Source organism: Arachis hypogaea, chromosome 5 (assembly GCF_003086295.3).
Source record: "Arachis hypogaea cultivar Tifrunner chromosome 5, arahy.Tifrunner.gnm2.J5K5, whole genome shotgun sequence".
Classification (NCBI taxonomy): Eukaryota; Viridiplantae; Streptophyta; class Magnoliopsida; order Fabales; family Fabaceae; genus Arachis; species Arachis hypogaea.
In genome coordinates, this window is record NC_092040.1 from 38220754 (window position 1) to 38292356 (window position 71603).

At 34.9% G+C, this 71603-nt stretch overlaps 5 protein-coding genes and 1 non-coding gene across 9 annotated transcripts; 4 read left to right on the plus strand and 2 right to left on the minus strand.

Annotated features, from left to right (window-relative positions):
• Positions 1-6081: 6081 nt before the first annotated feature.
• Positions 6082-11328, plus strand: LOC112801311 (growth-regulating factor 4). The gene is made up of 3 exons (XM_025843980.3): positions 6082-8054; positions 8608-8965; positions 10596-11328. Exons 1-3 carry the CDS (start codon positions 7760-7762, stop codon positions 10978-10980), a joined length of 1038 nt encoding a protein of 345 aa, XP_025699765.1. The 5' UTR covers positions 6082-7759; the 3' UTR covers positions 10981-11328.
• Positions 11329-11629: 301 nt separating this feature from the next.
• LOC112801312 (GPCR-type G protein 2) lies at positions 11630-18162 on the plus strand. Its single transcript, XM_025843981.3, has 12 exons — positions 11630-12568; positions 12657-12786; positions 13431-13509; positions 13796-13884; positions 14505-14597; positions 15188-15214; positions 15352-15438; positions 15767-15838; positions 16002-16132; positions 16482-16633; positions 16751-16799; positions 17678-18162. Coding segments are annotated over exons 1-11 (1407 nt in total). The 5' UTR covers positions 11630-12023; the 3' UTR covers positions 16753-16799; positions 17678-18162.
• An 8662-nt stretch (positions 18163-26824) lies between these two features.
• LOC112804280 (small nucleolar RNA R71) lies at positions 26825-26932 on the minus strand. Its single transcript, XR_003202895.1, has one exon. It is a non-coding gene; the product is annotated as a small nucleolar RNA R71 (small nucleolar RNA).
• A 13517-nt stretch (positions 26933-40449) lies between these two features.
• On the plus strand, positions 40450-49332 carry LOC112801313 (ASI1-immunoprecipitated protein 2). Its single transcript, XM_025843982.3, has 12 exons — positions 40450-40955; positions 41415-41498; positions 42026-43029; positions 43159-43244; positions 43349-43443; positions 43657-43959; positions 44115-44627; positions 44857-45547; positions 45663-45893; positions 46002-46126; positions 46655-47058; positions 47631-49332. Exons 3-12 carry the CDS (start codon positions 42064-42066, stop codon positions 49002-49004), a joined length of 4788 nt encoding a protein of 1595 aa, XP_025699767.1. The 5' UTR covers positions 40450-40955; positions 41415-41498; positions 42026-42063; the 3' UTR covers positions 49005-49332.
• Positions 49333-52570: 3238 nt separating this feature from the next.
• On the plus strand, positions 52571-55015 carry LOC112801316 (uncharacterized). Of its 2 annotated transcripts, none has more exons than XM_025843988.2 (5): positions 52571-52763; positions 52978-53128; positions 53683-53776; positions 54445-54525; positions 54614-55015. In XM_025843988.2, the coding sequence occupies exons 1-5, from the start codon at positions 52730-52732 to the stop codon at positions 54749-54751; spliced, it is 498 nt and encodes a 165-aa protein (XP_025699773.1). In that variant the 5' UTR covers positions 52571-52729; the 3' UTR covers positions 54752-55015. The 2 variants fall into 2 exon arrangements, with proteins under 2 accessions (XP_025699773.1, XP_025699772.1); XM_025843987.3 differs by having other exon boundaries at positions 52581-52763; positions 54611-55015.
• Positions 55016-55814: 799 nt separating this feature from the next.
• LOC112801314 (pentatricopeptide repeat-containing protein At5g13270, chloroplastic-like) lies at positions 55815-59367 on the minus strand. 3 transcript variants are annotated; one of them, XM_025843984.3, is made up of 2 exons: positions 59106-59367; positions 55815-58557 (listed from the first exon to the last, which is right to left on the minus strand). In XM_025843984.3, exon 2 carries the CDS (start codon positions 58406-58408, stop codon positions 56111-56113), a length of 2298 nt encoding a protein of 765 aa, XP_025699769.1. In that variant the 5' UTR covers positions 58409-58557; positions 59106-59367; the 3' UTR covers positions 55815-56110. The 3 variants fall into 3 exon arrangements, with proteins under 3 accessions (XP_025699769.1, XP_025699771.1, XP_072093257.1); XM_025843986.3 differs by having other exon boundaries at positions 55815-58552; positions 59106-59323; XM_072237156.1 differs by lacking the exon at positions 59106-59367 and adding an exon at positions 58910-59046.
• Positions 59368-71603: the final 12236 nt, after the last annotated feature.

The following is a 71603-nucleotide window of genomic DNA, read 5'->3' on the forward strand; positions in this document are numbered from 1 at the left end:
CGAGGGGCAACGAACCAAAACTCATTCCTACGACTGGAATTTTCTCTTTGCCTATGCCACTATGATCCGGCAACTGTAACGTCAATACACAAAATTAGATAGGAATTAAACTAGCCCTAACACAGAAAGTATTTAATACAAATTCTTAGCATACTTTAATAATATATCTCAAATAAATATGTAACTGTACCCGAATTTTCCAAATAAATGAGCTTTTTGAATTATAAAAAACATCTACATTATATAGCTTTGTTTCTTTATAAATACTAACCAAAACTTTAGCCCAACCCAATTTGTATGAATGTTGGATTGGTTTGAATTTGTATGGTTAACGGGTTGATCACATAAGGAACCAATACATTTGATAGGTTTAAAAATTACAAAACACTCTTATATAGTAACCTGGGAAGAATTTCAGTAAAATCCTATGATGATAAATCTAGAAATGATAGTTGAACTTTAAGGAAGTGTACAATCATAACTCTACTTTTTTCCTTCTATGTCATTATATTGTCTAATACCATTTGAGAATTCATAAAGCACTCACTAATACATTTATACTATATTGAAAGCATATGCCGAATTGATGTAAGCCAACCTAAAGAAAATAAATGCAAAGTAAAATCAAAGCATATTCTCATCAATTCCTTGCCAAGGCATAAATACTACCAGAATGAGCACATGTTCTTTCTTAATCAATAATACAAAATTAACACAGTGAAAGGTCTAATGTGGCTTAAAAAATATCTAATTAGCATGAATTAAAAACATTCACATAGCACAATCAAACCTCGTGTCCGTCGTCCAGCTCATCCTTTCTAGTCACAACGACATCAGTAATTTCGTTGACCTTCAATTTTTGAAACCGAAAAAACCATTGTCAAGTTAAGAACATTCCTTACTATATAATGAATGAGTCCAATAAAAACCATAAAAAAATTGCAAAACATATCTGGGAGTCAAGCATACTTAAGTGATGACAATTCTAATGATTCAAACATGCTGGGTAAGTATTTAGAAGCAATTTTTAAGCATTACTTTGCTCAGCTCAATATAAAAAATTTTCATAATTTTTCAAAATAAATATAATTTTCGAAATAAAGAAACATCTACCTAGCATGAATATCAATGCTTCAAATAACACATTGTTGCAAAAATTTCAAACAACTAAGGAGAAGCTTATTCAACATACCAATGACCCTTCTTGTTTTTGAATGTCTAATTCACCCACATTGAATTGCTCGTCCCCTTGTGTTGGATTGATCAATGCACTAATCGATCCGCCTTCCGGGGTTGAAAATGCCATGGAAGATGCTCTCTTCCGGAAGTGTTGCAACGCAGCCTTCTCTTGAGTGTTTGACTCATAGTTGTCAGAACCGGACCGGACCGGCCGGTTCGACCGGAAAACAGGTAAACCGGACCATATACCGATCCGGTCCGATATTTAGACCGTGTAAGGTTGAGAACCGGTACAGACCGGTCAAATCCGGTGTGAACCGGTGAAAACCGGTGAAAACCGGACCGGTTCGAGTCATTTGGTCAACGTTGAAGGTGAATCTACAATGGACTAGCGATATGCAACTCCACGATGCTCTACACCCTCCAGCGCTGCCAAGTGTCGCTTGTGATGATTTGAAGGTGAATCTACAATGGACTAGCGATATGCAACTCCACGATGCTCTACACCCTCCAGCGCTGCCAAGTGTCGCTTGTGATGATTTTTGGAAAATTTTCCAAAATGGTTCCAACGGGGCTCGAATCCATTCCTCCAGCATAAGGCCAACAAGCTTCTTCCACCAGGCTAGAATGATTCACGTTAAATAATAGACAAATTATAATACATATAGCATTTTTTCTTTTTACTTCTATTCAATTTATTTTAATTTCAAAGTCACTCATTTTTAAATCAATTACATTTTATTTAACTATAAATTTTATTAAATATATACAAATTAAAAGTATAAACAAAAAATTTAATTAACCACAATTTATTTTTTAATATATTATTTTATTTTTTATCTTCATGAGGTTGATAGTTGAAAACCGCTAGATGATATTTAGTTAAACTAGTCAAATCATCTAACGGTTCTTAAATATCAACTTCACAAAAAAATAATTGCATGTGACTTTTCACCAATAATAATATAACAATAGAATAAATATAAACTAATTAATAAAGTATTAAAATTTAAAAATGATAATTATTTTTATAAAGAAAAAATAAAAATACTAATAATAAAAAAATAATTAAATTTTATAGAATTATTTAATTATACCGAGTTAACCGGTTCGACCAGTGACCTAACGGTTGAACCAGTGACCCAGTGACCCAGTAACTTCACCGGTTCGATCACCGGTTCGGTTCTGACAACTATGGTTTGACTGGATGAGGCTGAAGCCATTGATGTAACCAATACCAAACCGTGCACCATAGCCGCCATGATAGGATGAATTTTGGGGAGGCTATACATCACTTGGGAAAGGAGCGGTGCTTGGATGGTCCGACGGAGGAGGTTGGCGCCGTCAATAATATTCAGGTAAAATAATGCATTGCGCCACCAAAAGGAAGAGAAAGTTTGAATCGGGCTTGACCAAAGGGAAGAGAAAGTTTGATTCGGACTTGATTTCCTTGCTCCATGATCCCAGAAGCATTTTTTTTGAACCATAATAGTCAAAATGTAATTTTAATTCGTGTGCAATTAATAACATATATTGAAAATTAATAAAAATTAAATTAATTAAAATTTAAATTAAATTAATATGGTTTTGTTTAATTTTTGGTTGGTCACCTTTTAGTTCCATATACTTTCTCAAAAAATAATAATAACTTTGTTAGTTGTTTAGAACCATAAATTGTTGATTGAACAAAATACAGAGAAGTATAACATAAATTTGTCATCTTTATATTTAGTAGGAGATAATGAGATATGCCTAAATCCTTGAGACATATGCTTTCTCTTGTCCCATTTTGAATTTCTCTTTTTCCTAGAAGCATTGATAGAGGTGGAGATGAATGATTCTATTTCAATGGCATTGTCAATAGTTATCTCGCCCTGATATGATAAGTTGGATTTTTTTAGGTATGAAACCTTATGTTTGGGTTTGTTAGTTTTTTTTTTTCAGGCTTTTTAAATTTTATAATTTTTGTTTTATAATTTAATACTTAGTAATTTATGGGTTTAGGGTCTATCGTTTGAGATTTAGTATTAATGGTTTATGAATTAAAATTTTTAGGTTAAGATTTTTTTTTATAATTTATAATTTGGGATTGATAACTTACTGATTTATTGCATCATGTTTAGGGTTTAAGATTTGCCATTAAAATTAAACATATCTTTTTATATCTTTTATTTTCAAACACATAATTAATGCTATCCCTCCATCTTCAATGAAAATGGATAGAGAAAAAATCTTAAACGGCCCCTGACAATTATCTCGAAAGACAACGATGCCGTAAAAAAAAATCTTTGTGGTCCTTGATCTTTATTTTTATGAGACTGATTAGTCCCTCTGTCAATATTTTCTCTCTATATTAACGGAATAAGCTTAGATAACATGTTAAACTGTTGATTTATCCATTAAGAACTAACTATGATTAACAATTTTTTTGTTGGGAGTTTCGTTGTCTTTTAAGGATAATTGTCAAAGCCGTTTAGTTTTTATTTTTATTTTTTTATTACCTTTTTCAAATACATTAGCTAAATTTACTATGTAAAACTAAGAAATATTAGTGAATTTTAAATTATTTTTACTTATAAAATTAAATAGAGGATATATTAGTGATTTATGTGTCACATAAGTATGTTTTGAAGAGAGATCATTGACAGAGGGACTAACTAGTCTCACAAAGTTAAATATCAAGGGCCGAAAAGGGTATTTTTTTTAAGACCTCGTAGTCCTTCGAAAAAATTATCAAAAGTCGGATTGGGTATTCACTCAAATGGATATAAGTACCATTTTGAGTCTCTCTCCTTATCAGTATGTGATTCGAACGGGTTGATTCAACTTTCTTGCGCAACACACGGGTCACTAAACCAGGACACTTAAAAATAGGGCTACACATGGATCAGATCAGATCGGATATGGCCGAAATCTCATTCATACTAATCTCATTAGATCGGATCCAATCCTATCCGCAAAGGAAAAAATTATCAGTGGCCGGATTGGGTATTCACTCAAACGGATATAAGTACCATTTTGAGTCTCTCTCCTTATTAGTATGTGATTCGAACAAGTTGATTCAACTTTCTCGTGCAACACACAGGTCATTAAACTAGGACACTTAAAAATAGGGCTGCACACGGATCAGATCAAATCAGATCGGATATGGCCGAAATCTCATCCGCACTAATCTCATTAGATCGAATCCAATATCTGCACACTTGCGGATCGAATTTTGGATATATCCGCAAAAATAAATTTTTTTCTTAATTTTAAAAGAATCAACAAAATAAAAAAAAGAAACTGAAACCCTAAATCCCTAATTTGGCATCAATGTTTACACTACAATATATCAATTATAGACATCACAACAGTAACAAAGATATACATTTCAAAAATGAAACATATTCTTTTTAACAGTAGAAACATAAACAATGAATCAAATGCGAAATGAATAGAATCAGATCAAAAAACAACAAGTAGAAATAGATCTGCATTTCAAAAATCAAAGATCAACAAAATAAAAAAAATAGATTTGAACCCTAATTGAGTAGAAGCAAATCTGCATTGGAGAAACACAAATAGAATGAAGAAAGGATGCATGCGACGAAAGAGCAGAGACAAGCAGGCGACGATGAACAAAGACGACGAACAAAGATGACGACTGCGCCAATGGAGTAGACGACCACTGCGCCGAAAGAGGAGATGACGATGCGACGATGGAGATGGAAAAGTTGATGTAGTCTCAGTGGTCTGAGCTGACGACAAAAGAGACACGACAATTAATGACGCCTCGGTGACGGAAGTGAACAATAGTGATGGATGATGTGAACAACGAGTCTGGGATAGTGAATGAGACTAGGTCTAGGTGAGAGAGGAGAGGGAGAGCAGCGCCGTTACTAAGTGCTATGTTACGAAATTAGGGTTGTCAACTATAGTGTTTATATTATGGGTGCGGATTCGCGGATCTGCAGATTGAATCTGCAGATATCATGACAATATCCGCTATCCGAATGCAGATCGGAACAGATTCGATCCGATGACTCTGCAGATCAAATAGTATTCACAAAATGCAGATCGAATACAAATAAATACTGCGAATATATGAGTAAATTAGTAAATTAGTAAAATCATATGGAGTTTGGGCCTGGAAAATGAATTATGTATCGACCAAACCAACATCCTTTAAATTCTTAAAAATGTTCACCAAAACAAAATTTCTTGAAAATGCAAATACAATACCATCATGGTTATACCAAAATTAAAGAAAATGTGGCCCATATTATCATGCTTATGCTTCTCATACTCCCTAGTCTCTATTGGGTTGGGCCATTTGCTAGCATAATTCCTACAAAATAGAGATGTGCCTCTTGAAAGTTTCCGTTATTTTAATGGGGCTTAAGCTCAAGTAAGCAAGACGAAACTAGTCCACCATATAAAAACTATGGATAAAGAAAGCCCAAGGAAAGAGGGTGATTCACAATTTTCATTATGACATCACGTGTACATTTAAAATTAAAGTAGTTATTTGTATTTATATATTAGAGGAAAATAATTTATATTTAAAAATTTTAAATAATTATATATTTATATATATAAATATCTGATAATTAATTTTTAATGTACAAATGTATAGTTTAAGAAAATCTCATCTTATCGCTTGTGCTATATCCGAAACCTCTAACACATGAACATCATACAAATCTTTAGGATTAAGATGTAGCAAAGACTGGAGAGAGTTTTTTTTTTTTTTTTTTTCCTTTAAAAAAAGAGAGTAAATTTGCAAAACAATTAGGAAAAGGTATTCGTACTAAAAGAAAACAATTATTGTAACTTGTGTCTGAGAGGACAAAAAGCGATGAGTTGCTTGCTATCGGGGTGACTTGTTTTGTGTTATTCTCTTGGTGAGCTTCCTTAACGAAAACAAACGTAAGTATTCATTTCTTGATGATGGTGTGTTTTCCCAACCTCTTAGTATTGCTCTGAACGTGGGAGCTGTCGGCTATGCAGGGTTTCAACTTTCAATTTCATCTCCTAAGAGACACTTAAATCCAAGCACAGCACAAAACACACAGAGAAAAAATGGTAGGTGCTAAATTCAAGATAGGTGTGGTCCATCCTTGAATGAACAATAAAGCATGGGTTCCCTAGCTAGCAACGAATAATTTAACCCATCCATGACCAAGTATGTCACTCATTCATGCATTTATTTATCTATAATAATGGAGTCCCTACACGCTACAGGAGCGGGTACATGGTACATAGGCAGTGTAATGTGGTGAGTGATATTTGATACAGAACCCCAAAAACTAGAATCTTGAGCATTTAACATTAGGCCATTGATTTTGGACCACAATTTTGTGTGTGATTTTCGGCTTTTTCACACTGTGTTGAGGTCCTACATCGAATGTTACCTGGATTCCGGCAACCAAAGGGTGGTTTCCTCCAGCGGTGCCCATTGCCCAAATATCATTATCACTTGGTGCTTTGGGCCGCTGGGCCCGGCCCTCTTCCGGCCCATCACGTGTGGTTGCTGTCAGCTAAAGGGGTGGCAGCAAGTGGTGGGTGAGGGGGCACATGTGAATATGTAATGTGATCACACATACATACATACATACATACATACATACATACATGTGTACATACAAGATAACTTTTGCTTTTTTCTTTTTATTATTACGTGCATATATAAAATTATGTTCGAATAAAATATATATATTAAAATACTTTGAGATAAAAATAAATAAATAAATAAATAATATATGTAGTACATACGGAAAATAGACACATGGAAGGAACCAATGTATGTAAGGTAAGAAAAGGAAAATACAAGAGTGGAAGGACCGGTGAGAGAATGGAAGGCACCACTTCACTTCATCTAACTTTCACTGTCCATTAAATTTGTGTTAATTCTTAATTGTTACATTATCAAAATGCTAGTACTAATCAATAATTATAGAAATAGTATCTCTTAAGAACAATAATGTTTACATTTTTCTTAATGAGTTCATATAGCATTAATTAATCAACAGTATTTCCCTTTACCAACTAACATAAAACCTTTTTGCTCCTTGGAAACAAGACAACTAGAACTCTGAGATGGTTGATGGTATTAAGGTAGCAAAGTAAAAAGATGGTGCCTTAAGAGTGAAAAAGTAGAGAGAGAGGGGGGAAAGAAACGAGTAATTAGGTGAAGAGTGATGATGGTAATAATAGAAGAGTAGATGTAGATGAGAAATTTTGGGAAGAGGCTTGCTTGCAATAAAAGTGAGTAAGGAAGGAACCCAAACCAAAAGTACTCACCTCATCTCACACAAACAAAAAATAAAAAGGACAAAGCAAAAACAAAACTTGAACACTTCAACTTGGTCTTTGTTCTTCTTCTTCTTCTTGGTTCTTGGACCAACACATACATACATACATACATAGCAAATAGCTTTTGTATTGCATTGCCTAAACACTAATCCTTCCTTTCCCTTCCCTTCCCTTCCCTTCCCTTCCCTCCCTAACACAAGTAACAAGTACACCTTCTCACACCGCACTTTCTTTTATATATATATATTTATATGCTTCCGACAAGACAGAGTTGGATCTGTGTATGCACCCCACGTGTTTGATTTTTGGTCTGGAAGCCTTAAATAGCACTGGTGGAGGCGGTGGAGTTGGAGTTGGTGTTGGTGGTGGTGGTGGTGGTGGTTGTAGTGGTGGTGGGGCAGGGATGATGAGTAGTACTAGCAGGTCGCCATTCACAGTGTCTCAGTGGCAGGAACTGGAGCACCAAGCTCTGATTTACAAGTACATGGTGGCTGGTCTTCCTGTTCCTCCTGATCTTGTTATCCCCATTCAGAAGAGCTTTGACTCTATTTCCCATTCCTTCTTCCACCACCCTGCTCGTGAGTCCTCTCTTCTCTCTAAATCTCACTCCTTTTTTTTCCCTTATAATATTCTCAATCTTTGTTTTATTAGGCCCTTCTTAAATATCTAAATGATAAATTTCATGTCATTTTTATTGTTTGTTACTGACATCACTGACTTTGTTCTCCACCCTTGAACACTGCACAAGGATGGGTATTCCGGTATTGCCCCCTTTGTACCTTAAAGACCTACACTATTTGCTGTAGGGTATGGTATAGTATTTGATTGTAACTAAACATACTTTCTTAGTGGCATGGATTTACTTCTCTTCCTGGATTAATTGGATTATTGAGAGAAAGAAACACGGATTTGTGATTTGTTTTTTATTTCCCTGTATGCAGCTTTCTGCTGTTGTAACAATCTTGCTGGTAAATTATCTTGATAAATCTGGACTTTATAAAATGTAGATTTGTACTTAGGTTTTGTCTATGTTGCTATGCTGCCAGCAGTGTGACTATTTGTGACCTTTGGCTTTTCTAGAAAATGGTGATAAAGAAGCATGCATAACTAACAGTGCATGTAATTTTGCAGTGAGTTATTGTTCTTTCTATGGGAAGAAGGTGGACCCGGAGCCAGGACGATGCAGGAGAACTGATGGGAAAAAGTGGAGGTGCTCTAAGGAAGCATACCCGGACTCCAAGTACTGTGAGCGACACATGCACCGTGGCCGCAACCGTTCAAGAAAGCCTGTGGAATCACAATCTATGACACAGTCATCATCCACTGTGACATCACTGACTGCTACAACTGGTGGCAGCAGTGGAACTGGAAGTTACCAGAACCTTAACACAATTACCTTTGCTAATCCTCAAGGCACTGGTTCTGGAGCTGAACAGACACATTATCATTTGGATTCTATCCCCTATGGGATTCCAAGCAGAGAGTACAGGTATGGACACTTTTATTAGTTGTTTGCTTGGAAGAGGAATACATCAAACATCTTATTGAGTTCCAATGCTGTTATCTGAATTTGATGTAGTTCTTTGATTTCTATCTCCGTGCAGATGAAATTTTGTTATGTAGATCATGATATGCTTTGTTTTTTTACCCTAATTCCTTGCCATACTTGGTAGCTTTTTCTAAGCATTTGATGTCGGAATGGCAGCCTTTTCAATGGTTATTTTATTCTAATAGCTGTTATGGGCCCTGATGTCTTCATGCAGAGTTTGAATTCTTTTGGCAATTTCTGAGAATGGTGGGGTTGTGTTGTTCTATTCTCTTGTCTATTTCATCTGCTGAATTTGCTGCAAAGATGCAAAAGCATTAGAATTCATTACAATGATATCACTGCAGAAGATTGAAGTACATATAATTTATGTATTTAATCACATTTATTTTGCAACTTATCAAAGGAAGAAAAGAGGTGTCAGCTACCTGGATTTTCTTCATCTTCTGTCAGAGTTTTGTGTGTGTATGTTTTTTCCCCCCTCATTTCAAAGTGGAACTAATCACTCTATTTCTGATCCTAAACTTCTGTCCAAATTTTACAAGTGAGAAATATGGTCATTTAATTGCCTTCCATTTTATCCCTTCCTTGCTTTATTCCTGATATATGAATATATGAGTTACATTCTAAACATCCCAAGATGCTAAGAGCCTAACATGTGGCTCTGCTAGCTTGCTGCAATATCTGTCACGTGGGGATAATGGAAAAGTAATGTTCAACTTTTTTTTTTTTTGGGTAAAAAGGATGTGTTGCATTCTCCTTTATTCTTTTGCAATCACTTTTGATTGCTTTTTATCAATTGCTATCATATGATATCTAATGGATATAATGGTATTGGTGCGTTTATGTTGGTTATGCTTTTATTAATGCATGAAGATAAGGATATGGCACATTTAAGTTGAAGTGTAGGTTCATTTTTTTTCCCTAATTTAAATTTGTCAGAGCAAAGTGCATATACTTTAGAGGATTGTAACAACAGAATTTGCACTCTAAGTTTCTTACATAATGGGCTGATTACACAATATAAAGTTCCTCTTATTTTCTTAAAAATTAATGGTATTGATCTTGTACAAGGTCATTATTAAATGGGCAATTGAAGCTCATGCCGGAATTAAAGCTTGGAATTCCTGTTTAACTTTCTCTTACTATAGCTGGGTTTGTAAGTTTGTTTTAGAAATGCTTTGATTTAAAGATGGCTTTGTAATTTGAGAAGACTGAACTTCTGTTGGTTTCAACACGGCCGCTTTGACACTTCCCCTCTCTGTGTTCGAAATTTCAATGATGCTAAATCATTCCTTTTAAATGGGATCTCCACTTAGTAATTTCATCATATAAATGAGATAATCTTAAGGTTATGTATTTCAAGGTTATTGCTTCATTGCATCATTCATATTTTGGTTGTATTTGCTTATCATCATTGTGATTATTTTCGTCTACTATTCAATATGGTCAATGGTACACCTTTTTCTTCCTGCTATAAGTTCTGATTTTAATTAAAAGAAGATTGAATCTTCAAGAAGTATCAGCATTCTTCTCCCATTAAATTGTGGCTAGTCTTATTTGAAACAAGCAGGTATCTTCAGGGAAATAAATCAGAGGGTGGCGAACAGAGTTTCTTTTCCAAAGCTTTAGGAAGCAACAAGGAACTTCGGATCGAAACGCAGCTGGAAAACACTTTGATGCCAACCAGAGTTGCCTCCTTCTCAACATCAAGATCAAACAACAACTCCATTTTGCCGGGTGATTATCTGCAGAATTCATATTTATCCGACGAGCATGCATCGGGTGAATCTGTGAAGCATGAGGGTCAGTCTCTTCGACCTTTCTTTGATGAATGGCCTAGGAGCAGGGATTCATGGTCTGGTCTGGAAGCAACTCAGCTGTCCATGTCCATTCCTATGTCGGCGTCGAACTTCTCTACAGCCAGCTCTCAATCCTCGCATGGCGAGACTAAATAAGCTCAAGTGTTTCGGCACGTAGCCACCAACAGCATATTGTTGCAGAAAACTAAGAACTATGTATTCATGTTTTTCAGCAACTGTCCTTGTTTCTCAGTACTGCCGCATCAATGTTTTGTCAGGACCGAACACAAAACAAGTTAATCAGTTATGCTTGCTCCAGTTATGTCTGGTTTTCCTTGTATTTTCATTAGTCTCTTTAGCTTTGAGGTTTGTGCCCTTTATGCTGAGGAATTGTCTACAACTGTATGGAACCTCATCTAGTGGGTGGATTTTATATATTCCTTCAACAATTTGCATGTAATGATTTAATTTATGTTGTATGAATTTGCTGCTGTTTGTCGTGAATGAATGCATACTATTTCTTTTTGCATTTGGGATGGAGAAACCTTCAAAATTGGGACTGGACTATTATTAGAGCCACTTGACAAGTTAGACAATTATCTAACAAGAATGCTCCTTGTATATGGGAATGTCTAGGGTTACATCTTACATGTCCCTTCTCATCCAAACACTCTTCCTCCTAGTGTTTGTTCCAAAAAGTTGGAAAGACATGAAAATTATTAGTAGTTATTATTCATGTAAAGATGTTTTATTGGAAGAATGAAGATAATAATTAAGATATTGATATATTTTGCATTAAGCAGTTTAATCAAATATACTCATTTAATAATTTAATTATATACATCTAAATAATATATTTACAGTAACTAAAACAAATTTATATCAGTATCCGCCTACATTTATATTAAATTATTAATGGATAAATCATAAATGAAGTAGCATGCCTGTGAGCTAGAAAATAAGAAAGAGAAAGCAGTTAAAAACTTAGAAATGAAAATTACAATTTGTATGTCAATACATGGCTTTCAAAAACGGTGTCGTATTCTGTATCCGCCATATCTCCCATCTTCGCTGGACGTTACTCTAACGTGAACTTCAGAACTAGATCCAGAGAGAAGAAGACGAAGAAGATCCAATTCTTCTTGAATTAGAAATCTGAGATAACAATACTAATAACAGCAATAGAGATTAACGTAACGATGGGATGGGGAAGAACGATGTACGAAGGGGTGGTGGTGGTTGGATCGCTGTGCCTGCTCGGCTGGGCGGGGCTGTGGTTCCTGAACCGCCGTCTCTACAAAGAGTACGAAGAAAAGCGCGCACTCGTTCAGATCATCTTCTCCGTCGTGTTCGCTTTCTCCTGCAATCTCCTCCAACTCGTTCTCTTCGAGATCATTCCCATTCTGTCCAAACAGGCACGTGTCCTCAACTGGAAGCTCGATCTATTGTGCTTGATTCTCCTTCTCGTGTTCATGCTCCCTTATTACCACTGTTACCTCATGCTGAAGAACAACGCAGTTAGGAACGAGAGGGCCGCACTCGGAGCCCTTATCTTCCTCTTCGCTTTCCTCTATGCCTTCTGGCGAATGGGGATTCACTTCCCTATGCCTTCACCTGACAAAGGCTTCTTCACTATGCCACAGCTTGTGAGTCGAATTGGGGTCATTGGTGTCACCGTCATGGCTGTTCTCTCCGGTTTCGGTGCCGTTAACTTGCCCTTCAGTTATTTGTCCCTTTTCATCAGGTTAGCCTTTCATTCATTCGTTTAACATCGTGTCATGGTTATTCGCTTCTGTCTGTTAAACTAAACCCTGTATTTATGTTCTGTTTAGAGAGATTGAGGAGTCTGAGATCAAGTCCTTGGAAAGACAACTAATGCAGTCCATTGAGACTTGCATAGCAAAGAAGAAGAAGATTATTCTTTCCCAAATTGAGATTGACCAAACTCAAGGAGCTGATGAGGTTTACTGTTATTTATTTATTTATTTATTTATTTATTTATTATTATTATTTTGTTTTCATTTGAATTGCACCTTATTTATTCATTTTAATCAAAATGCATCTGGGAAAAGATAATAAGTCCTGTAAAGTAACAATAGAGAACAGACAACAGTGAGCTAAAGTGTACTGAGTATGAGTTAGAACCTGTTATTTTCATTTGCATTTCTGCTTTAGAGAAGAGAATAATGACATTGTTTGATCTGCATATCTTAGAAAGAAAAGGGAAAGTTCAAAAATGATTTTGCTATGTTACATGTTATAGGGTTTCTTTTGTAGCTACCATTTAGCAAAGCACCTATGAGCAGAGTTATACACATTTCTATCCCATAAGAAATTGTGGGGGAAAGAGTCACATATGAAGGTTTCAGCACGTTTCATACAACCAAATACTCCTAAATAATTTCATCTTATTTGTTTCAAGCAAAGTTTATTCTTCTGATTTCATATAGGGCTCATGTTAACAACACCTGAGAAAAAAAAATAAAAGATTTGCAATGGATGGTTGATGTGGATTAATTTTGTAGTAGGCAATATGCTTTGAATTTAGTTCTTCTGTGTTTTGGTACAGCCTTTGCATGCCATTTATACTTTTTATGTTGCTGCAGAAGTTAAGCGCCAGATCTTTATTCAAACGTATTGTTGGAACTGTTGTTCGATCTGTGCAAGAGGACCAAAAGGTGCAAGGTAAGTTTTGTTTCACTCCTAAAATGCCTTTCAAGGTTTAAAGTAATTCTTTGTGACTGTGGTGTCCTTCTTACATCTTTCTCAATTTAGTCATGTTTCCTAACATTTAGAATTGAAAGAGGTCCACTTTGCTAAGGAAAGTGGGACTTTTAGGATATTTTAACTCTGGCTAATATACTTGTGTGATTACTTTTAAAATGTATGTATAATATGATAATCTTATTTAGTTTTAGTTTAGACATAAATAAAGAAAATGTAATATATTATATTTTTTTGTCACATGAAGATATCAAAGACATGGAAGCAGAGGTAAATGCTTTGGAGGAGCTTTCAAAGCAAATGTTCTTGGAGATCTATGAGCTTCGACAAGCAAAGGTTTATTTATTTATTTTATTTGACAGGATTCCTTCTTTCACTAGGCATTTATGGGGTCTGTTTTCTTGTTAGAGCTTATAATTAAGCTTGTAGTGGCCATGTCAGTTTTAGTGTGTTATATACTGTCCTTGTTGTTGTTGTATGCTAGGAACTGTTATGGCTATGATTTTAATATATGTGTCTTGGGGCATTCTATTCTCAATTGGATTTGTTAAATTTTTAATGACAATTCCCTGTTCGGATAGAGGTTATAATATGTGTCCTGTATCGCAGGCAATCTAAGTATTATCCATTACATATGTTTCATATTGTTCCCTTCTTTCTCTTTGTCTCTTTTAATATGTTATATCAAATCCTCAGAATTCATCCACCCTCAAAAACCAATCATAGGTCTTATTCCAATGGCCAAAATTCTTATGTTTGGTTGGTTTTTGACAATGCACTCTCTGAATCTAGGCTTTTGGCATTGTGAATTTGAGGAATGCATATGTTGTATGGAATGAACAAATTAGGAGTTGACTTCCTATCAAAATACATGTGTGTTTATGTGTGTGCATATGACTTGTTTGTCTCCAGAAATTACAGACTTGACCGAGTGTTATTTGGTTCTGATGTTGCAGGAAGCAGCTGCTTATTCTCGAACTTGGAGAGGGCACATGCAGAACCTGCTTGGCTATGCTTGTTCTGCATATTGTGTGTATAAAATGATCAAGGTATTGTAATGTAGGGCAGCTAGAATTATATAAGGTGAAATTAGAATTTTAGTGGATAAAAGATACCAGAAGTGCTGAACTGAAGGTTTGCCACTTGATAGACACTAGTTTATGAAATGTGTGTGATAATAATAAATATGAGATTGGTCAGTAGCTTACATTTTAACTAAGAGATTTTGGATTCAAGTCTTAAAAATAGCAACAAATATTTTTTTATGAATTATATACGACGAAGAGAATTTTAGGAAAGAAAGTTGTGCACCTAACCTCTCCCATATCCTCATTATATATAGCAAGTATAATAGTAGGTGTTAGGGTGCAGATGGGTTGTAAGCAATATATTGAACTTCATGTTATATTTGAAAGCAATAATGTTGGACTCTTGATTAATTAATTAATTTTATTTTTCCAAATAGCACCACATTCCTCTGAAAGAAAGACATTACATTTATTCTTTTAGGTTGAATGGTTGATAAAATGTTTTGACCACAGTAATAGTATAACTTTTTTTTAGCAATAATGTAAGAGCTCGTGATACTTTGGAATATGTTCTAGCTAACGTGGCTAATTGATTCAATCTTTCCTTGCAGTCATTGCAAAGTGTTGTGTTCAAACAGGTAATTTCATTCCTCAACGAGTTCATCTTTTTTGCTGTTGATCATATTTTTGGAAAAGAATAGCATCCCAGCTATTAGGCTGACATTTTTATTTTGCTAATGTGTTTCTTTGGTAATGTATTTGTTATATTGTGCAGGCTGGTTCAGTTGATCCTGTGACAATGATAATCAAAATATCCTTACAGTTCTTTGATATTGGAATAGATGCGGCCTTATTATCACAGGTTAGCATCTAGTTTTTTGCCAATTGTATAGCTTTTATAGAGTGGATTAGTGTTTTTCTTCAAATCTGGCTCCAAAGCTGATGGATTCTTATCTTTAAATTTGTAAGAGAGCAGTTAATTAAGTTTCTTTGTTCATATACAATTCAATTATTTGCAGTGGACCTGTCTACTGTTGTTTTTCAGGTTTAAGTGTTTACGTAGATTATTATATTTTGGTGGACCTCTATTTTGCTATTTATAAACATGAATAACAATAAATTTTAGTGTAATCCTGTGATTATATTTGATGTTGCATTTTATTGATTTTGTTATGTATTTATTTTTACAGTACATTTCATTGCTATTCATCGGAATGTTGGTTGTGATATCGGTCCGTGGATTCTTGACAAATCTAATGAAGGTATTGCAGCAGATTTTGATTGCATTTTTCCCGATGAGGTGTTTTAGGGCCATAGCTTGGACCAGAAAGCATATATATATATGAGCCTACAATTGCATTTTCATCTTGTTAACTTGTTGTAAATCAAGTTTCATCCTTTTTTCTCCCTATTTTCTGCATGCAGTTCTTTTTCGCTGTTTCAAGAGTTGGAAGTGGATCTTCAAGCAATGTCGTTCTCTTTCTATCAGAAATAATGGGAATGTATTTTTTATCTTCTATTCTTTTGATTAGGAAAAGCTTAGCAACTGAATACAGGTAGAGTAGCAGTGCGTACTTTGGAAATGTTCTAGATAATTTGTCAGTTGTTTGTGTCATGTGGATCTTGAATTATGAAACTATGTGATTTTTTTTATTTATTTTAATAAAAAAATTGATCTTAATTCAAAGCTGGTAATAGTAAGATGAACATTTGATCATGTATTTGGAGCATACAATCATCTGAAAATTTTTGTTCAAATGTATTCATAGACCAAAGCATGGTTTTCTTTTCTTGTGTTAACTAATGCATAGGCATTCTTCAAGGTATTTCCTATGTCACTGAAATTCTTGCATGATAAATCATAAATGCATGTCCAGATGATTTCAAATCTAAATCACTTGGCAGGATTATTATAACAGAGGTGTTGGGTGGAGATATTCAGTTTGACTTTTATCACCGGTGGTTTGACGCAATTTTTGTGGCTAGTGCATTCCTTTCACTGCTTTTACTATCAGCACATTATACATCTCGTCAAACTGACAAACACCCTATTGATTGTGAGTATACTTTTTCATTTGTGTCTGATAGTTAGTCTTCTATCAACCTTGAATTGTGGATCTGGTTGTTAAAGAAATTAATTAATGTTTTCACTCTTTTATTTGTTTGTGGAACAGGAAACATACTACCTAGATGCATGTATAGTTTCCAAGTCCGTGAAAAAAGGTATGATATCATGAAACTAATATTTTAGGATCATATCCTTTATATGGGTGCATTTAAATGTACTTGATATTCATAATTCTTATTCAATCTTTCTATATGCCAGTGCATAGCAGATTATCATCTGATCATAAAGTTGATAATTGGGGAGATTGGGAAAGGGTAATTGATATTGTATCAGTAGTAGCCAAAAGATGGGTCTTATTTATACTGCCGAAATTGAAAAACGGTTGTTCCAATTAATCTCTTTTGGGAATGGAACCTTCTGAACCAAAAAATATGTTGATTTACTTATGCTTTGATTATATAATTTGAAGTAAATGCTCTAACATTTCAATTCAGATTACTTAATAGGTATATTGTCTACTACTGATGTATGATATGATTTGAAGATATCTTATAGAAGCATGGCTGGATCCTGGATGGGTTCTTTCAATTTTTTTTTTTGTTTTTGTTTTTATTTGAAAGAATTGGGTAGGATGTTTTCCACGTGATTAATAAATAAGTAATGCAGCAACATCTTTTGCATTGGCATGGGCTTCGAAAAACAAAACCCTCTGCTATTTTTGGTATATCTCGTCCTACTTTATTTTATCTTCACTTGCTGCTAGGTTTTGTTTCAATTTCATGAACTAGAAATGGACACCATTTCCACGAAACAGCCAATCTCATTGCCTTATTGCTAAAATAAAAATGGACGAGACTCAAATGACCTTAAATTGTAATTCATTTTTATGGTTTCAACTTTCAACTAGTTATCTATAATAATTTTTTACTCTCAGTTAATTTGACAAGTACGTTTGCTTTTAGAGTTTGTTAAAATTTTCAATTTACTTGTGGTATGACTTTAAATTTATAACACACTTATTTTTAATGGCCAGATGTTACACTATGTTGAAATGAAATGGCACTCTCTTCTGACTTCCGGTAGGACGATACGATACGTTAAAGGTTGTTCATCAGCTTATGGTGGCGCCTGAGGAATGCAGCATCCATTATTTGCTGTCATGGGTAGTAAAGAGTGTTTAGGCCCCATGGAAATTGATCACTTAATGCTCATATAGGAAAAGAGCATTGCATATGGAGTATGGAGGCTGCTTCAGTGAGTCAATACTGGATAGTTTGCCAGCACTGTGCGAGACAAGGATAATGATTGATCACCTGTTGCTTTATTCTATGGTGGGAACTGAACTAATCCCTTGATTTTTTTTTTCGTATGGTTTGATCTACTGGAAGATGCGGTGTGTAATCAAGTCAACGAGTAGTTTGACTTCTAGATCAAGCCTTATACGCGAGTGATATTGATTGTACTCATCAACAAACTCAACTACTACAATGTTATTTCAAGTGTTGTATTTCTTGTGTTCTTGAGGGTTCCCTTTTCTCTTATATTCGATTTCTGTAGATTCATTTTTACATATTATTATGTTTTGTTTTGCAACCAATTGTAGTTATTAGTTCGTTGATTAGGTACCGTATATTAACAAAGTTCTTTATTTAATTATTGGTCAGATTATGAAAGTTAATGTGTAAGAAGCAATGATAAGATATAAGATCGGGTAACCAACTTGGGTTGGTCGAGTGGTCACCTCACTCGTCCGCTTAAGCAAGTGTCGGGAGTTCGAATCCCGCCTTGTGCATGCAGTAACTCATTGGCCAGCGGCAGACTCTTAAATGGAGCTCAGATTCGCGACGGAGTAGTTCTTGACCTGTTGGGTTGGGGGATACCGTAAACAACCAAAAAAAAGATATAAGATCGGGCAAGATATGGAAGCCATTGAGTTAAGCATTTACTATCTAGCTAGTGGGGTAAGACACGAGGAAATTTGTCCGGGTTCTTTCAAAATGACGTAGACCAAATTGAAATATGCTTTTGAGGCCTTGATCCAAATGGGAAATTTAAAAAAAAGTTCTATATTATCATCTACAAATAAAGTAATTAATTTTTTTTTTACCTAACATATAAATGAGAGAATTGGACTGCCTTGTTACTACTATATGGATGTTCATTGAGTGTGTACTCATCATGATTTATTCCTCCAATCAAGTACTTTTGACAGTAGAATCATTAAAAAATAAATTTTGAGCAGGTAGAATCATTAAAGAATAAACACATGTATAAATAGGGACATAGGATAAAGTATTTGAGACACACAGCAATAATAATAATTCTTCTTTCTTTATATATATTTTTTTTCTCTTTTCTTTACTCATATATTAAATAAATATATGAATCATCTATATTATATTGAGTTAATTATATTGGTGAATATTAATACTAAAATTTTCTATTTACATATTTTTATTTTATATTTATTTTCTCTTTCTTATTTATTTATTTTACAACACGTTCTCAGCACGAGACTCTAATCAAAATTTAAGAAAACTCAAGTAATAAATTTTTATTATGTCAAAATTCTCTCATCTTAAATTTAATGCTCTTGATATATCTGGAAACAACTACTTATCATGGATACTAGATGCTGAAATCCATCTTGATTCAATGGATCTTAGAGATACCATTAAAGCTGAAAATAATGCATCCCAAAAGCATAAAGCTAAAGTCATGATATTCCTTCGTCGTCATCTTGACGAAGAATTGAAAAATGAATATCTCACATTAAAAGATCCTGCAGATGTTTGGAAAAACCTTGAAGAAAGGTATAATCATCAAAAGACAGTGATACTTTCTCAAGCCCGATATGAGTGAACGCACTTACATCTACATGATTTTAAATCCATAAATGAATATAATTCAGCAATGTTTCAAATTACCTCACGAATGAAATTATGTGGGGAAAAGATAACTGATAATGACATGTTAGAAAAAACTTTCTCGACCTTCCATGTCTCAAATGTGCTCCTACAGCAGTAGTATCGAGAAAAAGAATTTAAAAAATATCATGAGCTAATTTCTTGCCTTCTTGTTGCTGAATGTAACAATGAATTATTTTTAAGAAATCATGAAGCGCGCCCAGCTAGCGCTGTCCCGTTTTCTGAAGCAAATGCAGCAAATCATAACCCCAAAAGAGATAAACGGTAAAGTTTTGGTAACAAGAAAAATTATGGAAGGAAGAAAAATTATATTCACAAGAAAGCTCACCAAAAATGGGATAAAGGAAGAAAAAATGGGCAAAATAAATCAACAGAGGATAAATATTTCTGTTGTGGTGGAAATGGCCATTGGTCGCCTACCTATCGTACCCCGATGCACCTAGTTGATCTTTATCAAGCATCATTGAAAAAGAATGACAAAGGAAAGGAGACAATTTTTTTTCAAATGATGTTGCTAAAAATTACACCACTCATTATGATGTATCTGATTTCTTTGAGGATTCTGAAGAAAATATTGACCATTTGATCGATAATGGAAAAGTTTAATATGTGAGTTTGTTAAGTACTTATGTAAATAAATAATGTAAGAAATTTTTTGTTAAGTTTTATTTTCTATGCATTTGAATTTCAAGTATGATGTATATAAATAATGTTTAATAAAATATTTATATTTATGAATTTTAAAATTACTAAATGTGCCGAGTTCTAAATTAATAATAATAAAATTTTTAGTATATGATATTATATATAGTACTTCTTAGAAAAACAATCAAGAAAATAATTTTACTGCGCATATTCTTTTATTCATTTTATTATTATTGTTTGTCTTGAAGAAAATTGCAAGGACATATAGTGAAGATGTTTGTCTTGCGAATAGTACAAGTTCACATACCATTCTCAAAAGTAATATATATTTTACACATCTTGTACCAAAAGAATAATATGTTAATACTATTTTTGACTCAGGCAATATGATAGAAGGTTCCGGAAGATTTATAATTTTGTTTCCTAGAGGAACATAATTCATAATAAATAATGCACTATTGTCTACTAAGTCTCTAAGGAACTTATTGAATTTCAAAGATATTCGCCAAAATAGATATCATATTGAAACAATGAATGAGAGAAATTATGGGTACTTATGTATCACAACTCATGATTTAAATAAAAATATTATATTATAGAAAAGTTACCCTCACTTTCATATGTGTTATATTACACTAAAATTAATGCAATTGAATCAGATGTCATTGTAAATCTGAAGTTTACCAACCCAAATGAATTTATAATTTGGCATGACCTATTGGGTCATTCGAGAACAACCATGATGTGGTGAATTATTCAAAACTCCCATGAACATTCACTAAAGAACCAGAAGATTTTTAAATCCAATGAATTTTGTTGTGCTACATATTCTCAAGGAAAGTTAATTTTAAGGACATCACCAGTAAAGATTGGATTTGAGTCCCCTGAATTCTTAGAAAAGATTCAAGGTGATATATGTGTACCTATTCATCCATCATGTGGATCTTTTAGATATTTTATGATCCTAATAGACATATCTTCAAGATGATCACATGTGTGTTTATTGTCATTTCGTAACCTGGCGTTTGCGAGATTACTTGCTCAAATTATTCGATTAAAAGCATAGTTTCTAGAAAATCCAATCAAAGCAATTCGTTTTGATAATGCTGGTGAATTTACTTCTCAAGCCTTTGATGCTTATTGTATGGCTAACGGAATAAACGTTGAACATCTAGTAGCTCATGTTCACATACAAAATGGGTTAGCAGAATCACTTATTAAACACTTCCAATTAATTGTTAGACCCTTATTTATGAGAACAAATCTCTCAATCTCTGTTTGGAGGCATGCAATACTACGTGCTGTAGTATTTATTCGTTTGAGGCCAATAAGTTACCATCAGTTCTCTCCTATGCAATTAGCTTTTAGCCAACAGTTAAATGTTTTCCATTTAAGAGTATTCGGGTATGCGGTATATGTTTTCATTGCACCACCTTCTCGCACCAAAATGGGACCCAAAAAAATTGGGGATATATATTGAATATGATTCTCCCTCTATAGTGAGGTATCTTGAGATATAAACTGGAGATGTATTTAAAGCCCGATTTGCATATTGTCATTTTGATAAATCAAAATTTCCAACTTTAGGGAGAGAGAATATGCTACTTGAAAAGGAACTTAATTGGAATGCATCATTCTTGATGCATTTAGATCCTCGATAAGGGCAATATGAACTAGAAGTTCAAAAGATTATACATTTGCAAAGAATAGCAAATGAATTACCTGATGCATTTTCTGATACGAAAAGGATTACTAAATCCTATATACCAGTTGGAAATGCTCCAATCCGAATTGATATTCCAGTCCGATAAATGACCATTGAAACAAATTCATGTAAAAAAGCGTGGTAGGTCTGTCGATTCCAAAGACAAAAATCTTCGAAAAGAAAAGCGATAAATACTATTTCTGTTGAAAAAGATAAATACATAGTAAAGACTCCTGTAGTTATCCAAATTCTGATATAATTTTGACACCAGAAGACGTTTAGGTACTTGAAAATTGTGAAAATGACGATATCTCGATAAATTATGTCTTAACAAGAGAAAAATGAGACCAAATACGACAATTGTCAATGAAATATTTGCATATAATGTGACATTAAATATCATGCATGAAAGTAAGGATTTTGAGCCAAGAATAGTCGAAGAGTATCGACAAATGAATGATTAGCCAAAATGGAAAGAATCTATGAAGGCTAAGTTAAACTCACTTGCAAAACGTGAAGTCTTTGGACTTGTAGTCCGTACACCAGAAGATATAAAACCTGTTGGATACAGATGGGTATTTGTGAGAAAACGAAATGAGAAAAATGAAATTGTACTTATACGCTACAAAGCTCGACTTGTGGCACAAGGTTTTTCACAAAAGTTTGGTATAGATTATGAAGAAACATATTCCGCTGTAATGGATACAATAACATTACGTTATTTGGTCAGTTTATCTACATATCATAAACTATATATGCCTTTAATAGATGTAGTAACAACCTACTTATACAGCTCGTTACATCGTGATATCTATATGAAAGTCCCTAAAGAATTAAAGATATCTAAATCATCCAATGAATATTCACAAGGGTTATACTCAGTTAAATTGTAAAGATCTTTATATGATATAAAGCAATCTGAACGAATGTTGTATAATCGTCTTACTGAGTATCTTGCCAAAAACGGATTTAAGAATGATAATATCTGTCCATGTATTTTCATAAAGAAATCTGTATTTGAATTCATTATAATTGCTATGTACGTTGATAATTTAAATATCATTGGAACCCCTGAATAGATTTCAATAATTATAAAAGCTCTAAAAAAAGAGTTTGAGATGAAAGATTGATGAGCGGATAATTTGTACGCTTTTTGGCATTGTTTTTAGTATGTTTTTAGTATGATCTAGTTAGTTTTTAGTATATTTTTATTAGTTTTTAGTTAAAATTTACTTTTCTGGGCTTTACTATGAGTTCGTGTGTTTTTCTGTGATTTCAGGTATTTTCTGGCTGAAATTGAGGGACCTGAGCAAAAATCTGATTCAGAGACTGAAAAGGACTGCAGATGCTGTTGGATTCTGACCTCCCTGCACTCGAAGTGGATTTTCTGGAGCTACAGAAGCCCAATTGGCGCGCTCTCAACGGCGTTGGAAAGTAGACATACTGGGCTTTCCAGCAATATATGATAGTCCATACTTTGCCCAAGATTTGATGGCCCAAACCGGCGTTCAAAGTCACCCTCAGAATTCCCAGCGTTAAACGCCGGAACTGGCACCAAAATGGGAGTTAAACGCCCAAACTGGCATAAAAGCTGGCGTTTAACTCCAAGAAGAGTCTCTACACGAAAATGCTTCATTGCTCAGCCCAAGCACACACCAAGTGGGCCCGAAAGTGGATTTTTATGTCATTTACTCATCTCTGTACACCCTAGGCTACTAGTTTTCTATAAGTAGGACCTTTTACTATTGTATTGAGATATCTTGGTAGCTATCTTCATTTTATGCTATCTTAGATCATTGGGAGGCTGGCCATTCGGCCATGCCTAGACCCTGTTCTTATGTATTTTCAACGGTGGAGTTTCTACACACCATAGATTAAGGTGTGGAGCTCTGCTGTACCTCGAGTATTAATGCAATTACTATTGTTCTTCTATTCAATTCCGCTTATTCTTGTTCTAAGATATCACTTGTTCTTCAACTTGATGAATGTGATGATTCGTGACACTCATCATCATTCTCACCTATGAACGTGTGACTGACAACCACCTCCGTTCTACCTTCGATTGGGTGAATATCTCTTGGATTCCTGATACACGATGCATGGTTGATCGCTTGACAAACGAGTGCTCGCCTGACAAACGAGCCAGCCATTCCGTGAGATCAGAGTCTTCGTGGTATAGGCTAGAACTGATGGCGGCATTCAAGAGAATCCGGAAGGTCTAACCTTGTCTGTGCTATTCTGAGTAGGATTCAATGATTGAATGACTGTGACGTGCTTCAAACTCGTGAAGGCGGGGCGTTAGTGACAGACGCAAAAGAATCACTGGATTCTATTCTGGCCTGATTGAGAACCGACAGATGGATAGCCGTGCCGTGACAGGGTGCGTTGAACATTTCCACTGAGAGGATGGGAGGTAGCCACTGACAATAGTGAAACCCTTGCTTAAGCTTGCCATGGAAAGGAGTAAGAAGGATTGGATGAAGACAGTAGGAAAGCAGAGAGACGGAAGGGACAGCATCTTCATACGCTTATCTGAAATTCCTACCAATGAATTACATAAGTATCTCTATCTTTATCTTTATAGTTTTATTCGTATATCATCATTCATACCCATTTGAGTTTGCCTGACTGAGATTTACAAGGTGACCATAGCTTGCTTCATACCAACAATCTCTGTGGGATCGACCCTTACTCGCGTAAGGTTTATTACTTGGACGACCCAGTACACTTGCTGGTTAGTTGTGCGAAGTTATGTTTATGCCATGGTGTTGAACACCAAGTTTTTGGTTTCATCACCGGGGATTAGTTGAGTTGTGAAAAGTATTGATCACAATTTCGTGCACCAAGTTTTTGGCGCCGTTGCCGGGGATTGTTGAGTTTGGACAACTGACGGTTCATCTTGTTGCTTAGATTAGGTATTTTTTCTTCAGAGTTCTTAAGAATGAATTCTAGTGTTTCAAGGTGATGTTCTTATCATCACCAAAGCTGATTGATCTTCATCAATTTAGCTCTTGAATGCAATGTTCTGCTGAAGTTTGGCTGACCATGTCTAATTCCTTTAGACTGAAGCTTTAGACTAACATTGCATGATTCCTGGAATTCTCATTAAGAATTTTGATACCTTTTTCCACTTTATTTTCGAAAAAGCACAAAAAAAAATTTACAAATTCATAAAATCCAAAAATATTTTTTTGAGTCTAGTGTTTCATTTTAAGTTTGGTGTCAATTGCATATATTCATTCATGTGTCTTAAGGATCTTCAAGTAATTCTTGATGATTTCTTACTCTGATCTTTGAATTCTCTTGACTTGAGTCTTTATGTGTCTCATATACATTCTCATTAGTGTCAGTAGTATACAAACTGCTAAGTTTGGTGTCTTGCATGCATTGTTCTTTTGATTTTAGTTGCATTTTGATTATTCCTTATTATTAAAAATCCAAAAATATTTTTAATTTGTGTCTTTTCAAGTCAATAATACAGAGAATTGAAGATTCAGAACATACTGCAGAGAAATTGCACAGAAGAAGCTGGGCGTTCAAAACGCCCAGTGAAGAAGGACAGACTGGCGTTTAAACGCCAGCCAGGGTACCTAGTTGGGCGTTTAACGCCCAAAAAGGTAGTGTTTTGGGCGTTAAACGCCAGAATGTGCACCATTCTGGGTGTTTAACGCCAGGATGGCACAAGAGGGAAGATTCTGTTTTCAAATCAAATTTTTTTTTCAGGTTTTCAAAATTTTTCAAAATCAAATCTTTTTCAAATCATATCTTTTCAATCATATGCTTTCAAAATCAATTTCTTTCTATTTTTAAAGATACTTGCTATCAATTAATGATTTGATTCAACATTTCAAGTATGTTGCCTTTTCTGTTGAGGAAGGCTTAATGTTTGAATCATATCTTTTCTTGATAGCCAAGTCATTAATTTTCAAAATCAAATCTTTTTAAATGTTTTTCAAATCATATCTTCTCAATCACATCTTTTTAAAACTAATCATATCTTCTTAACCACATATTTTTCAAAATAGTTTTCAATCAAATCTTTTTAATTTCTAATTTCAAAATCTTTTTCAAAAATCACTTGATCTCTTTCCCACTCTTGGTTTTCGAAAATTAATTAGTGTTTTTCAAAATGTTTTCAAAATTTCTTACTTAATTTTCGAAAAAAAAATTCTTCCCCTCTTTTCATAACCTTCTATTTATGGACTAACACTATTCCTTGATGCAAAATTCGAACTCCATCTTCTTTGATAAGTTCGAATTTTCTACTTCTGCCTTCCATTTTCTTTTCCTCTGACACCTCAAGGAATCTCTATACTGTGACATAGAGGATTCCATATTTTCCTGTTTTCTTCTCTTTCTTATGAGCAGGAGCAAAGACAAAAGCATTCTTGTTGAGGCTGATCCTGAACCTGAAAGGACCTTGAAGCGAAAGCTAAGAGAAGCTAAGGCACAACTCTCTGTAGAGGACCTAACCGAATTCTTCAAAGAAGAAGAACTCATGGCAGCCGAAAACAACAACAATGCCAACAATGCAAGGAAGGTGCTGGGTGACTTTACTGCACCTACTCCCGATTTCTATGGGAGAAGCATCTCTATCCCTGCCATTGGAGCAAACAACTTTGAGCTTAAGCCTCAATTAGTTTCTCTAATGCAACAGAATTGCAAGTTCCATGGACTTCCATTGGAAGATCCTCATCAGTTCTTAGCTGAGTTCTTGCAAATCTGTGACACTGTTAAGACTAATGGGGTTGACCCTGAGGTCTACAGACTTATGCTATTCCCTTTTGCTGTAAGAGACAGAGCTAGGACATGGTTGGACTCACAACCTAAAGAAAGCCTGGACTCTTGGGAAAAGCTAGTCAATGCCTTCTTGGCAAAGTTCTTTCCACCTCAAAAATTGAGTAAGCTTAGAGTGGAAGTCCAAACCTTCAGACAGAAGGAAGGAGAATCCCTCTATGAAGCTTGGGAAAGATACAAACAATTAATCAGAAAGTGTCCCTCTGATATGCTTTCTGAATGGAGCATCATAGGTATTTTCTATGATGGTCTGTCTGAACTGTCCAAGATGTCTTTGGATAGCTCTGCTGGAGGATCTCTTCATCTGAAGAAGACTACAGAAGCTCAAGAGCTGATTGAAATGGTTGCAAATAACCAATTCATGTACACTTCTGAAAGGAATCCCGTGAACAATGGGACTAATCAGAAGAAAGGAGTTCTTGAGATTGACACTCTGAATGCCATATTGGCTCAGAATAAAATATTGACTCAACAAGTCAATTTGATTTCTCAAAGTCTGTCTGGAATGCAAAATGCACCAAGCAGTACTAAGGAAGCTTCATCTGAAGAAGAAGCTTATGATCCTGAGAACCCTTCAATGGAAGAGGTGAATTACATGGGAGAACCCTATGGAAACACCTATAATCCTTCATGGAGAAATCATCCAAATCTCTCATGGAAGGATCAACAGAGACCTCAACAAGGTTTCAACAATAATAATGGTGGAAGAAACAGGTTTAGCAATAGCAAGCCTTTTCCATCATCTTCTCAGCAACAGACAGAGAGTTATAAGCAGAATAACTCTGACTTAGCAACCATGGTCTCTGATCTAATCAAAACCACTCAAAGTTTCATGACTGAAACTAGGTCCTCCATTAGGAATTTGGAGGCACAAGTGGGTCAGCTGAGCAAGAAAATTACTGAACTCCCTCCTAGTACTCTCCCAAGCAATACAGAAGAAAATCCAAAAAGAGAGTGCAAAGCCATCAACATGGCCGAATTTGGAGAGGAAAGAGAGGCAGTGAACGCCACTGAGGAAGGCCTCAATGGACATCCACTGGCCTCCAATGAGTTCCCCAATGAGGAACCATGGGAATCTGAGGCTCAAAATAAGACCATAGAGATTCCATTGAATTTACTTCTGCCATTCATGAGCTCTGATGAGTATTCTTCCTCTGAAGAGGATGAGTATGTCATTGAAGAGCAAGTTGCTAAATACCTTGGAGCAATCATGAAGCTAAATGACAAGTTATTTGGAAATGAGACTTGGGAGGATGAACCCTCTTTGCTCACCAAAGAACTGGATGACTTGTCTAGGCAGAAACTGCCTCAAAAGAGACAGGATCCTGGAAAGTTTTCAATACCTTGTACCATAGGTACCATGACCTTCAAGAAGGCCTTGTGTGACCTAGGGTCAAGTGTAAACCTCATGCCTCTCTCTGTAATGGAGAAGCTAGGGATCTTTGAGGTGCAAGCTGCAAAAATCTCACTAGAGATGGCAGACAACTCAAGAAAACAAGCTTATGGACTTGTAGAGGATGTTCTGGTAAAGGTTGAAGACCATTACATCCCTACTGATTTCATAGTCCTAGAGACTGGGAAATGCATGGATGAATCCATCATCCTTGGCAGACCCTTCCTAGCCACAGCAAAGGCTGTGATTGATGTTGATAGAGGAGAGTTGATCATTCAAGTGAATGAAGAATCCTTGATGTTTAAGGCTCAAGGATATCCCTCTGTCACCATGGAGAGGAAGCATAAAGAGCTTCTCTCAAAACAGAGCCAAACAGAGCCCCCACAATCAAACTCTAAGTTTGGTGTTGGGAGGCCACAACCAACTTCTAAGTTTGGTGTTGAACCCTCACATTCAAACTCTAAGTTTGGTGTTGGGAGGTTCCAACATAGCTCTGAGCATTTCTGAGGCTCCATGAGAGTCCTTTGTCAAGCTAATGACATTAAAGAAGCGCTTGTTGGGAGGCAACCCAATGTTATATTTTATCTATTCTCTTTTGTTATTTTATATTTTTTGTAGGTTGATGATCATGAGAAGTCACAAAATCAATGAAAAAAGCAAAAACAGAATGAAAAACAGAAAGAAAAACAGCACACCCTGGAGGAGAGCATACTGGCGTTTAAACGCCAGTAAGGCTAGCTGTTGGGCGTTTAACGCCCAGTCTGGCACCATTCTGGGCGTTTAACGCCAGAAAGGGGCACCAGACTGGCGTTAAACGCCAGAAAAGGGCAAGAAGCTGGCGTTAAACGCCAGAAATGGGCACCAGCCCGGCGTTTAACGCCAGAATTGGCTAAAAACGCAATTTTGCTTGCCATTTGGTGCAGGGATGACTTTTCCTTGACACCTCAGGATCTGTGGACCCCACAGGATCCCCACCTACCCCACCACTCTCTCTCTTCTTCACCCATTCACCAATCACCTCAACACCTCTTCCCCAAAACCCCTCACCTATCAAATCCCATCTTTCTCTTCACCACTCACATCCATCCTTCATAAAACCCCACCTACCTCACCAGTCAAATTCAAACCACTTTCTCTCCCAAACCCACCCATACATGACCGAACCATGAGCCCCACTCCTATATAAACCCATCTTCACTCCTTCATTTTCACACAACCTAAACACCACTACTCTCCCTTTTTGGCCGAACACAAAGCCATTCCCTTCTTTCTCATTTCTTCTTCTTCTACTCTCTTCTTTCTTCTTTTACTCGAGGACGAGCAAACCTTTTAAGTTTGGTGTGGTAAAAGCATTGCTTTTTGTTTTTCCATAACCATTTATGACATCCAAGGCCGGAGAAACCTTTAGAAAGAGGAAAGGGAAGGCAAAAGCTTCTACCTCCGAGTCATGGGAGATGGAGAGATTCATCTCAAGGGTGCATCAAGACCACTTCTATGATGTTGTGGCCTTGAAGAAGGTGATCCCCGAGGTCCCTTTTTCACTCAAAAAGAGTGAATATCCGGAGATCCGACATGAGATCCGAAGAAGAGGTTGGGAAGTTCTTACCAACCCCATTCAACAAGTCGGAATCTTAATGGTTCAAGAGTTCTATGCCAATGCATGGATCACCAAGAACCATGACCAAAGTATGAACCCGGGTCCAAAGAATTGGCTTACTATGGTTCGGGGGAAATACTTGGTTTTTAGTCCGGAAAATGTAAGGTTGGCATTCAACTTGCCCATGATGCAAGGAGATGAACATCCTTACACTAGAAGGGTCAACTTTGATCAAAGGTTGGACCAAGTCCTCATAGTCATATGTGAAGAGGGCGCCCAATGGAAGAGAGATTCAAGAGGGAAGCCGGTTCAATTGAGAAGGCATGACCTCAAACCCGTGGCTAGAGGATGGTTAGAGTTTATACAACGCTCAATCATTCCCACTAGCAACCGGTCCGAAGTTACTATAGACCGGGCTATCATGATTCATAGCATCATGATTGGAGAAGAAATAGAAGTTCATGAGGTTATAGCTCAAGAACTTTATAAGGTGGCGGACAAGTCCTCTACCTTGGCAAGGTTAGCCTTTCCTCATCTCATCTGTCACCTCTGTTATTCAGTTGGAGTTGACATAGAGGGAGACATCCCTATTGATGAGGACAAGCCCATCACTAAGAAAAGGATGGAGCACACAAGAGATCCCACTCATCATGAGATCCCTGAGATTCCTCAAGGAATGCACTTTCCTCCACAAAACTATTGGGAGCAACTAAACACCTCCCTAGGAGAATTGAGTTCCAACATGGGACAACTAAGGGTGGAGCACCAAGAACACTTCATCATCCTCCATGAAATTAGAGAAGATCAAAGAATCATGAGAGAGGAGCAACAAAGACAAGGAAGAGACATTGAGGAGCTCAAGCACTCCATAGGATCTTCAAGAGGAAGAACAAGCCGCCATCACTAAGGTGGACCCGTTCTTTAATTTCCTTGTTCTTTATTTGTCTGTTTTTCGAAAATTATTGCTTATGTTTATCTATGTTTGTGTCTTGTGATCATTAGTATCTTAGTTTCTATGCCTTAAAGTTATGAATGTCCTATGAATCCACCACCTCTCTTAAAAAAAAAAATAATAATAATAAACGTGCTTAATTGAAAAAGAAAAGAATTGCATGAATTTTGAATTTTATAACAGTTTAATTATTTTGATGTGGTGGCAATATTTTTGTTTTCTGAATGTATGCTTAAACAGTGCATATGTCTTTTGAATTTGTGGTTCATGAATGTTGGCTCTTGAAAGAATGATGAAAAAGGAGACATGTTATTGAGGATCTGAAAAATCATAAAATGATTCTTGAAGCAAGAAAAAGTAAAAAAAAAAATTCGAAAAAAATTAGAGAAAAGAAAGAAATAAAGTTGTGATCCAAGGCAAAAAGAGTGTGCTTAAGAACCCTGGACACCTCTAGTTGGGGACTCTAGCAAAGCTGAGTCACAATCTGAAAAGGTTCACCCAATTATGTGTCTGTGGCATGTATGTATCCGGTGGTAATACTGGAAGACAGAGTGCTTTGGGCCACGGCCAAGACTCAATAAGTAGCTATGTTCAAGAATCATCATACTTAACTAGGAGAATCAATAACACTATCTGGATTCTGAGTTCCTAAAGAAGCCAATCATTCTGAATTTCAAAGGATAGAGTGAGATGCCAAAACTGTTCAGAGGCAAAAAGCTAAAAGCCCCGCTCATCTAATTAATACTGATCTTCATAGATGTTTTTGGAATTCATTGCATATTCTCTTCTTTTTATCTTATTTGATTTTCAGTTGCTTGAGGACAAGCAACAATTTAAGTTTGGTGTTGTGATGAGCGGATAATTTGTACACTTTTTGGCATTGTTTTTAGTATGTTTTTAGTATGATCTAGTTAGTTTTTAGTATATTTTTCTTAGTTTTTAGTTAAAATTCACTTTTTTGGGCTTTACTATGAGTTTGTGTGTTTTTCTGTGATTTCAGGTATTTTCTGGCTGAAATTGAGGGACCTGAGCAAAAATCTGATTCAGAGGCTAAAAAGGACTACAGATGCTGTTGGATTCTGACCTCCCTGCACTCGAAGTGGATTTTCTGGAGCTACAGAAGCCCAATTGGCGCGCTCTCAATGGCGTTGGAAAGTAGACATCCTGGGCTTTCCAACAATATATGATAGTCCATACTTTGCCCAAGATTTGATGGCCCAAATCGGCGTTCAAAGTCACCCTCAGAATTCACAGCGTTAAACGCCGGAACTGGCACCAAAATGGGAGTTAAACGCCCAAACTGGCATAAAAGCTGGCGTTTAACTCCAAGAAGAGTCTCTACACGAAAATGCTTCATTGCTCAGCCCAAGCACACACCAAGTGGGCCCGGAAGTGGATTTTTATGTCATTTACTCATCTCTGTACACCCTAAGCTACTAGTTTTCTATAAGTAGGACCTTTTACTATTGTATTGAGATATCTTGGTAGCTATCTTCATTTTATGCTATCTTAGATCATTGGGAGGCTGGCCATTCGGCCATGCCTAGACCCTGTTCTTATGTATTTTCAACGGTGGAGTTTCTACACACCATAGATTAAGGTGTGGAGCTCTGCTGTACCTCGAGTATTAATGCAATTACTATTGTTCTTCTATTCAATTCCGCTTGTTCTTGTTCTAAGATATCACTTGTTCTTCAACTTGATGAATGTGATGATCCGTGACACTCATCATCATTCTCACTTATGAACGTGTGACTGACAACCACCTCCGTTCTACCTTCGATTGGGTGAATATCTCTTGGATTCCTGATACACGATGCATGGTTGATCGCCTGACAAACGAGTGCTCGCCTGACAAACGAGCCAGCCATTCCGTGAGATCAGAGTCTTCGTGGTATAGGCTAGAACTGATGGCGGCATTCAAGAGAATCCGGAAGGTCTAACCTTGTCTGTGGTATTCTGAGTAGGATTCAATGATTGAATGACTGTGACGTGCTTCAAACTCCTGAAGGCGGGGCGTTAGTGACAGACGCAAAAGAATCACTGGATTCTATTCCGGCCTGATTGAGAACCGACAGATGGATAGCCGTGCCGTGACAGGGTGCGTTGAACATTTCCACTGAGAGGATGGGAGGTAGCCACTGACAACGGTGAAACCCTTGCTTAAGCTTGCCATGGAAAGGAGTAAGAAGGATTGGATGAAGACAGTAGGAAAGCAGAGAGACGGAAGGGACAACATCTTCATACGCTTATCTGAAATTCCTACCAATGAATTACATAAGTATCTCTATCTTTATCTTTATAGTTTTATTCGTATATCATCATTCATACCCATTTGAGTTTGCCTGACTGAGATTTACAAGGTGACCATAGCTTGCTTCATACCAACAATCTCTGTGGGATCGACCCTTACTCGCGTAAGGTTTATTACTTGGACGACCCAGTACACTTGCTGGTTAGTTGTGCGCAGTTGTGTTTATGCCATGGTGTTGAACACCAAGTTTTTGGTTTCATCACCGGGGATTAGTTGAGTTGTGAAAAGTATTGATCACAATTTCGTACACCAAAGATCTTGAAAAGACTAAATTTTGTCTCGACTAGCAGATCGATCATACAAAAAATGGGATCTTTATTCATCAAACAATATACATAGAAAAGATTTTGAATATATTTTATATGGATATGTCATATCTATTAAGTACCCCAATGATTATACGGTCTTTGGATGTTGAAAATGGTCAATTCCGTCCTAAAGAAGAAAATGAAGATATCCTTAGTCTTGAAGTATCATATTTAGTGCCATTGGAGCGCTAATATATCTTGCTAATAATACATGACCCAATATATCATTTGCTGTGATTTTATTAGCAATGTATAGTTCCTCTCCAACCAGAAGACATTGGAATGGAATCAAACAAATCTTTCGTTATCTTCACGGAACAGTTGATATGAGATTGTTTTATCCATATGGATCTAAGTCACAATTAGTTGGCTATGCAGATGCTGGATACTTGTCTGATTCACACAAAGGAAGATCTCAAACAGGATACTTATTCACATGTGGTGATATAGCTATATCATAGAGGTCCACGAAATAGATGATAGCAGCAACCTCTTCTAATCATGCTGAAATACTAGCAATACATAAAATGAGTCGTGAATGTTTTTGACTCAAAAGTTTGATCCAATATATTCTATCATCGTAAGATAGCTCCAACTGTCCTGTTTGAAGATAATACAGCATGCATTGCCCAGCTTAAAGGTGGATATATCAAAGGTGATAGAACAAAATATATTTCTCCCAAATTCTTCTTCACTCATGATCTTCAAAATTAAGAAACAATTGATGTCCAACAGATCCACTCAAGTGATAATCTGGCAGATTTATTCACAAAGTCACTTCCAAAATCCTCTTTTGAAAGATTGGTACATCAAATTAGAATGCGCCGATTTCGAGATATTAAATAATGTCGACAAGAGGGAGAGACTGTACTCTTTTTTTCTTGGTCAGGTTTTCTCCCATTGGTTTTTCTTGACAAGGTTTTTATTGAGGCAGTCCCATTACAAAGGATATTGTACTCTTTTTCATTCACTAAAATTTTTTTCCTATTGAGTTTTTCTTTAGTAAGATTTTAATGAGGTATAATCCTAAACAGACATCCAAGAAAGAGTGTTACAATATGGATATCCATTCAGTATCTACTTAGCATGGTTTATTCCTCCAATCAAGTACTTTTGGGTGGTAGAAACATTAATGAATAAACGGTGTAAGATTTCCAACATTTGAAAAAGTTAAACCTTGCACATGTATAAATAGGAACATAGGATGAAATATTTGAGACACACAACAATAACAATAATTCTTCTTTCTTTATATATTCATCTTTCTCTCTTTAGGGCAAAAAACATATATAAGCCAAGGGTAGCCAGAAATTACGTGAATCTGCCAAGTTGAAAATTGCTTCATCAATCAACCAAAGCACTTCTCTATACAATTCGAACCAGCTTAGTTCGAATTGCATTTGTATATAATTCGAACCGAATCAGCTCGAATTACTTGGAAAATTCAGACTAATTCGAACCAGGTTGGTTTGAACTTAAAACATACATAATTCGAACTAGATGAGTTCGATTTATATAGGTGGAAGCTTCAGGTTCGAATTACTAATTAATAATTCGAACCAGGTTGGTTCGAATTAGTGAGGACCAAACCTGTATATATATGGTGTGAACGTGAGTTGCTCTCATTAGAGGGGTAAGATGGCTAGTGAGGAGCGTTTCGTAGTGTTGGTTCACCACGGAGGATCTATTAAGAGGAAAACTCATTCCGGTATGAAGTTCACTGATAAGGATCCTCTGTGTATGATCGTCAGGCCTACGACGAGGTATGAGGACCTTGTTAGCTCTGTACTGCTGAAACTTGGTCTCGAAGGTGTGAAACGGGTTAAGAAATTTTTCTTCTGCATTCCAATCACGGTGCTCCAGGAAACCGTTAAGTATGATTGTTTCACGATCGGGAGTGATGAGGACTTGCAGATCATGCTTCATTGTCGTCGGCAGTTTCCAGAGGTGAGGACACCAGAACTGTTGGCAAAGTTGGTTGACGTGGTATCCAGCTCGGGGGGTTCGAACCGGAATACCACCACTTTAGCAACGGTAGCCGGTTCTAGCTCCAGACCTGCCGTTGCTTCTTCCTCCGTCCCTGCATATGAGCCACCCGTCCAACCTGTCGCCTCCCCTTCGTTCGCTGTTGATCTTAACGGCAGTGTAGGCGACGAGGTCGAAACAGGGAAATTTCCGCGAACCTCTTTACAGTGTGCTGCACCGGCTGGGGTTGAAGATGGATTGTTGGATGATCCAGAGGACGATGATGTCGAGCCGGATATGATTGCTGATGACAGTGGCGATGATGTCGGAGCAAGTGAGCCTGCTGGGGTGGGCGGTGGTTCTAGCTCTGACACACAGCAGTACCCTCCACATTTTTCCTCTTTGGACTTGGATGCCATGAGGCAGGAGGGAGTTCCTGGGCAGCCGGCTGAATTTGGCGCTAGAGATGGTGAATGGTCTGCAGATCTGATAGAGTTTCAGGTTGGTCAGCAATTTCAGGATAAAGATGAGGCCCTGTTAAGTGTGAAGACTTACAGCATCCGTTGAAGGGTACAGTACAAGATCGTGGAGTCTAACTATCGCCGGTATGTGGGCAAGTGTTCTGAGTTCGGGAATGGGTGCACATGGTTGATTCACCTGAGTCTCCAACAGCGCAAGGGCCTTTGGGAGGTCAAACGGTACAACGGACCACATACGTGTATCGCCACCTCCATCTCCAGCGACCACAGGAGTTTGGATTACCATGTGATATCGGCATTCATTATGCCAATGGTTAGGGCTGATGCATCCGTCAACATCAAGGTGCTTCTAAATGCCACCGCTGCACACTTTGGGTTTAGGCCAACGTACAGGAGGGTCTGGTTGGCCAAGTAGAAGGCTGTTGCCCTCATCTATGGTGACTAGGTTGAGTCGTACAACGAGCTCCCAAGGTGGGTGTTAGAAGTCCAGTTAACGATGCCTGGTACTGTTGCAGTCCTTAGGATGAGTCCTGTTCGTGTCGGTGCACAGCTGGATGAGTCTCAAGCTTATTTTCACAGACTATTCTAGACGTTTTCACCGTGTATCGAGGCATTCCGTCATTGCAAGCCCCTAGTTAGTATTGACGACACCCATCTATATGGCAAGTATAGGGGAACGTTGCTTGTCGCGATTGCACAGGACGGAAACTCCAACATACTCCCTGTGGCATTCGCATTAGTCGAGGGTGCGAATGCTGAGTCGTGGTCATTCTTTCTCTCCCACCTGCGTGAGCATGTGACACCGCAGCCGGGTCTGCTGGTTATATCGGACAGGCATAACAGCATCAAGGCCGCGCTTGAGGCTCCTGACAGAGGATGGTTACCTTCGTCTGCATACCGGACATTCTGCATTCGACATGTAGCGGCAAATTTTGCCCTAACCTTCAAGGGCAAAGACGCAAGGAGGCTACTTGTGAATGTGGCATACGCTAAGACCGAGGTCGAGTTCCATTACTGGTTTGATATTCTGAGGTCTGAAGACCCAGCGATGTGTGACTGGGCGAACCGGATTGAGTATTCATTGTGGACACAGCATTGTGATGAGGGGCGTAGATTCAGACACATGACGACGAATATCTCTGAGTATGTGAACTCAATCCTCAAGGGTGTCAGAAACCTTCCTGTGTGCTCGCTAGTGAAGGCAACATACAGAAAGTTGGCCGAATTATTTGTTCGCAAAGGGAGAGAGGCTGAGGCGCAGCAGGGAACCAGACAACAATTTAGTCAGCACTTGGTGAAGTGTATAGAGGCCAACTTGAAGACGGCTAGGTGCTTCACGGTGACTTTGTACGACAGGGATAACTCTGAGTTCACCATCGCAGAGACAACTCCTACTAGATCTTTCTCACTGGGTAGCTACAGAGTCTCGCTTGCATCTCACACATGTGACTGCGGATACTTCCAGGTACTTCATTTCCCGTGTCCTCTTGCACTGGCATGCTGTGCCTACTCACGGCTTACATGGGAGCCTTACGTCCACCAAGTGTATCGTCTTAGTTCGGTCTTCAGTGTGTATCAGATGGGTTTCACACCTCCCATTTCGGAGGGTTTTTGGCCACCATATGACGGGCCGACTGTCATCCCAGACCCGAATAAGAGGCGTGCGAGAGAGGGTCGTCCGAGGTCCACTCAGATACGGACCAATATGAACGAGGCAGACCCGAACCGGCCAAAGAGATGTGGGCTTTGTCGGCATCCCGACCACACACGTCGGAGTTGCCCACAGCTCCGAGGAGCAGAGCACACACGGGGACATGATTAGGTGTATTGCTAGCTTTGGTACTTTTGTTATTTCAATTTCGCATTTAGATTCCAGTATTATCGGTTTTCTTACTTGTAGTTGGTAAGTGATAAAATTTGTTAATGTTAGTGCGATGTACTGTGAATGGGATCATAATTGATGAATATGTTTTGTTTCCGAAATTTTAAACGAAATGTATGTTGAATGCATACCGGAATAACAAACTCTACGAGTTAAATTAAGACATGACGCAGAAACTATGCTAGTAACAGAAATTAGTGTTTGGAACGAATTGTGAGTAATTTGAACCAGCCTGGTTCGAATTATTATTTGATGCAATTTGAGAGTAATTCGAACCATCTCGGTTCGAATTACTTGGGGAGTGGTTCACGTGTGTAATTCGAACCAACCTAGTTCGAATTATGCTAGTTATAGTTCGAACCAAGTAGGTTTAATTTATATGTTATTGTAGTTCGAACCAAGCTAGTTCGAATTACATAGTAATGTGCTTTGGCTAATTCGTGAAGCAATTTTCAGTTTGGCTGATTCAGGTAATTTTTTTGTTCCCTTGGCTTATTTTTGTTTTTTGCCCCTCTCTTTATGTTACTATATATATTAAATAAATATATGAATCATCTCCATTATATTGAGTTAATTATATTGGTGAATATTAATGTTAGAGTCTTTTATTTACACATCTTTATTTTATATTTATTTTTGTTTCTTATTTATTAATTTTATAACATGCCTAACTTAGTCATGTGTTAGTTTATTTTATTTTGTTTTTTTCTTATAAATGAATTTAAAATGTAATTTTAGACAAACTAAACATTTTATGTAATTAAATTACAATACTACATATTTTTTTTCGTTGGTTCATTTTTTCCCCTCATCTTTGTCATTCTTTCTTTCCTTTTCAATTTTTTTTTCAGTCTTTTTCCTCTCCCTCATTTTTTTATCATATCATTATCGTCGTCATCATCGACCTCACTTTTTTTCTTCTTTCTATACTTTTTTTGTTCTTATTTATCTTTTTTGTTTGTTTATTTTTTTGTATATTTTTTAAAATTTTATAAAAAAAATAAAAAAATAGAATACAAAAAATGACTATGATGATGAAGAAGAAGAATAATGACATAAATTTTTTTTATATAAAACACACAAGTTTTATTATGATATACACAAAATTTGAATTTATCTCCACACCATATTGCAAGACAATTTGTTGTTTAGGACTTAGGAATATACAATTTAATTTTAAAATAATTTTGTTTAGATAAAATCTTCTATTTTTGAAATAAAACATAAAATGATAAAAAGATATAGAAAAATTTTGTATCAATAACAAACATGAAAAAAAAGAAGAAGAACATGTTAGAAGAAAGAAAAAGAATATAAAATATGAAGAAAAAGAAGTAGAAGAAAAAGATATGTTGAAAAAAATTTCAGTGTTATAATTGAGAAATTTTGTTGATAATTTTAAGAAATTTCGTTGCTAACTTTGTTTTTGTGTTATTTTTCTAAAAAATTTTGCACAATTTAAAATTTTCCTCTACCTCTTTTTTATCATCTTTTTCTTTTTCTTCTTCATCTTTTTCTTATTTCACCTTCTCATATTTTTTTAGTTTTTACTCTTTTAAAAAGAATAAAAAAATAAAAAATACTGCAATAATATCGAAAAGAGGATGACAAAAAATAAAAAAATATAGTAACAACAACAGCAATAAAAAAATGACGAAAATAAGAAAACACGCGAATAAGAAATAAAGAAAAAATGTGCAATTCACGCATACCTTATATAAGTGATTTTTATTGAGTTTCAAGTAACTTGATTAAAAAAATTACTTGGATATATAGTAAAATTTTTAAAATTATTAATTATATAAATAAAAAGATTTACTATATTAACATAAAATTAAAAAAGTGAATACATTAATATTTTTTTAAAATTATGGACGAATAAAACGTTAATATCAAATGTGATATGTTTAGTTTAAGATAAAAAAAATTTAAATTCGAATTTTTCAATTTTTAAAAGTACATAAATCAAATTTTAAAAATACAAAAATTAGACCTTTTAAATTTTTAAATTTTTATTTTAGAAAAATAAAAAAATTATAAAATACAAAAATTAAATTCTCTAATTTTAATCTCATTTATAATTTTAAAAAATACAAAAAATTACATTATGCGAATATATCACTCGTCTAACTCTCCTAAAAAATAAAAAAATTAGCTGAACAATGTTAGGGTCAATTAATTAAATTAAAAAGTATTCTCTTATTAGTCCTAGTAGCCGTCGAATCAAGTTAGAAGACATGGAAGAAAAAATATAAGGAAAATGTGAGGCACGGACCCATGCCACTGAGGCGGTACTACTGGCCCACGCCATCCTCACGCACCCTTTCCCCACGCGTTCATTCACGACAACACGTGTTACCGCATCTTACACGTGCGGAACATCACCTTGGCTTGACTTGTTTATTTCCGCAGCCCAAAGTCTATTAAAAAAAAAAAATAACAGTAATAAAATAATAATAATAACAAAAAATAATAATTTAATTACTTATTAACTCTTATAATTTCACAAAAACTTTAATTAAATTTTTATAATTTTTTTAAATTTAATTTTTGAATTAATCTTTTTAATTAAATTCCTCTTAATAATAATTAATTTAATGATATAAAAATTTAACTAAAAAAATTAGTGTAAAAATCTAAATAAAAAAATATAGAAATACAGTTTAAAAAAAATTAATGTAAAAATTTAACTAAAAAATATAAAAATTTAATTAAAAATTTTACAAAATTATAAAATTAAATAAAAATAAAAATAATTCACCTAAAAAAAAAAGAAAAAAGGATCTTAAATTAAAAAAAAAAAAGAACCTACAGTATTAAGAATTTAAGATTTTCTTCTGTAGGTTTCGTACATTGATTAATTAATTAATTTCATTTAGAAAATCTAGAGAGCGAAACAGAAAAAGTTTAGGAACACAGAAAAAATTTTAGAGAGAGAATGACAGAGAGAGGGAAAGAGAAAGAGAGAAGTTTAAGGCAGCTGGGTTAGATGGATTTAGATTCTCAATTTCTCTTGAAACCAAAGCCCCCATTTCCAATTTAATATTTTAATTTCTCAGATCACAGACAGAGAAAGTGAGAGGAAAAAAAAAAGGAAGAAAATTTATATAATTGAGCTGTAATTTATTATTATTACATATAAAAAATGCGGAGGGATTGTAATTTGTAAGAGATCGTCCTGCATCATATGTAATCTGTGTATGTGTGAGTGCATGCTCATCTCATCTGAAACCCCTTTCACTTTGAATCACCATTTGGTGGGTCTCTACAAAATACTGAAAGTTCTGGTTATACCCCCACAGATTCAAAATCACATCGGGCACTTTGTTGTTTGTCGCCATAGCAAGGTAAGCTCTGCAATGCATCCAAGGCTCTTTTTTTGTTCCCCAGCCTATTGAGTATTGACATGTAAACTTTTACGACTTAGGGTTTTTGTTTTGAGTGTTAAGGGGTTTTTTTTGTGACAAGTATTGTGTGATTTGTTTTTGGGGTGCTGTTTTCACTGGTGGTGATGTGAATGCGTTTGAAAAGTTGTGTGCTTGTTGATGATGGTGAGTTAATTTAGTATGGTGCTGGTTTAGGGTTTGATTTGATCCAGTGGAAGGGGTTTGGGTATTTGGAGTATTTATTTTCCTGCTTGGGGTCTGTGAGCTCACTTAAGATAGTTCTTGGAAATTTGCAATTGCTGTTATGCTGTTGATTTAGGGATAAGTTTGTGTAATGATTAGTATTTTTGGATTGTATATTTCTTTAAAATGTTGCAGAAATATCTGCTATTGAGTAATTGATATTTGGATGTGTTGTAGTGCTGAGTAGTTTCCTGAAGGCAGGACACTAGGACATCAAGCTGAGTTATGGTAACATTGAGAGGAATGTTCTGAGATATTGGGGTACATCTTCTCTTTTATTGCTATCCTTTTTTTTATCTTGTTACTGTTTTGAATATTTCAAGTAGCAGCGATATTTAAATCACATTGTTGTCTGATGGAAGAATGGGAAAATGAAATATGATTGGCATCATTCCAACAAGTTGCCATCAGTCTAATGTTTCTCTATAACAGTAATTTTGTCATTATTATTCGAGCCACAGTAGAAATTTTTATATGAAATTTATGGGCAAGTATGAAATAAGAATACGGATGCATCAAGTATGGCTGTTGGTCTCACTATTTTATTTTGGTTTTATTATTAAATATTGGCTTTGTTTTTCGTTCTGTTTAATTTCTGGAAAAGTATAGCTATTAAGGATTGGGATCCCTGCTGATGTTGTTTTTGTGCTTGTAATAATTTATATTGTGCTCTTCTTCTAAAGTGACATAGTAAATCTTTGACACTGGAGGGATCCTTAATCAGATAACTAAAATCCGATTAGAGAACATGTTCCATCTATCTTTAACTCATGCTTTGTTTTGAGTAGGTATCACCCAAATCAGAAAGAAGTTTGCCAAACATTCTATGATTCAGACTGCTGATATGAGACTTGAATCAGGGACTTGTAATGTGTGTTCAGCTCCTTGTTCATCTTGCACATATCTTAACCATTCTCTCATGGGGTCAAAGGCTGAAGAATTTTCTGATGAAAATTGTCGTTTAGGGGAGGCCAATAATCACTATTCTATGGACCAGAGCAATTTATCTTCTCTTAGGAGTAAAGCTTCTGAAAACTTGCAGCATGCTGTTAGTGAAACCAGTAACATTCTCAGTGTTAATTCTAGTCAGGATTCTCTATCTGAAAATGCCCAGAGTAAGCAGGTCTTGTCAGATAAGTATCAGGGCTCAAAATATTTAGAAGGCCATGATGATAACATTTCTAGTATTAGTAGAGCCAGTGATTCTAATTTAGAGAACATCAGCCATCAAAGAAATGCAGAAAGGATAAATGCTTGTAGTTCAGCTTCAGTTAGTCATGTAGGCGCAGAAGGATCTGTTGGTACTCCATCTGTTGATATGTCTGGTTTGTCTGAGATTCCATCCTCTAAAGATGCAGATAGTGGGCATAGCACATCTAAGGTACAAAGCATGAATGGACAATCTCAAAGTGGTAAATCTCTCTCAAATAGTGCAAGGTTAATTCATCCAGAAGGGAATTCATTGTCTCGTATCCCTGAAAAGTTGTTAGAAAGCCCTAATGAAAACCCTAATTCATCATTGAACAAAGAGGCAGCATCTACTGTTGTATCTGGTGAGAAATCAATTGCCAGTAATGATAGCCCTAATGACAGTATTGCCAAGGTTTCATCGGAAGTTTGTCCAAAGTCAGAAGCAGGTACTGATAACATAGGTGATGCTAAAGATGAAAGCTGTAAAGGTTCAGTCCGTGATGGACAGCATGAGAAGACTGAGGAGTTGGTTAAATCCCCTTTTAAGCAGGAACTTCAATCTGAAGATGAGAGTGATGAATTGGATGCTGTGGAACATGACGTGAGTATTATTCCCTTTTCCCCCGAAATTAAACTTGATGAGGATTATAATGGAAGGTTGTAATGTTATATCATGTGTAGATGCTTAACCTCTACTTCAATTTCTGATTTTCATTTGATTGGGAAACAGGTAAAAGTGTGTGACATATGTGGAGATGCTGGTCGGGAGGATCTACTAGCTATATGCAGTAGGTGCAGTGATGGTGCTGAGCACACGTATGCATAAGAAATTTTCCCCTTATTCCTTCATCACTTTTGTCATATTGTTACAGATTCCTTTACCTAAAATGAATCTTACTATAATTATTTATTTGAATCAGCTACTGCATGCGAGAAATGCTTCAGAAGGTCCCTGAAGGGGAATGGTTATGTGAAGAATGTAAATATGCAGAGGAGACTAGAAATCAAGGGCTTGGTAAGTGTCAAGTAGTGTTTCATACTAAGAAATAAATTTTTCTGGGGATTGACGTTTTAGAACCTTTATGCTCTCTGTGTATCATAATAATCTCTTTCTAGAAACTGAAAATTTGCATGTATCTGATATTGAGGGTTATAAAAGCAGTAGAGCAACCATGCTTACCTATGGCTATGTGCTGACATATCTGTGGAACTGAATTTTGTGATCCAGAAGCTGAGGAAAAAATGATTCTTAAAGGTAGTTTAACTTCACAAGTTTCTAACAAACGACTTTTGGAAAACATTGAAGTAGCTTCTGCAGCAAAAAGGCAAGCTCTTGAATCAAGCACAGGGTCACCAAAGGCATCGAGTCCTAAAAGATTAGTCCCTCTGTCTCGTGAATCTTCGTTTAAGAACTTAGATAAAGGAAAGGTGAAGCCTGGTCATCTGATGCCTATTCATAATCATTCTAGCGGTGATGACACAGAAGTTGCTCGATCTCCTTCCATTGGTCCCCGAAGTCAAATTCCTAAGAGTATGGATTTATCTTTCATACGGGTTGCTTCATTGTAACACACTATATTGTTCTTTTTGCGTCTTTTAAGCAGTTAGTTTCTTTGATAGTTTTCTATCATTGTTTTGCAGATGTTTATTCATTTTAATGTTTTTTCCCCTTCTTCTTATGAGCAGGTACATTGTCGAAATGTAGTTCTTTCAACAACTTGAGTTCCAAGCCTAGAGTCAAAATTGTTGATGATGTTGTTCCCCAGAAACCGAAAGGGGCTGGTGATCAGTCTTCCAAGAATATGGAGATGCCTGCCCGCATGACAGGAAAATCAATGTTATTCAAATCGTCAAGTTTGGGTAGGTCAAGTACAACTGCACCAAAAGTTAAAATGCTTTCGCCCAAGTCTGCAACTGTCCAGGAGCCAAAAGGACTAAAACATATGAAAGAATCAGGTGCATTTGACAGGAAATTTCCATCTAGGACTGATCGGCCTGTTGTTAGTTCATCAATAGCTAGTTCTGTTGTGTCTACGGCTAAGGGTGATCAGAAGCTAACATCTCGTGGTGAAACCACTAAACCTTCAGCAGTATGCAACAATCGAGAGTTGAAGGTTAACCAGGATGGAAAATCAAATACATCATATAAGTTAGTGAGTAATGTAAGTCAGAAAACTTTGGAGCCTCAAGTTTGCTCAGGTGTGACCTCAATCGGAAGCATATTACTCCTGCTATATAGTATCTTGTGCCTTCTATTTTTCTGTGTAAATATGCTGCTCTTGACATCGTTCATTTCATTTTACTAAAGCCATCTGCCATCATCTATGTTTTTACCCCCCATTTTTAGCATCTTGCAGTATTGATTTTGTGGTCAGAACTGTTCTCTGTTGAGAATCATACTAATTTATTTATTCTTTGACTGTTACAGAGAAAACATCAACCAATATTGATGAAGCTGTACAGGACGTCCTGCCTCGGCCACGAGACACAGCAAATCAGGTTGAGAAAACTAGAGGTGGTATTGATGATCGTGTGAGGCCAGGTTTTAGTAATGCTTCAAAAAATCCAATCTGTCAAAAATGTAAAGAATATGGCCATGTTCTGGAATTTTGTACAGCTGGTAATACACAGGAATCTGGAGCTGAAGTATCATTCTCTGCTTCAAGTAGTTCAATTGAGGATATGCATAAGGGTAATAAATTGAAAGCTGCAATCCAGGCTGCCCTACTTAGAAGGCCTGAAATATACAAGAAGAAAGAAGCACCTAATCAAACTGATGGGGTTTCTCCATCAGGCACAAACTTGAATGGTGAAGTCATTTTGCAAGACCAACCAATTGTTTCAAGCTTGCCAAAGAATATTGTATCAGCTGTAGAAACCCGGGAACAGCAAGAAATCCTTGAGAGTTCTACATCTGATTCGATCAAATGTTTGTCTGATGATGATTTGAAGCAACCTAAAGTTTCTCCAACTGGTTTTTGTTCTCAACCAGTAAAGTCAGATTCTGTTGGCCTTGCTGCTGGAAAACCTGTAGTAAGAGATTTGTCTAATAAAGCTTTGGCCATCCCAATTGCCATTTCGAAGATGTTGGTCATTCCAGAATATGAATATATCTGGCAGTATGGAATATTCATTCATGGACTAGTTTGTCTTCAATTCTGGAATTTTCTTGCTACGTTACTTTTCGTGTTTTGCAACGAAATGTTTTACAGGATCTTTGTTGTTGACATGCAGGGGTGTATTTGAAGTGCATCGAAATGGAAAGCCTCCTAACTTTTGTGCTGGAGTTCAAGCACATTTATCCTCTTGTGCTTCCCCAAAGGTTCGTCAGGAAGTGAACAAGTTTCTACCCAAAGTTACCCTGAATGAAGTTCCTCGTTTGAGCACATGGCCTTCACAATTTCGTCAAGTTGGCACAAGAGAAGATCATATTGCTCTTTACTTCTTTGCCAAAGATATTGAGAGGCAAGCATATGAATATCACTTATATTTTTACATTCTTCTATGAAGTGCAAATTTATTTCTTGTTTGATTTGTTATAATATTGACTTTTATAGTGATGTTTGTATACAGTTATGAGAGGCACTACAAGGGTCTAGTGGATCACATGATTAGAAGTGATTTAGCACTTAAAGGAACTTTTGATGGTGTTGAACTTCTTATATTCCCATCCAGTCAACTTCCTGAAAATTCACAGCGTAAGAAATTGTTCCATATTTTTGTCAAACCAATATGGAAAGCTAGTTATGAAAGAGTATTTTGGGCTTGTGGCTTGTGTTGAAGTCTATATACCTTCATAGATTGTTTTTCAAAGATGGCAGAAATTCAGTTAGTATGAAATTTTGAATTTTCCAAGTAAATGGGAAATCTCTTACAAGTGGTACCATGCTTATGTTCTATAGCTCACTTTAGCTTGCTCTTTTTTGTAAATGGATGGTTCATCGGGTGACTATATGGCTAATTGTTGGTGATATTCGTTTATTTGTATTCATGATTCTATTTATATATATTGTTTCATCAGAGGTTTGAATACTGTGTAAAACCAACATAACAGATGAAATATAAGATTGCAAAGAATGATAATGCTTTGTGTCGAATTTGGCATTAGTCAAGTATGATAATTTGACCATGTATTTTCAGTTGGCATATTTTCATTAGTAGCATACTGGAATATTTTCGCTATTGACAAACTTGTTAAGGCTGATTATCATCCTATGTTTTTGCAGGCTGGAATATGTTGTTTTTCTTATGGGGCGTATTTAGGGGGAGGAGGATCAGTCATTCAGATTCTACAGAAAAAAATTGTATTCCCAGTCTGAATGCAGTGCCAGTTGAAGAGGATTCTACTACTGCTGTTGTGACCAAGTCTGAAACGCATTGCTCCCAAAAATACACAGATGAAAAAACAATTGCCTGTGATGAAGTATGCGCTGCACGTCCTCCATCTGGTTATATAGACCAACCTCGGATTACAGCAAGTATGATCAATGATAACAATGACCAGACACATCTGGGTTTGCAAGTAAAATTGGAGAAGCAAGATAGTGGAGTTGACATCAAATCTACATCAGTGGTTCCAATTGACAGTAAATTTTTATGCCACGAGATGAAATCCACTGGTTCATCACTGGTAACGTCTTTATTCTTATTAGGGTAATTTGATAGACTAAACATTATGTTTTCTACTTGATATAAATCTGCCGACATGCACTTGTTCCCAATATTGTGATCTGATCATGATCCCCGTTACTATTTAAGTTAGAATTTAGAAAGTCCACTTTGATCTAGATTGTTTATGGGCATTGCTTTGTACAATTTCCTTAATTTCGATTATTATACAGTCACATTTCTCCACTTCTTATTTTTTGGTATTTAAAGATTGTAGCTTTGAGGATAATACTTCTTAACATACCGTGTTAGACATTCTTGATTATTATATCTGGGGAGGTAATGTCGGTACGAGACCCAGTTGACTGTTTGTGTTGGGAAGAAACAAAGTAATGGTAAGCTAGTAGGTGTAGAACGAAGTCCCAGACATGATGGCCCATTACATGGATAATTTGTTGCTTGCAGATCATGCTGTAGATTATGTGTACTTTTGAGATCACTAATTAAAAAAAACGCATTTGATCAAGAGTAGCTTTAGTTACTTTTGGCTGATTATCTCACTGTCTTTTAAAAGATGCTCTCAACGTTGTGCAGAAACCTAATGGACTAGAACATGGACAGTGCAGAGAGTCTAAGCCTCCTGAAGCGATTGGGACCAGTGTAAATACAAGAACTGTTGAAACAAAAACTGGTTTTGACATTTCTGTAAAGCAAGAGAAAGCCTTGTTGACAGAGATTCCCTCTGTTGGCAAACAAGAAAGAGGTACTCCAAGCAGTGTTGTTATTCATAAAATGTCAGAGAGAGTGAACAATGACGAAGATCAGCAAAATCCCAGTATGAAACAGAAAGCAGATTATCACTATATTGACTTGGAAGCAACAGCTTCTTGCGATCAAGGAAAAGGTGCCGAAAGCCATTCGATTAAACAAAAAATTTCAGGGAGGATAAACAGTGATGAAGAAGGTCAGCAAAGGCCTAAGAGAAAACCAAAAGGTGTTTACTTTATTGACTTGGAGGCAACTGTTGGAGATCAAGAAACAGAGACTGCAAGCAATGACAGTAAGGATAGAATTTCTGAGAGAATCAATGGTGATGAAGATCAGCAAAGGCCTAAGACGAAGCAGAAAGATTATCATTATATTGACTTGGAGGCACCTGTAGACAATCATGACCAAGATTCTGCAAACAGTATTTGTAAGGATGAAGTTTTGGGGAGAATGGATGGCGAAGGTAAGCAATGGCCAAAGAAGAAACAAAAAGATTATCATTATATTGACTTGGAGGCAAACAATGAGGAGGAAGTTCAATATGTAGATCTTTCTGACACAGTTATGCAGGCTCCTGTAGTCAGTTGTCAGAAACGGTCTTGGGACGAGGTAAATGGAAAATTGGAAGATGGAGGAAGCTCTAGCAAGAAGCTGAAGGCAGGTTTTGGCGGGATTTATGGGGGTTCCAGTTCCGAAGGTAGGGACTCTCTTGAAATCGGTTCGTCTTCTTCAGTTGAGGGAAAAGGGTGTAAAGAAGCTTGTGAGGAGAAAATCATCCCTGAGGATGTTGGATCAATCGAAAGAACCTTCTTTCCCGTTGATAACTCGCGGATGGTGCTAAGCAGCACGTTGCTAAAAGGGCCTCATGAGTACAGGGACCGATTTCATGATGCAATTCCAAATCTAGAGCTTGGTTTAAGGGGCGAAACAATACCACCTCCACCTCCACCTCCACAGCGAATGCTTCCTTTCCTTGTTGGAGCACTAGACAGGAAAAACAGCCCAGAAATCCGTCCGGATGGCTTGGTAAACGAGCAGGAAGATGATGATGGTGATGCTGCATCTCTTTCACTTTCTCTATCATTTCCAACTTCCAACAAGGACCCAAAAATACCTGCTACAAAAGCAGCAGAGGTCTTACCTGATGAGCATCGTGTGAATAGTTCGTTCCTCCTTTTTGGAAGATACACAGACAAATAATCTGCTGCTATTTGCTGATATAATCATGTACATTATCCTGTTCCAGATGGCTCATCATCCTGTATTAACAAAGGAGCCATTGTCCTCAGCAAGAGTCAATAAGTTTTCTTCTTTTTCACTTTGTCAAATACATGTTTTTATGTTTAGCCTTTTGGTTTTCAGAATGCATAGCTTACGGCTGTTTGTATGTATATAGAGAGAATTGAAGCCGGTCATAATTTCAGAAATTACTACTACTACTACTACTACTAGTAGGAGAACTTGCATATGGAGTGGCAAATAGATGGAGAACTTGAAGCCGGTCATAATTGCAGTGGCTTTGCGACAATGCTACTTGTGCTGTGTTTTCGCCTTATTTTCATACTTGTTTCTTGGATGAAATTTTTAAGATTTGGAGTTGAAAAAATCTTTAAGTAATCAACATTTCATTCATCCAGCAAATTTTTTAACAAATCAGTCAATTTTATAACAAAAGGAAATATACAAAATTTAACAAGAAAATTATTTAAAATTATTGAAAAAGAACATTCAAAACTTAACAAAGAAACGTTCAAAATTATTCAAAAAAGAAAAATCAGATATGCGAGAAGTTGTTGCTGGAGGTGAGAACAGTGTATTCGACGACGAAGGATGTTTCTTGCGTTGTGGCAGCGGCATTGTTTTGGTGATGAACGGACATGTTGCACAAGGAATGGAGAAAACATTCAAAACCTATTGAAAAAGAACACTCATTGTGAGAAGCTAAAGTTGGAGGTGAGAACAGTGGCGTTCTAGCGATGAACGGTAATGTTGGACGAGGAACAATGACGGTTACCATTTGGACCTCCGTGAACTTGTGGCTGGAGGTGAAACACCATCGTAGACACGACAAGGATGGCAAGAGATGGATGGGGCTGTTGGATCCCTTGAGTGGGCTTCTATTTATTTTGGGTTTAGCTTTGTTGGGGCTGTTGGATCCCTTGAGTGGGCTTCTATTTATTTTGGGTTTAGCTTTGTTTTTGAGTTAGGGTATGAACAGTGTCTTTATTCGGGTCCAAATTTTTCAAGAAGTTGGACTCTAGCATTTATAGATTCGCTTGATCTTTGACGTAGTCACGCTACGTCGGGTATGCCGCCTTTTTGGAATAGGTCAGGTATTCGACGTGCTTTTCAAAACTTCCAAACGTTGCGTCTTTTCATAGTACTGTGCACGTTACTTTTACGGTTACCTTGGGAACCGCGCACGTCATAAGTCATAAATGAAGGAGCGTGAAATACTTTTGCACCTAGTGTGTTATAAATACGCAAAACCATTTTTCTTTTTTCTTTTTTGTTTCTTATTCTGAATCATTTCATCTTCATTTCCTCTTCAAGGCTCTTCGTAACCCCTTTTTCTTCTTCCACATTTCTTTATCTTGAATTTCTGATTGGGAGTTTTTGTTCATTTGTTGGAAGTTTTAGATCGTACGTGATCTTGCTGTTGTTGTGTATTGACTCCACTTTGTATTTTCTCAAGGTTGGTTTCTTTGATCTTTTGAACTTTTCTTTACGTTCTAGATGATGCGCCTTTGTTTTGTTTTTTATTTCTTTTGTCAATAATTCTTTGTATGCTTGACAATTATGTGTTATGAAAATCGATTGTGAAAGTTGCTTCTTTCTTTATTGTTGCTGTGAATCTGAGTGTGGGGTTTTTATTCTGTGTTTTTTCAAATGGTGCCATTTTTCTTACTGAAGATGATGCCATTTTCATATTTTGGAAATGTAGTGTATTTGTTGTGTGTATGAAGGGTTGTAAGAATTGTAACGTTATTGGTTGATGACGACCTGACCTCTTTTGACTGTGTAAATGCTTATGTTATTATTCTTGTCCTGCCGACTTGTAGTGATGATATTCTTTCATTGTATTGTAGGTATAGTTTTTATGTCTCGATCAGTTATTCACATGTCCTCTAAAGTTCTGTCCGACTTGACCTTGGTAGATATATTCGTTCTTACTCCTATTGATAAAGAGTATGCCGAGACTTTTCGTAGGCACCATAAGTTGTGTGAAAGTCGAGAGGATAAGCGTAGGTATAAGATCTCAATTGCCGATCATGAGAAGGGAGTTTGTTTTTCCCGACTTAGTAACTCGGAACGACATTTCATATATGTGTATGAGTGTTTTTTCACGAAATTAGGGGGTTAGTCTTTCTTTTATCAACTTTGAATCTGATGTCCTTAGGATATGTAAGGTTGCTCCTTCCCAACTTCATCTTAATTCTTAGGGTTTCTTAAAGCTTTATCCACTCTTCTGTCATGAACACGACGTCCCTCCTTCTCTTAAAATTTTCTTTTATCTTTTTGTTCTCACTAAACTTTTTAATTTCAAGAAGTAGAGTTGGATCTTCTCCCGAGTTGTTCAGCGGGGGAAGATATCTTCGCCATTTTTTATGATTCTTTTCATTATTTTAAAAATGACTTCTTTAGAATCCGTTTTGTACTTTAATTTTCTAAATATATACAGGAGAAGAAGATGTAGATGACGAAAATAATAATGATAATGATAAAGAAGAAGGATAAAAAAAAAGAAAAATAAATTAAACAACAACAATAATAAGAAGATACCGATGGCAATAGAAATAACGACAACAATGTTGAGCAAGAAAAATGCAAAAAAAAAAAATAATAACGATAATGATAACAAAAAATATCGAATGATTAAAAACTTGGTTTTAAAAAAAGTTTGAATATCTAATTTTATTGAATTGAAAAAAAGAGAAAGGAATTATATTTATTTATCCATCCTTTTGAAAATGAAATTAATTCATGTTAGGACTTAACTTGATGAATTATAAATGATTTTACATGTTAGAAAATGTATACAATTATAATTCATCTTGCAACCAACAATTCCGATAGCAAAATAAAAATAAAAATTCGTTTATACCGTTGAAATTTATCATTAGGTGAGAATATTTTTAACTTTTTGTCACCAAAACTAATTGTTTGATGAGTTTTAATTATACAGAATATTTTTCATTCATGACAATTCAGATTATTATTATTAGATATTTTTAAGTGAGACTAAAAAGAATATATAAAAATATATTATATGATAATATTATATTTTAGGATATCAATAGATACAAAAAAAAAATAAAAAAATTATTTGATAAATGATTCATTGTTAAAAGTGTTTGACTTTTGCAAAGATTACCTCAACAGCCACTTATATTAGGTGATTAGATTAGGAAATTGATTTTAATTTTTTTTTCAATTCTTAACATAGTGGGATCTTTTATCTTAATTTTTTAAGAGTTTAGTTTTAATATATTAATATTATAAAATATTTTATACAGTTATATAATTATAATTATTTTTTTTAGATAGAATTAATATAAAAAATAATTATTTTTATTAATATAACGTTATACAATTAAATATACATATAAAATAAATTTATATTATAGTATATTAAAATAAAATTTATTTTTTAAATAAAAATTATATAAAAATATTAAATAATAAAAAATCATTATTTTATTAAATAAATAAAAAAATAAGAGAATCCACCATGTTTATTAACACTTCACTTCCGACCACTTTAAAAAAAAAGGAAAATATTCAGATAAATAAAATTGTGGTGATTATTTTACAAAGGCAAAAATACCGTCTTGACTCTTGTCTGCTTCAGTTGAGTCCCCCCCCCCCCAAAAATCTCTCTCTCTCTCTCTCTCTCTCTCTCTCTCTCTCTCTCTCTCTCTCTAATGGCTGCTTCTTTCGCGCCATTCTTGATTTCAGGTAAACTCTTCCTTCCTAACACATTTTAATTTTTCAAACATCGTGTAATGATCTTCACTCATTTAGTCCATTAATTTTAGGGTTTTTCTTATGGTTTTACTGCTTTCTGTTTCTTGCGCTTATGTCCGATTGATTTCCATCACCAAGATGAAAGCTTCTTTGGAGTGTAATAATTAAGATCTTTTAAGAGGTTTTAGATTTAATTTGGGAATAGGTGGATCTCATGTTAAGTCACCTGAGTTGTGGTCGACAAAGAAAAATTCTTATGGCGTTGGAATCCACCTTGGACCTAAGCTTGTAGTTCAAAGAAAATCAAACCTTGTGAGCAGGAGGAACCGCACTTCATCAATTTGTGCTGAATACCGGTATGTTCATCAATTTGACTTTATTAGGAATTCAACATCACTTTGTCTTTAAACTGTGTTTTACTTAATTTAATGGAATTTACGTAGTGGTTAATTATTTATGGCTGTATGCATTCAATTATATGGTAATATGCTTATTTCTCATATCAATATCACTTGCTTGGGGCAATTTTATAGGTCTATTAAAATAATACTGATGGAATCCTTTTTATTTGTGATATGTGCACAAATTGTTTTTGTTTCTTTTCAACCTTCTCTTTGAGATTAAATAATCATGTAATAATATTCAAGACCGGTTGTTCTGGTTGAACTTGTCAAAGAAAAAGATCAGAGATGAAGAATGGATATTGATGTTGAAAGTTTCTTTCCACAGTTAACTGTACTTGTATGATTGAATTTCATGGTTTTCTAGAGCTGCATTCTCTGTGATGAATTAGAAAAATAAAATAAAAATAAGGTACCGGTAACTTGTGGTGATTGGGTGCATGGTATCTGAGAATATTTTGGAGGATCACGTGTAGATTTTCTTTTCATGTTCAGTTTCCCTTTTGCAGTGACAGTAGTGGAGGTGGAGGTGGGGATTTTCTTGCTGGCTTTATTCTAGGTGGTGCGATTTTTGGAACTCTGGCATATGTCTTTGCTCCCCAGGTGATTTCTTGCTTCTTTAATTTTAAAGTTTGGCTAGTTTAACTGAAAAGATGTATGATGAATGTGTTTGAGTTTGAGCTTGAGCTTGAGCTGAGCCTGAGCCTGAAATAAGGAAGAGAAAGGTAAGATAGATTAATCATGCAGTAGATGACCACTTTTCATTTTTCTTTTCTTCCTTTTTGCAATGAGATGCAATCACATCAGGATGAACTAAGCAATGGATTGTTAATTATTAACTAGCCTGTTGTTGTTTCTTTTCCTAGTGAAACATTGTGCCATGCTTTAAGGGATAAATTTTACTTTTCTAAGGACTGAAAAATTAATGTATGAATTTTCCTGACATTTGTAATATCATGAATGATTTGGATGTGATGGCTTTGAGTTGTAAAACTATGCTGCAAACTTTTCCTTCTTAGTCTTCTTTTATTGTCATGACTTAAAGTAGGTGACTTAAAGTAGGTATGTGTGCACTACTTTGAACGGCTTTGAAACGTGTTTATTCCATGTCTATACTGAAGCTTATCCATCGGGGCAAGAGTTATTCTGCATTATCTATTTTGTTGTATTGCTATTATCTCAATTATTACTGTTTTCTTGCGCATATCATTGTTGGCATTTTGCAGTCTTAGTTTTAAGCCCAGATGTTGACTTCATTTTGTGTGATGCAGATCAGAAGATCTCTGCTAAATGAAGATGAATATGGGTTTCGGAAGGCCAAAAGACCAATATATTACGACGAAGGGTTAGAGGTAATTAGGGTTCCCCTGTCCTTTTGATTTAACTCTTCTGTGTCATTGGAATGTGCTGAGTTTGTTATGATTATGTTCCTGAAAGCAGAGGACCCGTATGACCTTGAACGAAAAGATAAGCCAACTAAACTCTGCTATTGACAATGTCTCTTCGCGTTTGAGAGGTGGCAATAATGTGCCTGCTGCAAAGATAGAAAGTGATCCTGAAGTGGAGGCTAACATCTGAGGCGCTTCCAGTTTTATACTGTTGTCCCTGATGCTTTGTAGTAGTGGAAATATTACAACCTGAAAATCACATTCCTCGTTATCCGTGATAATTTTTCCTTTCTTTTTTGATGATGGTTCGAAGGGAAAAGACTAGGTGATGAACTCACCGTTAAGCTCTCACAATCTTACTCTTGTTTTGAGGATGATTTGGTTATTGGGGATAACATCAAACTCTTATGTAACTTGTTGCATATAGAACTCCAGTTACTACTTTGCCACTAAACCTTGCTGGATATTGAAATGAATTTAAATCATCCTTTTCATCAAGACCCAAAAAAAAAAAAAGAAAAAACGTCAACAGTTTACAGTATATATCGTTTGTATGGTTAGGTAAAATTTATTCAACAGTGTAGGTAGTGTAACTACTAGGGAAAAAACATATTGAAACTTGTAAGATGAGCAGCCATAGCTAGTTTCTCAAAGAATTGCGTATAAATCACCAATAATCATATCAGGAACATTCCCCCTACTTTAAATGACGGAATGGCATAAATTTGTTCACCGAAAATTACAAGTGACACAGCAGAGCATACTTGAAAAACGCTGGTATTTATTAGTTGAATGAATTCACTAACACCTCTTTAATTGGTATTTTATAAATCTTTTTTTGAGTGTCAAATCTATCCTTTTGACAATATCCAATGATTATAGAGGGTCCGAGAAATCATATACAAACTAAAGATAATGAACTCAATTTATTTCGAGCAGATTGAACTATTGAAGACCAGATATTTCGACTTCCACCCCACAATCCATCAAAATTGTGTTTTGCAACTGTACTTGTGACCCATATTTAATGGATGTAATGTAAGTATGTAACTTCGCCTACCAGTTTATGCCGTTCACAGTCACAGATACATTAATAAAGCATTTGAAAAATCTTTCCACTATAATATTTCATACTTATTTCTGCTGAAAAAAAAATCTCTTTTTACTTGTGACATATATGTCAATTATTTAACTGAAAAGAATGAATGTTGACTGAGCTTGAGCTTGATAGATGAGTGAGAAAGGTAAACAAATGAATAATGCAGTACATCCATGTTGTTTCATTGCCTATTGAAACGTTTTATATCATGATTTAACGACTAAAGAAGAAAAAGTTCTGAACTTTCTCTTTTATCTATAATACCATGAATGGTGTGAATTCGTTCCAATAGATACATTCTCTTAATCATGGTAAAACACCATTTACAAATTTACATGATACATTGTTTGCTTGATTGAGTAAAATTGTATTCAATATTGTAGGTAGCTCCCGCAATAAAAAAGAAATTCCTAAATCAAAGCTAGTTTCTCTTCAAGATTTGTGCAGAAATCACCAATAATCATGGCAAGAACATTCCCCAGCCTTTATATGATGGAACCTATTGGCATCTCTCACAATTAATTCACGATCAGTTACCATGGAGACCCTTTTTGCAAATTCATGGCAATCTCTGCATGATCGAGTATTCTTGAAGACCATAATTGGGGTGTCACCTTTGATGCATATGAGACCATAAGCTATAGCTAGTCTCTCACTATGATCAAGTAACTGCTCTTTCCTTTCACTGAAGTCACAGAGTGCGTCCTCTTCATTAAGAAGACACTCCTCACCCTTTTTGACAGCAAAATCAAGCTGTTTTAATTTTGAGTATATCTCCTCTGTTTGAGGGTGGTGTCTATCACCTACCACAAAACGATGGACTTTATGCTTCACAATAATCCAGCTGCAACTTACTTCTTTTCTCAAGTTCATTTCAGCCATCATCTTTCTAAATTTAGCTGCTTCATCCCACTTCCCAAGCAAAGCATTTAAGTTGAACATGATCACATAAGTAGCAGTGTCTAATGGATCCAGCTGAAGCACCCTTTCGGCTGCAATCATCGCAATCTTGAGATTCCTATGGCTCCAACAACCTCCTAATAAGCTTTTCCAACTCAACACATCAGGTTCAAATGGCAGACTCTTTATCATTTCAAGAGCCTCCTGCAGTAATCCAGCACGAGAGTATATATCAATCATGCAGTTGTAATGATCAATTGTTGGATCCACATTGTACTTGTCACTCATTGAATCCAAAAACTTCTTTCCCTGTCTAACTAGACCTGAATGACTACAAGATGTTAACAAACCAATGAATGTGATAGCATTTGGCCTTACACCCGACTCCTGCATCTTGTTGAAAAGCCTCAGAGCTTCAGAAGCTCTGCCATGATAAGCATGAGCACAAATTATAGCAGTCCATGCAATGTTGTCAGGTTTATCAATAGCCAAAAATGTTTGATGGGCATAGTCTATTTTGCCGCATTTTGAGTACATAGTGATCATAGCACTCTCTCCAGAGAGGCATGCAACTAGCCCCTTTTTTATTGCATCTGCATGAACTTGCGAACCGAAAATCAAATCTGAGACAGAAGAGCATGCTTGAAAGATGCTGGTATACATGAATGAATTCAATAACACTCCCTTACTTCTGAGTGTTCTAAAAATCTCAAGTGCCTTGTCAAACTTACCATTTTGGCAATATCCAGTAATTAGAGCACTCCATGAAAAATCATTTGGTTCACGTATGCTCTCAAAAGCTTGATATGCAGCTTCAAACCTGGCGCATTTAAAATAAAAATCCAGTAGTGGAGTTCCAACCGAGACCTCAGACTCCAATCCAAGTTTCACACTGTAGCTATGAATTTGTCTTCCCATGTTTAAGTCTCCTAAGGCAGCACACGCCTTAAGCACTATTGAAAAGACAAACTCATCCAGTTCTACATCTTCACTTATCATTTTTGCAAACAATAAAACAGCATCTTTGTTCCTTGCAGCTTGAGTATAGCCCAACATCAACCCAGTGCAAGCCACAGCATTTTTTCTAGCCATCTTATTGGTAGCGACTTCAGCACCATCCAACCAGCCACACTTGATGTACATGTTGGAGATAGAGGTCTCGATCAAATCATTGGCAATAACTCCAATCTTTATCAGCTGAGAATGAATCTGCTTGCCAAGACCTAACGATGAAGGATATGTGAAGGACCCTATAAGAGTACTGATGATCGATGCGGGTGGCATAATTCCGAAATCTAGCATACGCAAGAGCAATCTAATAGCTTCATCTATGAGCCCTTCCTCAACATAAGCAGACATGAGGGTGTGCCAAGAGGACATATCTCGATGAATCATTTCATCAAAGAATCTCTCTGCAGCTGCAAAACACCTGCAATCACAATACATTTGAAGGATGCAATTGTCAATGAACTTATTGGTATTACCCGTTCTCTGAAGTCTATTGTGAAATAATTTTCCATCTGATGAAGCATTCAGTGTTCCACACATTTTAAAGAGGTATTCATATGACCGGGGATTTATCGAGATGCCTGCTGCATCCATGCTTCTGACAAAGTCATGTACTTCTTGAAGCATCCCTTGTTTGGCTAAAGAAATCAAATGCAAGTTTTCAACTTGGCCCTGTTGAACTTTAGGGGTCCTCAAGGATGAATTATTGCATTTCAAGGAGATCCACGAAGGGATTTGAACGAAACTAGCAGGTCTCGGATCCTTACTTTTATCATTAGCTACCACTACTGTTGAAGAATTGGACATTAGCCCAGAGCACCAGCAAGTTATTGAAGACATGTACTCTATTTGCAATGGTATACCCCTTGATTGGAGCAATCTATCCTTGTACAACTTTTGTGAGATAGAATAAGAGAATCCAATCTGAAAATTAACAAGTTGGATCCCACCCAGCAACAGTTATATATGAGAAATCTGCCAAATCTGCTCTGAAAAGAGAAATATAGAGACAGACAGAGTCAAGGGCTGATAAAAAGCATAGGAAGGTTCCAGATTAGATGAAGCATTACATGTTCTCAAGATAGAGAGACAATCAATCAATCAATTCCAGCTCTAAAGCATCACCAACCCTTAATTCTATTTATTAACAACTCTTGAATCAAAGAAACTAAACAAACTGCACCAAAGTCTTAGCAAGACAAAACCAATTCATATATAAAAATTGTAATGCAGGTGATCAAGCCGGTTTCTTCACAATATTCATTGTATTTTAACAGCATTGCCAATTTCAAAAATACTTAATTTATCTTATGTAGTTGCCACAAACAATTACTGAATTACCATTGAGACATTTTATCAAGCACATGGTGTGCGTCATTGTATATGAAGGGTGCATCAGCACACAAAATGAACTGAACTATCAAAAATCAATTCACTAACAATTCATAGAGACGAGTGGAACAAAAATTGTACCAAGACATAGGCAGTTCATAACATAATAAAAGTTCTTTAAAAAAAATGAAAAAGTTGAATGTACCCAAAACCAACACAAGCTTTAATTATTGGCTGCCCATGTTTATAGGATTTGTCTGCATCTGATTCGCTTTACTCATTTTTTCCCCCTACCAAATCCAATATATTTCCTTCTAAACTTCCTATTTAATTTAATTTAATTTAATAACAGTAGTAATATCCATACTTCAACTACTACTTTGATATGTTGACTTTTATTAACACTATATTCTTTCATATTTAACTTAGACACTTAGAGATTACCATCAATCTATTTATAATATAGAAAAGTAATCACGTATGGCACTGTACCACACTGGAATATCATATTCTTGTACGATCCGGTTTGCAGTTTTTTTATTAAAAAAATTAACATACAGTTAATTTTATATGAAATTAATGGATAAAAACAGTTTAATAATTTAATAAATTTAATTAAATTATCATTTAATAATTGCTGTACCTGAATTTCTAATAAATAAAACAGGAAATGACAAAGATAACACTATAAATACTCTTTGGAGAGTTGGTACCCAAGCCAAGCCGAAAGGGGTAGTTAGACAGTAGTTATTTTCTTGATTAGTTCTATTCTATTTAAGGTTTATTTGATAAAGGATAAATTATTAAATCGAAAGTTTATATCGTTAATAAAAATAATTAGATATTAAATATATATTTTTAAAAAAAATTTAGAAATTAAATTTTAATATAATTTTATATTTTTGGCAAATATTATTAAAAAATAAAACTTTTTAAATCTTAAAATTTGATAATTTTATGTCAAACAATTTTTTTTTTAAAAAAATAAAAAATTTAGAGATTAAATTTCGTTTTAAATTTTTGTATATATTTTTTAAATAGTTATTTAAATGTCTATAAAAAAATTCGAATCAAATAGATAAATTTCTGTTAAATATAAAATTTTTTGTCATTTATAAAAAAATATAATATTTATTGATTATTTTTGTCTCATTTTCAAATTATTAATGAGTTTATTTGTCATTCGTATATTTAAATTTTTGTAAATGGTATAAATTTTCTGATACTATTTTGACTATTTATCCTTTGATAAAAGTATACTTTTTCAAAAGTTACATATATTTTTTAAATTTAATTATTTTATTGTTCCTATAATTTTGTGAAATTTTCAATTAGGTCTTTATGCTTTTTTTTAATTGAGTCTCTGCACCAATTTTTTTTTAATTAGGTCCCTCTTGATAGTAATTTTTTAATTGTATAGGGATCCAATTAAAAAAAATTAGTACAGGGACCCAAATAAAAGAAAAAAAGTGTAGGGACTAAATTTAAAAAAAAATTGGTGCAAAAACTTAATTAAAAAGAAAAAAGGTATAGGAACTTAATTAAAAATTTTGCAAAACTATAGGACCAACAAAATAATTAAATCTATTTTTTAACTATTTAAGAATTATTTTCAAAGGTTATAACAATTATATTTGGTATAAAAAAAATAAAAGTCACTTGCAATAAACCTGAGTTAGTACAATAATTATTTTGAGAAATTAATTTTATTGTTAATACAATAAACATGACTTTTATTGATTCTCGAGTTTTAAGATGAGTTTTTTCATTTAACAAATACAAAATAAAATTCTTATACTTTTAAAAAGAACACATTTCTATTTAATAAATTTTACCAAATTCATCCTAAATCATATTGTAATATTCACTTGCCAATTACTATTATTTGGAACCCACATTCATATATATCTTCGTTTCTTTAATCTTTTTTATTTTTTATTTTTTTGTCAATCCTCACCTAATCTAACTTAATCAGTTTAATTTGCTTATTTGTAAACACAAAAATGAAAGTTGAAACTTGAGAATAAAGGAAATTATTATGGTACTTTATAAATCACATAATATGATAATTTTATCAGATTTGTTACGCATTTAAGATTTATTGTCATTTCAGTTCAATTAAATAGATTTAACATTAACAAAAATCACTCTTATTAAAAGAGCATATAACACGTACCAAAATCTCAAACAAACGTTACATATCGCTTCGTGCTCTAATATGAAAAACTGTTTACATCTCCTACTCAAAACTGCAACAAAAGAATTTAAAATTTTTCTTTGAGAGATCTTTTAAATTTTCTGTAAAAACTACAGAAAAATTCGGTTCTGCGTTTGAGATTATCAACAAAAAGTACAGAAAAAGAACAACAAAGATTCCTTAAGTTACTGACAAAACTATTTGTTCATTATGTTCAGTTTTCTCCTTCGTATTTCTCGCATTTCTTAGTTTATTTGATATTTATTTGGATGCAGAAATAAATTCAATGTGTTTTTGTTTATGATTGAGTCTTTTTGACTAGTTCAAATCTAAATTAATTTCGGTTCATTTGTGAATTAACTGAGGTTCACTTGATGTTACTGTTAAGTATTGACTAAATTTTTTATTCTTTAATTTTTTCTGGTGCCATCATTAAATAATTTTGGTTTATTTCTTATTTTATTTGAGGTTCATTTGGATGCAGAAATAAATTCAATGTGCTTTTGTTGATGATTGAGTCTTTTTGACTACTTGTTCAAATATGAACTAATTTCGATTTATTTGTGAATTAATTGAGGTTCACTTGATGTTAATGTTAAGTATTGATTAAATTTTTTATTTCTTAATCTTCTTTGGTGTCATCATTAAATAATTTCAGTTCATTTCTTAGTTTATTTGGATCCAAAAATGAATTCAATATGTTTTTATTGATGATTGAGTCTTTTTTTACTATTTGTCTAAATCTGAACTAATTTCGGTTCATTTGTGAATTAACTGAGATTCACTTGATGCTGCTGTTAAATATTGACCAAATTTTTTATTTCTTACACATAAGTATCATTAAACATAGTTGATCCTCTACTTTTAAATTAATACATATTAATAAATTTCTTTCAACTGTAGGAACAAGTTGATGCTTTCAGGTATGAATATGGTCTAACCATTCTCCTGAACAAGATAAATAAATTGAGAGACAAAGTCATTGAGGGATCTGAATAGGTTCAATCTTCTAAATTGTAATGAATTTCTATTGACATTCTTGAACACTATCTTGTAAGAAATTGTAAAGAGGCAAAACTTCTTTAACTCTTTGTAAATGTTAATATATATTTGAAAATTTTGTTATTAAATTTTGTTTGATTTATTTGTTGGAAATGTCTGACCTGTATTGAGATCACATTAATTTGAATGAATCTAGGTTCATATTGAATAGATTGAATGTATTTATCAAATTTCAACAGCGATAAAAGTTACAAATGAGCCGAAATTTCAACACAAATGAATTGAAATTTATTCTCATAAACACTTAAATTATTTACCACAACACAATTGCAAAAACTAATTTTAAAAAAAAAATCAAAACGTGACTATTCAATAAAATATAATATAAATTAAAAATGAACTATCATCTTCATCACGTGTCTTAAAAGTTATTCTAACTTTTAAGATAAATTGTTCATCAACAACATACCTGAATTACAAATTAATCAAAATATGATTATAATAATATTATTGTGTAATAATAAATGAACTGAAAATTGTATATTGTATAAATTCAAAAATTCATATCTTTTATCCAAATTCAAATTTATAAACAACACAAATTTTAACAAAAATAAAATAAAATTAGTCATAAACGAAGTGAGGAGGAATTTTACTAATTCAAATTGATGTAATTTAATTACCTTGTCTTTTCTTATTTTCTTGCAATTGCTTTATGAAGGTAAGGCAATTATCTTATCCAAACAAAAAATGTTATAAATATAGGAAATATAATTATTCTATTCAAGAAAATTGAAACAAAAATAAATATAATTAAATAATTTAAAATATTATCTTTTATTTTTTTAAAGTTAGGAGTAAAATTTGAACCTGAGATTTCTAAATAAGGATGGAAAAACTATATCATTTGAGTTATAACTCGTTAAAAAAATATTATCTTTTATATTAATACTACTTATTAAAAAAAATTGTTACGTGTTATTTTTAACATTGTAAATGTTTATTTACTCATTCTCAGCATGTTCGTATTAAATTAGTTAAATTTATATTTTTTAATATCATTTAGTTGTAATAATATTGTCTAAAATACATATATGATTCATGAAAAATAAAATTAAAAATTAAAAAATATTTTTAATTATCAAAATAGTAATAATATTAATACTTATATTACTTTTAATAGTTTTATTATTACACAAGTACTTAAATATAACTTAAAAAAAATAATAAACAAAAGTAATTATTTAAAAAATAAAAATAAAAGATAATTATATGAAGTTAGGTGAATAAATTTCGATTGAATATTTTCATTACTTATAGTCTAGTTTATGTATAATTTTGTTGATTTTATAATTATTAAATTTTGAATTAATTTTTTTATTATTTTAAATTATCATCTATCATCAATGGTTACAAAATTTAAATCAATTTTGATTTGCTACTAAATAAGATTTTAAATTTTTTAATCAATTAAATTTAATGTATATCATTATTCAATTGAACTACAAAATAACCGTTTATTTGTATTAAAATTGTGTACTTTTTTTATATTTTTTTTGTTGAATAATAATATTAAATTATATATAAATTGCCAAATAAATATATTGTGCAATATTTTTTACAAATTAATTTCTAAATTTAACATTAACTTATATATTATCTAATTTTTATCCCAAAATAATATAGCATTTTAAATCTATACTATATATTATAATTATTTTATTTATTTATATCCCGTGAGTTTTAATCTAGTATTTTATAAAATTAATACATAGATTGCTTATAACTTTGCATGATGTCATTCATTATGAAACCAAATATATATCTCCTTTCAACCTCAATATTAATTTTTGTGCCGGTTTTTACAATAATTATAAAGATGACCTATGCTACTAAAATCTCTCCTTAATAATATTAATGTCCTCTTAATGATTCAATTTATATTTTGTAATAGTTCTCATAATAATTAACAAAGTGACTTCTATAATTAGAATCTCTTCTTAATAATGTTAATTATCTTTTAAATTATTCAATTTATATTTTCTAAAACGTATAATTTACATACATATACATGCATTAGAAACAATATTTGAAGTTATTGAGTTAAGAAATTAATTAAATTAATTTGATGATGACAAATATTATTTTATTGGGCTAATTAACAAATTAATTTTTAATTGAATTTGATTAAGTGTTGCAGGCCAAAGAAAAACAAAGTAGCAGCCCAATAGGATGGAAAATAAAACCAAAATTGGTGGGTTACAAAACAATAAAAAGCCCAAAGGTGATGAATAAAAAGTAAACTGGCTGAACTTGAAAAGAACCAACCCAAGTCCGATTTCAACTCTCAAGCAAATCCCTCCAAATTGCTTTCACCAAAAGCAACGTTCACCTTGTGTCACTTCGGACAGAACACAGAGAAGAGAGAAAAAGCTTAGTTCCTAAGATATTCATCAAAGAAGAAAAGAAAGAGAAAGGTTAAGCAACAGGTTGAGGTCTAATCACCAAAATCAATCCATCTTAGGCTAAGGCAGAGAGGTCAACGGTAACTTATTTCCTCTTGCATGCATATTGCTTTCTTCTCCTCTTTTCCAACTCTCTGCCACTCTAAATTAGGATAAATGAAGAAAGTAATCTCTGTTAAGCTCTGCTGCAAATCTATGGTCAAATTTGTGTCTTGGGGACCAAGTAGTATTTCAATGGCTCAGATCTGGATTTACCATTGAAAATATTTTTCTTTGCTGTCTTGAGGCTTCCAGTCAAGAAATAAGGTCAGAACCAAAGTTTCTAATTTGAGGAATAATGGAAGAAAGTGAAAAAGTGAGTTGGTGAAGCACACAACTCGAGGGTTGACCTAGGAGAGAGCAACTCAGCAACAAGCAAGGAGATACAAAAGAAGATTTTTTATCATTCAAAAACTAAGGAGAGATAACTAATGTGTTGAGGTTTATGTTCTGAGAAGAGTTCTCTAAAGAAGTTCATCAAATTGGACAGTGCTTCCTAGTCAAAGGAGCATTCTGCCAGAATGAGGAACTAAATCAGAGGTAAGCAAATCTGGTTTATCACATAGCAAGGAGGTTGTTGAAGCATCAATATCCTTCATGTTTTACAAATTGTAATTTTCTTTTCAATGTTTATCTTTTTGTAATTTCTTGAGGTAAAAGGCTAAATGAGAGAGTCATTGAATAAACCTAAGAGTGGAAAGAGGCAGAGAGATACACTTGAGTGAAAATGCTAGAGTGATTTCAGATTTCTTTAGGTTGATTCTGTGTCTTGTATCTTGTACTAGTGAGGTACCCCTTTCTTAGTTGGGTGAGTACTAAGAGTGAAGAGTTAGGTATTACCATAGCCAAGTCAAGTTAGGTTAGAACTTGAGAGTGAAAGGATTGTGTCAATCTTGTGCAATTGGTGTATGTAATACTTTAACTATAGTAAAAATTCCACCACTGTTGCAGTGGAGACTAGATGTAGGTTGCATTGCACAAGACAAATGAACCAGGATACATGATGGTGTCAGCTTCTCTCTTTCCTGCTCTGTTCTGTTTTCTGATATTCATGAGACAAAATGAAATTGTCTCATAAATTTTTCGCTGCTGAGTTTAAACAGATTTAGACTAAAAGTTTGTTTTAAAGGGTTATTTAATTAAAGTAAAAGAATGTCATAGATTCAACCCCCCTTCTCTAAGCCTTCTACAACTTTCAATTGTTAGCAGGAGCTAAGGTCTCAAGAATCAAGCTTCACCGCTTGGAGCAAAGGTCGAATGGCGAACAACTTGGGCACAACCACAGTTGCCTATACTCTAACTGAAGGCTAGTCATGCAACAGGCCTCCCTTTTTCAATGGGAAGAACTATGCCTATTGGAAAGAGAGGATGAGAATCTTCATTCAATCCATTGATTACAACATATGGAAGATTGTTGTGAACAGTCCCAAGATTCCAACAAAAACAAGTGTTGATAGAGTGGTGACTCCAAAAGAAGAAGCTGAATGGAATGATGATGATAAGAAGAAATTGGAACTAAATGCCAAAGCCATCAACCTTCTTCACTGTGTTATCAGCTTTGAAGAGTACCGAAAAGTGTCTAGATGCAAGACAGCCAAAGAAATCTGGGAGAAACTCCAGGTTACACACGAATGTACTAAACAAGTCAAAGAAACGAAGATTGATATGCTTGAAAAGAATACGAGATGTTTAATATGAAGGATGGAGAAAGCATTGATGAAGTGTTTGAGAGATTCTCAATCATAATCAACAATCTTGATGCTATGGGAACAACCTACTCAGAATAAACCCTAGTGAGAAAACTCCTTAGAAGCTTCACAAAGGAATGGGAAACTACTACCACTGTCCTAGCCGAGAGCAATAACCTAAGCCGTATAGCCTATGATGAGCTCAGAGGAAAACTCCTTGCCTATGAAGTCACACACACAAACCCGGACTCAAAGAAAAAGGGAATAGCCCTCAAGTCAAAAATAGAATCAAAAGAGAGTGAATTTAGTGATGATATTTCAGATGATGAAATTGTGTTTTTTGTTAGGAGACTTAGAAGGATAATGAAGAACAAAGGCAAATACAAGGTTTCAAACTCAAAGGATTACAAGAAGGACTTGAGCAAGGTGGCTTGTCATCATTGTAAGGAGGCTGGACATTTTAAGCTCAACTATTCGAAGCTCAAGAAGGAGGACAAAGGGAAGAAAGAAGAGAAAAAAGTGCTCATGGTATCTTGGAAGGATCTTGAGAATGACTCAAATAAAGAAGAAGATTCTGAAGGTGAAGATAAAATCTGCTTCATGGCTGGTAATGATCATCTTGATGAGGTAAATTATTATGACTTCTCTATTGATGATTTACATGCTATAATTGATGATTTTACACTAAATTCTTCAAAATTGTTGAAAAAATACACTAAGTGTAAATCTGAAAAAGAAATGTTGAAAGTTGAAAATAATTTTTTGAGAGAAAAGGTGAAGGAAACTGAATGTGTTTTAGATATTATTGAAGAAAACATATTTCTAAAATCTAAACTTGAAAAATTAAAAGGAAAGCACATTGTGGATCCTTCTCAAGAGCTTATTGCTGAAAATGAAAGACTAAAGGAAATTATTAGAAGATTGAATGGTGATTTAGCAAATTTTGCTCAAAGTTCTAGCAACTTGGATAAATTACTTGCAAGTCAAAGACCATTGTTTGAAAAATATGGTTTAAGTTATGTAACCAAGGAAAGTGCAATTTTTATGATTCCTCTATGAAATTTGTGTCTTCTTCATCAAAAACTAAATCCACTTCCAACAAATCTGGTCTTGGATATATTCCTACACATGAGGAGAAATTTGATGAACTTTATACTAATAAAAATGAGCCATCATCAAAGACCGAACATACATCAAATAGGTCAGGTCTGGGATACATTTCGAATAATGAGACTATTATAAAAAATCCACTATTTTATAATAAAACCTCATATTCGAAAAGTCCAAAAGCTTTTAAAAATTCTGGTTGGAATGCTTTTGCAAAGAGGAATAATTATAACAAAAATCAGTTTGTCAAAAAAAAAAAGCACCTCTTCAAAAAACCAGAAAATTTTAGTTCTTTAATCATTTTCAGCATAATAACTCACCTCAATTTCAACAATATGTATTAGAAAATCATTGTTTTAACTGTAAAAAATTTGGTCACTCATATTCTCAATGTTTCATTGAAAAAAGAATTATAGGAAACCAAATTTACAATGTTGTTTTTGATTTCAATGCACTTGGACAACCAAGATGGATTAACTTCAAAGGATTCAAATTAATTTGGATACCTAAGGTTACTTGAAGTTTTTAATGCAGATTTGCCTAGCATCCAAGAACAAAAGGGATATGTGGTACTTGGATAGTGGATGCTCAAGGCACATGACTGAAAGGTCAACTTTCTTCATCAAACTAAACAAGTATGATGAATGTTTTGTGACCTTTGGAGATGATGGAAAAGGTAAAATAGTTGCTGTCGGAAAAATAGGTAATAATCATTCTACCTTCATTGATGATGTTTTTTTGGTAAATGGGTTGAGGCATAATCTTTTGAGTATAAGTCAATTGTGTGACTTAGGTTATTTAGTAACTTTCAAAAGATTAGAATGTTGTGTTGTGAATGAAAAGACAAATGAAGTATTATTTATTACCAAGCGTTGTAATAATGTGTGTGGACTTACCCTTGATGAACTAAAGGATCAAAATATAGCTTGTTTTCATTCTAAAGAATCTGAAAAGTGGCTACGGCACAAAAGATTGGGTCATGCAAGTATGTTTCAAATAAACAAACTTGTCAAGAAAGGATTAGTAAGAGGTCTTCCTTTGATAAGGTTTGACAAAGACATCATTTGTGATACTTGCCAAATGGGAAAACAAACAAAGAGTTCATTCGAATCAAAGGAAGATATCTCTACTAAAAGACCACTTGCATTGCTACACATTGATTTATTTGGTCCAACAAGAACTCAATGCTTAGTGGTAAACATTATGGTTTAGTAATTGTGGATGACTACTTTAGGTTTGGTTAGGTTTTATTTCTTCCACACAAAAATGAAGCCTTTTTGGCCTTTTAAGTTTTTAGCAAGAAAATTCAAAATGAAAAGGATTTAAAGATCTCTTCTATAAGAAGTGATCGTGGAACTGAATTTGAAAATAAATTATTTTAATCCTTTTGTGAGGAATTTGGAATATCTCACAACTTTTCTTGTCCAAGGACACCACAACAAAATGATGTTGTGGAAAGAAGAAATAGAAGCATTCAAGAAATGACAAGAGCTATGCTTTGTGAGAGTAATGTTCCAAAATTCCTTTGGGCTGAAGCGGTTAACACAGCTTGCCATATTTTCAATAGAACTATCATAAGAAAATTTTTGAAGAAAATCCCTTATGAACTTTGGAAAGGTCATCCTCCAAACTTGAACTACTTGCATATCTTTGGATGCAAATGTTTTGTTCCTAATAACAAATATAATTTGGGAAAATTTGATCCAAAGGCATATGAGTGTTTATTCGTAGGATATTCCATAACTAGTAAAGCATATAGAGTTTATCATCAAGATGCTAGAATAATTGAGGAGTCCATACATGTTACATTTTTTAATACTAACTTGGTTCAAAGTATTTTGGAAGAATGTTGTTCTTGCCTGTAGAATAGGTCGGCCTCCAGTGATAGGCACCGCCGAACTATAACCTCGGAGGCTGAACGTCCAATCCTTGAATCTGAGCTTTCCTTTTCGATGTGAGGTGAGAGTATGAACAATGAAAAAAGGGGAAGTGTACCTGCAAAGGCACTCCAAAGCTTAAGTCAGTATATTGTATTGTTCCAATATCTCGGAGAAATATCTTACCTTGCTTTATATAATGGGTTTCCTCGTCCGTTACGTCTTTGGAATTAACGTCGGTTTTGGAATGATCAATGACGTAACTGATTGCTAGAACGTTTGAATCGTCGGTTATGATAGGAATGCGATGTGACCGAGTTATGGCTCATAAAAGCCGAGCTATAACGGGTGATACCGAATTATAGCTCGCATTGATAACAGCCATGGTACCGAGTTATAGCTCGTATTGATGAGAGTCATATCACAGCCCCAAGCTTAGCCTAAGGAGAGTTTTTAATGAAGCAGGTTGAGCTTCTTGATGAGTTATAATTCGGTTAGGTAGGTTACTGAGTGAGCCCCCGTTCAACGTACTTCATTAAAATACATTTCTTGTTGTGACGTGGGGAGGCGTGTTCTCCTTTTTACTGAGGAGAGAGAAACATTGATGGTTTCATTAAAGGTTTTTGGGTTTCCAATATGTGCTGCGTGGTTTGATGTGACTAAACTGGCAGTTTCATCATCTGAACTATTTTTTCTCTCTCTTTTTTTTGGGTGGGTTTAATTGGTTTTATTATTTTGTTGCTTGAAGTCATACTTTGGTATGTTTTGACATTTGGGTTTTGCTTCTTTAGGGACAGAATGAGTAAGAGAGGTTTGTTTTTATCTCCCTGCTTCTGATTTGCTACTTTATTCTTCTTCTCCTTCTTTTTGTATGCTGTTTTTCTTAATGGGATTTGAGAAGGAGAAAAAAGATGAGATTGACTGGTCTTATGACTGGGTTAGTGAGGATGTGAAGTCTCGAGTTTCCCTATTTCGTGATGAAGCTGCTGTGAAGGAGGTGGATGTAACGAAGGTTGTAAGGGCTGGCTCTGGGATTCAAGTTGAGTTGTTGCCCTGTAGTAGTGATGATAGGGTTTATCACCGGGGACAGGGATTCGAGTTTTTCTACATGCACAGTTGTGTCTTAGAAGAGCTGAGAATGAGGATGCCTTTTACAGAGTTTGAATGTCAGGTGTTGAGATAGTTAAACTATGCTGCTTCTCAGCTTCATCTGAATGGGTGGGCGTTCCTACGTTCCTTTGAGATTCTGATGGAATTTCTTGAAGAGATTCCATCAGTGGATCTGTTCTTTTCTTTATTCCAAGCAAATGGGGTGTGGAAGGGGGGTTGGATAAATTTCAATAGCACTCCTGGGTTTGGTACATCCAAGTTGTATAAATCCTCTTTTAAGGACTTTAAAGAAATGTACCTTAAGGTTAGAAACCTGGAAAAAGATTTCCCTTTTTATATTGATGAGAATTTGGCGGAGAGATTTCCGTTGTGGTGGTGCTCGAAACCACAAAATATACTCGGTCCCGAAGTTATATCTCCGAGGAATGTTTGTTTGATTGAGTTTTTGATGAAAAATATTGATCGTAAGGATCTGATATCTATGTATGAGTTACTCAAGTGGGAAGAAGATAAAGATGCTGTTTTAGAGTACTTGGGTGAGTTTGGGGTTTTCTTTGATTTGTAAATTATTCTCCTAGAAATTTCTGATAGATGGTGTGTTTTGTAGGTGGTAAATACCCTGGTGTTTTAGTTGTGTCCTTGAGGTGCCGATTTAAAAATAAAAATTTGGAGAAGAAAGTGTCATCGTCTAACCGGGAAAAAGGGGTTGTGGTTGGTGAAGTTACTCAGCCCCCCCCCCCCCGGGGTCGGACGAAAGTGATTTTGAAGAAGAGAAAGTCAGACGTAGTGGAGTTGTCCGAGGAATCTAGTGGAAAGGAGCACGGTGTTTCTTTGGAAGAAATACATGCTTTTATGGTTAATCATAAATAGCTTCATGAGATGTCTGAACAAAGTGAGTGTTTATCTGTGTGGGGAAAGGAGTATCCTTATATGGCCGTGGCTGATGAATACTGTCAATCTTCGGCTAATGTGTCTTTGGCTAATAAGGTCGGTGAAATGGCGATCGGGTAATATATGCAGGTAATTATCCGACCTTTTTCATACTATGGTTCTATTGTGGCTAGTAAAAAATTTTGTATAACTTGTTATGATTGTTTTTAGGTTGTTGGCTTGCAGCTAGCTAGTCTGGGGCATAGCCAAGAATTGAGGCATAAGAAGGGGATAGTTGAAAAGGAGGAAAGTTCGATGTTAAAAGAAGAACTGAGTAAGAGTAAAGGT

Coding starts and splice junctions, on each gene's coding strand:
- LOC112801313 (XM_025843982.3), top strand. CDS start 42,064: ATGATTCAGACTGCTGATATGAGACTTGAATCAGGGACTTGTAATGTG. Junction 43,444..43,656: donor GACTAGAAATCAAGGGCTTG/GTAAGTGTCAAG, acceptor TTTGTGATCCAG/AAGCTGAGGAAAAAATGATT. Junction 43,960..44,114: donor CCGAAGTCAAATTCCTAAGA/GTATGGATTTAT, acceptor TCTTATGAGCAG/GTACATTGTCGAAATGTAGT.
- LOC112801312 (XM_025843981.3), top strand. CDS start 12,024: ATGGGATGGGGAAGAACGATGTACGAAGGGGTGGTGGTGGTTGGATCG. Junction 12,787..13,430: donor AAACTCAAGGAGCTGATGAG/GTTTACTGTTAT, acceptor ATGTTGCTGCAG/AAGTTAAGCGCCAGATCTTT. Junction 14,598..15,187: donor GTGTGTATAAAATGATCAAG/GTATTGTAATGT, acceptor CTTTCCTTGCAG/TCATTGCAAAGTGTTGTGTT.
- LOC112801316 (XM_025843987.3), top strand. CDS start 52,730: ATGGCTGCTTCTTTCGCGCCATTCTTGATTTCAG. Junction 53,129..53,682: donor TCAATTTGTGCTGAATACCG/GTATGTTCATCA, acceptor TCCCTTTTGCAG/TGACAGTAGTGGAGGTGGAG. Junction 54,526..54,610: donor ATTACGACGAAGGGTTAGAG/GTAATTAGGGTT, acceptor TGTTCCTGAAAG/CAGAGGACCCGTATGACCTT.
- LOC112801314 (XM_025843984.3), bottom strand. CDS start 58,408: ATGTCTTCAATAACTTGCTGGTGCTCTGGGCTAATGTCCAATTCTTCA.
- LOC112801311 (XM_025843980.3), top strand. CDS start 7,760: ATGCACCCCACGTGTTTGATTTTTGGTCTGGAAGCCTTAAATAGCACT. Junction 8,055..8,607: donor CTTCTTCCACCACCCTGCTC/GTGAGTCCTCTC, acceptor GTAATTTTGCAG/TGAGTTATTGTTCTTTCTAT. Junction 8,966..10,595: donor ATTCCAAGCAGAGAGTACAG/GTATGGACACTT, acceptor TGAAACAAGCAG/GTATCTTCAGGGAAATAAAT.